Genomic DNA, 72,089 nt, shown 5'->3' with positions numbered 1-72,089 from the left:
AACTCAGGTCAGACAAACGGGGGTCATACAAGGAGAGGGCGGCACAGTACAAGAGTGGCGATCAGAGAATAGTCAGAACGTAGGCAATGAGTCATACACGGAGATAGCAGCGCAGTACAAGAGGGACAGGGAGAACTCGTAACAGGGACAGAACCAGATCAAAACCAAACAAGCATAAAGTAGCACAGACATACCAGAGTCACACACACTCGGCCAAGGGTCAAAGTATAAGCGACAAGGAATGACCCCATAATGAGACTATACGAAGCCTCCCAGAATCCCAGAGTGAGGCCGTCATATTAACCTCTGAACTACCTAATCCCACAAGCTGAGCAAACCATGACAAGAACATCTCGTATAAAGTAGTTCTATTAGTGGCCTTTACATCTTCCAGAAGGGTTAGTGATATCCAGGCTCTTTCTGTAGACCCTCCCTTCCTATTAATATTCCAGGACAGGATAATACTCAAGCCAGATCCATCATATCTCCCTAAAGTGGCATCTACTTATCATAGATCGCAAGAGATTTTCCTCCCTTCCTTTTATGACAATCCATCAGGTCCAGAGGAAGAGAGGTTTCACACATTAGATGTGAGGAGGGCAGTCTTGAGTTACATAGAGAGAACCCGGTCCTGGAGGCAGAGTAGGGCTCTGTTTGTCTCCTTTCAGGGTCACAGAAAGGGTCACGGGGTCACAAAGGCAACCTTGTCCCAATGGATCAGAGATGCCATTTGTTTGGCCTACTCGACAAAAGGCGAGAGTCCTCCAGAAGGAGTGAAGGCGCATTCTGCTCGGGCTATGACATCATCCTGGGTGGAGAAAACAGACATCCCTATCGACCTTATATGTAAGGCCGCAACGTGGTCGACACCTTCGACCTTCTGCAATCATTATAGACTTGATCTGTCTTCTTCACCTGACTTGGCTTTTGGTAGAGCCGTCCTTAACATGGTGACCCCACCCAAGTGACGGTTTTCTGCAAATCTCTCATGTGGGTGCTGTCGTGGCGAAGGGTAAAAAGCTGGATTACTTACAAGTAATGCTCTTTTACTGAGTCCACGACAGCACCCACTCACTACCCTCCCTTAGACACATGTATCACGGATCTTGTACATAGTAAATGATATATAAAGAAACTGTGAATAAATATTTGGACTAATACCTAGAGGTTCCTCTCGTACTCTGAAACACAACTGAGGGTGAGAGAGGGACCGTCCTTTTTATCTCTCTGTAGGTTTCCTATTCCTATGGGCAGATCCCTCTCTCTTGTGGGTGCTGTCGTGGACTCATTAAAAGAGTATTACCGGTAAGTAATCCGGCTTATCTAGATGTGCGGTAAACACCTTGAACTCCCAGGTGCTTCACAGAAATTTATAACGTTAAGCCGAAAATAAAAAAAAATGTCCTCAAAATTTTTTTTGAACCCCAAAGTTTTTATTTTCTGAAATGTAACTGGAGAAAATGGACCCCAGAAATTGTTGTGCAATTTCTCCTGAGTGCACCGATATCCAATATGTGGGGGAAATCTACTGTTTGGGTGCACGGCAGAGCTTGAAAGGGAATGAGCACCGTTTGACGTTTTCAACACAAAATGTCGCGTTTGGAGAGCCTGTGATGTCCCTAAACAGTGAAATCCCCCACAAGTAACCCCATTTTGGAAATTAGACCCCTCACAAAACTTATCTAGATGTATGGTGAACACCTTGAACCCCCAGATGCTTCACAGAAATGTATAACATTGAGCCATGAACATAAAAAAGCACATTTTTTTTCTTCAAAAATGTTATTTTGGCCCAACATTTTTTATTTTAACAAAGGTAACAGGAGAAAATGGACCCCAAAAGTTGTTGTACAATGTCTCCTGAGTACGCTGATACCCCATATGTGGGGGAAATCTACTGTTTGGGTGCAGGGCTCAGAAGGAAGGAGCACCCTTTGAGTTTTTGAATGCAAAATTGTATGGAATTGAGATCGGATGCCATGTCGCATTTGGAGAGCCCCTGATGTGCCTAAACAGTAGAATCCCCCACAATGGACCCCATTTTGGAAACTAGACCCCTCAAGGAACTTAACTAAATGTGAGCTGAGCACCTTAAACTCCTAAATTCCCACAGAAATTTATTACATACGTGAAAATATAAAATCACATTTTTTCCACAAAAATGTTCTTTTAGCCCAATTTTTTTTTATTTTAGCAAGGGTAACAGGAGAAATTGGACTCCCAAAATTGTTGTGCAATTTCTCCTGAGTACGCCGATATCCCATATATGTAGAGGAAATCTACTGTTTGGTTGCATTGCAGGGCTCGGAAGGAAAGGAGTTATGTTTTGGAATGCAGACTTTGATGGAATGGTCTGCGGGTGTCATGTTATATTTAGAGAGCCACTGATATGCCTAAACAATGGAAACCCCAACAAGTGACCCTATATTGGAATTGATCCAGTGTTTCCTGGAATTCTATATTGTAGTGGCATATGTGAGTGGTCTATCAGGTGAAAATACGTGAGTTGCATAAAGTACATTAGATTGGCATACATAAGTAGTGTAGAGTGCATCAGATTGGCATACGTAAGTTTTGTAATGTACATCATGTAGGCATACGTGAGCTGTGTACAGTGCATCAGGTTGGCATATGTGAGTTGTGTAGTGTACGTCAGGAATTAATTTAGTAGTTCATGGAAGTGTGGTACAGTTTGGAGCATTCTTTTATACACGTACCGGGTTTATCTGGGCAGGTGTCGCATTGATAAGTGGTGTCCTTTTTTTTGTGGTGTGAAGGACCTCACTGGGAAAATGTTGGCCTGGTATGATATGAGCACCTTCACTTCCGGAAGTACTGGCACTTGCTCCTTCCTGTTTCCAAAGATTAGGGCCTTGATTATTACCTCCTGGAACTGAAGGATTGTACCAGTCTGGCCTGCATATCGTTATAGTATGAAAGCCTTGTACATTGATATCTGTACGATGTGCACGGCCATCTTCTTATACCACACCTTGGCTTTACTCATGGCACTCTATGGCTGGAGGATTTGATCAGAAAGATCAACTCCCCCCACGTTCTTGTTGTACCCCAGTACACAGTCTGGTTTGTTGACCTGTGTAGAGGTACCTCATACAGCAGTGGTGGTGTTGTCAACACCATGTACTGTGGTCAAGAAAAGGACATCCCTCTTTTCCATGCACTTGATTATTAGCATGTTGTCGCTACATTAGGCTCTGCTTTCAGCCTTTTTGAAGAGCTGCCCAATTAGCGTCTTAGGGAGGCATCTCTGAATTTTGTGTACAGTATCGCATGCAGTGGGAGCTCGCATAGAGAGAGACTTCAAGAGGGGGATGCTGTTATAAAAGCTATCTACATAAAGTTCATAACCTTGGTTCAGCAGTGGGTGCCCCAAATCCCACACAATTTTCTCACTCCAAGGACAGGGAGGACTTTCAGGGAGTTCAATTTGGCTGAACTTCCTTTCATAAACTCTACCCTGAGGTACTCTCACACAGTTTGTAGAGCTTAATTCCTTACCTGGCCTTCTTGCTGGGTATGTATTGCCGGAATTTGAGCCTCCCCTTAAAATATATTAGAGATTCATAAACGCAGACGTCCCTTAGGGGAACATACACCTCAGCATACTTGTTGGTGAAGTACTCAATGACAGGGCAAACTTTGAAAAGTCGGTGAAAGTTGGAGTAATCTTGCAAAGGACATTGTGTATTATCACTGTAATGCAAACATTTTTTGATTGCCTCAAATCGTTAATGGTGATAGCCATGCGGAACAGTGGAGTGTTGTATAAAACATCAACACTCAATATTGCTGAAGTTCTGGCTTTTTCACTAACCCCATGTAAAGGACAATGCCCCAAAAGGTCATAATTTCTACTGTGTCTATAGGTGTCCAGGCCAAAAATGATGAAGGGCGGTTTTGCAGAAAAAATTCCTGGCCATACAAATTTGTCTGGGCCACCAGTGGTAAAATTTCTTCGATATGACTTGCGTTTATTTACGGAAAAAAACGTAAATATGGGAAAATTTTTAAAATTTAGAAAATTTCAAAATTTAATTTTTATGCCCTTAAATCAGAGAGCTTTGTCACACAAAATAGTTAATAAATAACATTTCACACATGCCTACTTTACATCAGCACAATTTTGGAAATAATTTTTTTTGTTAGGCAGTTATAAGGGTTAAAAGTTGACCAGCAATTTCTCATTTTTATAATAAAATTTACAAAACCATTTTTTTAGGGACCACATCACATTTGAAGTCACTTTGAGGGGTCAATATGACAGAAAATACCCAAAAGTGACACCATTCTAAAAACTACACCCCTCAAAGTGTTCAAAATCACATTCAAGAAGTTTATTAACCCTTTACGTGCTTCATAGGAACTGAAGCAATGTGGAAGGAAAAAATTAACATTTAACTTTTTTTGTACAAACATTTTACTTCAGAACCATTTTTTTTATTTTCACAAGTGTAAAAAGAGAAAATGAACCACAAAATTTGTTGTGCAAAAAGAGAAAATGAACCACAAAATTTGTTGTACAATTTCTCCTGAATACGCTGATACCCCATATGTGGAGGTAAGGCTAGTTTCACATTTGCGCTTTATAGCGCAGCGACGGCCTGCGCACGGCAGCCGCTAAGCCCCGCCCCCTCCCGGCTCCCTGCCCACCCCATCCGGTCATCGCCGCCTACTAGCGCACATGGGCGCTTGCGATCTGCGTACCCTATCTTTAGCATAGGGTGCGCAGATCGTGCGCTGGACGTGTGCTAGCAGGATTTTGCCGTGCGCTGCGCACTTTTGAAGGCGCGCCGTGCGCGCCGAAATGCAACATGCAAGAAACTGATTCATGCTGCAGATTTTTCTTTCACAACCAGATTCGGTCCATGAAAAAAAACGCTCATGTGAACAGTCCCCATGAATAGTTCTGTCTGTGTGATGTCCATTTTTTTCACGGACAGCACTAAGACTGAAAATACAGTCGTGTGATCTTGGGCTAAGTCTCGCTCATTTTCCAGACTGAAATTATAATAGCACATAAAACTTTGCAAATGAGCACACAGATCAGCACATAGACATAGTCACCTTCGTAATTTGTGAACATGACAGGACAAGTAATCATGTGTTCAGCGTGGCAAAAGTCTTATATAGTGTTCTGGTTTTCCCAAGATCATCTCTATTTATCATATCCTATTTATAACTACCTCCCATACCTACTCCTCTGATTGCATTTTTTACATGGCTTGGTAGAATGGGTTAAGGGAAAGATCCGATATACACTGATCTTCTGTACACAGCACTGATAGAAGAATTCGGTTGTGCTGACATTAAAGGGAACCTGCCACCCCCACAAATGCTGTTTACTTGCAGATATAGAGGTAGTTTGCAGAAAAATAGTGACTAATTCATGTCTGACAGACCTACTGGAGGCAGAGCTACAGAGAGATAATGGTTTCCAGTGTGGCACAGGGAGCTTTAATAGTTCCCACTCACAACACAGTAAGTGCAGAGGCATATTGCTAATATGGCCACTATGAAGCCTATGAGTGGGGGGGCATGGTGCACCCCCACCCCACCCACTTGGCATCACAATTTCAACAGTATTTGTATCCTCAGGTTTCAGATATTATTGAATACAATGGTGAAACAGGGAACATGCGTCTGAGTGTCAGCGCAGCAGGCACAGTGATATCACTAGATCACACCTGTTGGGAGCAGCCTCGATCCACATGCAGTTGGTAGGGATGTCCTTCTGTAACTATGCCTATGTGCCATGACTCCGCCTACACTCACAATATTTTTTATTTTTTTAGGGGGGAAATGGGGCACAATTAAGACTTTTGCTGTGTGGTGCCATGATTTACAGTGGGGAAAAAAAGTATTTAGTCAGTCAGCAATAGTGCAAGTTCCACCACTTAAAAAGATGAGAGGCGTCTGTAATTTACATCATAGGTAGACCTCAACTATGGGAGACAAACTGAGAAAAAAAAAATCCAGAAAATCACATTGTCTGTTTTTTTTTCATTTTATTTGCATATTATGGTGGAAAATAAGTATTTGGTCAGAAACAAGCAATCAAGATTTCTGGCTCTCACAGACCTGTAACTTCTTCTTTAAGAGTCTCCTCTTTCCTCCACTCATTACCTGTAGTAATGGCACCTGTTTAAACTTGTTATCAGTATAAAAAGACACCTGTGCACACCCTCAAACAGTCTGACTCCAAACTCCACTATGGTGAAGACCAAAGAGCTGTCAAAGGACACCAGAAACAAAATTGTAGCCCTGCACCAGGCTGGGAAGACTGAATCTGCAATAGCCAACCAGCTTGGAGTGAAGAAATCAACTGTGGGAGCAATAATTAGAAAATGGAAGACATACAAGACCACTGATAATCTCCCTTGATCTGGTGCTCCACGCAAAATCCCACCCCGTGGGGTCAGAATGATCACAAGAACGGTGAGCAAAAATCCCAGAGCCACGCGGGGGGACCTAGTGAATGAACTGCAGAGAGCTGGAACCAATGTAACAAGGCCTACCATAAGTAACACACTACGCCACCATGGACTCAGATCCTGCAGTGCCAGACGTGTCCCACTGCTTAAGCCTGTACATGTCCGGGCCCGTCTGAAGTTTGCTAGAGAGCATTTGGATGATCCAGAGGAGTTTTGGGAGAATGTCCTATGGTCTGATGAAACCAAACTGGAACTGTTTGGTAGAAACACAACTTGTCGTGTTTGGAGGAAAAAGAATACTGAGTTGCATCCATCAAACACCATACCTACTGTAAAGCATGGTGGTGGAAACATCATGCTTTGGGGCTGTTTCTCTGCAAAGGGGCCAGGACGACTGATCCGGGTACATGAAAGAATGAATGGGGCCATGTATCGTGAGATTTTGAGTGCAAACCTCCTTCCATCAGCAAGGGCATTGAAGATGAAACGTGGCTGGGTCTTTCAACATGACAATGATCCAAAGCACACCGCCAGGGCAACGAAGGAGTGGCTTCGTAAGAAGCATTTCAAGGTCCTGGAGTGGCCTAGCCAGTCTCCAGATCTCAACCCTATAGAAAACCTTAGGAGGGAGTTGAAAGTCCGTGTTGCCAAGCGAAAAGCCAAAAACATCACTGCTCTAGAGGAGATCTGCATGGAGGAATGGGCCAACATACCAACAACAGTGTGTGGCAACCTTGTGAAGACTTACAGAAAACGTTTGATCTCTGTCATTGCCAACAAAGGATATATCACAAAGTATTGAGATGAAATTTTGTTTCTGACCAAATACTTATTTTCCACCATAATATGCAAATAAAATGAAAAAAAAAACAGACCATGTGATTTTCTGGATTTTTTTTTCTCAGTTTGTCTCCCATAGTTGAGGTCTACCTATGATGTAAATTACAGACGCCTCTCATCTTTTTAAGTGGTGGAACTTGCACTATTGCTGACTGACTAAATACTTTTTTTCCCACTGTATATGATCACATTGTAATCACTCCCTGGCACATTGACTGGCAGCCCGCTCTGCAGCATGTGTGTGCAGCCTCTGTGTGCGGAGCAGGCTGTCAGTCAGTGATTTATGCTCGCTCGCTGTGTAATGAGTGGAGACTGTAACAGCCCCCAACACTGTCCTGATGATTGAAAGTGAGTGGCTAAAGGGAGAATATAACTTAATGTTTTCCTTCTAGCCACGTTCCAAGTAAGCCAGCCAGACCTGATTTAAAAGATACTTGACTGCGGATTATATCTGCCCGTAAATAGAGTATTTGGAGGTCACAGGCTCCCTTTAAGTATAAAGAATGTAAATTTCTGTGAATTGAAAAAGATAGTACTTGCTATAAAGCAACTTAAAAATCATACAGTACATACGTGGAAAGTACAAATAAATTGTTGTGCAAGCAAATGTTTCATTGTCTTTGGGAAAGATTGTAATTATATGAAATAAAAGAAAAAAGTCTTCGATTCCATGACGTGACTTCTGTGATTGACTTCCTGCTGTGTGGAAGTGAGCAGCATAGGTGATTGTGAAACCCTGGACTTAGAAATGATCCAGTATTACAGGACTTTGTAACACAGATCTATAAATGACATAGACCTGTGATACAGATGGAATCCAGCCACCTGAGGTTGGTTGTGAGCTTTATGCAATGGATTATCCCTTCTTTTAATCTATAAGTGAACCAGACCTCTGCACCACATGAAGTTATAAGAATGCCACAACACTCTGTAGACAGTATTTACACTTATTGTGTATCCCAGGTGATTGCGTAATGAACAATTTAAAAATGTCGCTACTCTGTATCACCTTGTCCTAACTAAAATGTTCTCATTTACTTACCTCACACAAAAATCTTGAAGTTGATGCAGATGCGGGTCTCCTTCATGACCTTACACATATCCATACGTCTAGGTTGGGAAGGACTTCCTGACCTTAGACGTATGAGTACGTCATGGAGATTTTGCGTGCACAGGAGCTGTGTGCACTTGATCACCGTCGGGTGTTCAGTGTACATCACAGCTGACCCCTCGCTCTCACGATATGGATTGCAGCATATAGAAGGAAGGGTGCCCCCGTGACATTATTGTGAGGGGCAGATTATAACCGTGGCGACTCCACATCGTCATGATGACATCCGAGTCACCAGGGCTAGCAAGCTTGCTGGATCATGCACAGTGCATGATATAACAAGCCTGTGTCAATGCACCACTGAGAATTATTATGCATGGCTATGCTCCTGCATTGCTATGTTTTATAACAGATCATACAGCCAAAAGTGAAAGTACTAAAGTGGGACTAACGCTGCTTTTACAATTACCGCTGTTTTGCGGGCCGCAAAAAAGCTTGTGGATCGTCGTTTTTTAATTTTCCAATACTATTGAAATAGTATTGGAAAAACAAAATGCTGTTACACAAAACTGGATGTCACGGTGCGTCGCAAAAACAAACTTCCGTTTGTTCTTTCGGCCCCATTGAATTACAATGGGGGCCATGTCTGTATGCCATATAAAAGATTGAGCAAGCTTGATCTTTAATCACGGCCGCAAATACGGCCCTCACGGCCGTACCGCACACGGCGCACCGTGAAATTTTTGTGGGCCGATGTTGCGATCCCATAGAAATCTATTGGGGCCGCAAAATCAACCCGCAAAAACACAGTAAGTGTAAAAGCAGCTTAAGTAAAAAAAGTAAAGAAAAAATGTAAAAATGTATTTAAAAAACCATATATATATATATATATATATATATATATATACACACAGTATACACGCACAGTATATAACCTATTAATAAATATTTTTATGATAAAAAAACAAGAAAGTACAAATAAAATAAAAGTCCCAGAAAAAAATGCAAGCTGCCATACAGCTCCATCAATGGGAAAATAAAAAAGTTGTAGCTCTCAGAATAAAGCAAAATTTTTTTTTTCTATGAATTAGTTTTTATGTTAAAGTGCCAAAACATAGCAAAATGATACAAAATGTAGTATCATTGTAATCTTACTTATGTGTTAAGCATAGAGCACAGGATAAATGTAATAAATTTTATGTAAAATGTTCCCAATAAAATCTTCAACTCAATCCACATAAAAAAGCAAGTCCCCAACCAGGTCCGTCATCTGTTAATGGAAATATAGGGGGTTTCCACATTACTGATAGTACAAAGGCTCTGGAAAAGCGCCTAGGATCTTCACCCCCCCAAAAGAAATCCAGCGAATTTGAGCTTCAAAATCCAAATGCCCCCTCCCTTCTGAGTCCCACAGTGTGACTAAACCACATTTAGGCTGTGTGCCCACGTTGCGTTTTTTAAGCGTTTCCACAGCGCTGTTAGACAAGTGTTTCTGCTGCGGAAACGCTTAAGAAAAGCATCTAATGTAATAGAATGGAAAACGCACATGTTGTGCTAATGGTGCGTTTTTTTCCGCTGCGGAAACGCTTAGCGGAAAAAAATGCAGCAGGTTCATTAATTGTGCGGAATCGCATGCGATTCCGCATACATACACTGTAATTGCAAAAACGCATAGGAAAATGCATGTCAAAACGCTTGACAATCGCATCAAAAACGCGTGTCAAAAAGCGCATGCGTTTTCCCTGGCAAGGGCATGCGTTTCTGCTCAGGAAAAAAACGCTTGAATAACGCTACGTGGGCACATAGCCTTAGAGTCCACATTCCACATATTTGGCATTTCTGTAGTGATGAGAGATTGTCTAATTTGTGCATATGCATGTCTCCAGAAGCACGACCTGGGCATAAAATACTGAGCACTACAACGTACTGGGCACTACAATAGCAGATTTGCAATTTTCTCTCTAAGTTGTTTTGGTGGTCCTCGTTGGCCTCGGATGTGGTTAAATTTGTGTCGTTCTGTGATGTATGTGCTTGTGCCAAGAGCTCCCATAACCAGCCAGCCGGGGAATTGGTGCCATTGCCAATTAGGGATAAACCATGGACTCACCTGTCCATGGCTTTTATCAACGATTTTCCTCCTTCTAGTGGTAAAATGGTCATTTGGGTGGTGGTGGACAGATTTAGTAAGCAGGTACATTTTGTATCTTTGACAGGTCTGCCTAATGCTGAGACGTTAGCTAAATTGTTGAACATGTGGTTCGACTGCATGGTGTGCCTGTGAGTGTGGTTTCGAACAGGGGAGTGCAATTTGTATCCAAGTTTTGGAGGGCTTTTTGTAAGAGGTTGGGTATCTGTTTGACCTTTTCTTCAGCATATCATCCTGAGACTAATGGTCAGACAGAGAGGACCAATCAGTCCTTGGAACAAATTTTGCAATGTCTGACCACAGCTCGACAGGACAATTGGTGTTCCTCTTTGCCTGTTGCTGAATTGGCTTTTAATAATTGCATTAATCAGTCTACGGGCACCTCCCCTTTCTTCTGTAATTACGGGTTTCACCCTCATTTTGGGGAATTTTCCCGGTTGGATTCAGGCAGTGGCGTAGCGGGGGGGCGGGGGGGGGGCAGTCCGCCCCAGGCGGCACATGTGTGGGGGCGGCGCGGCAGCAGCAGCAATTCCTCTCCTCTGTGGGAGAAGCGCAGAGGCACAGTGCAGCAGCAGATTTTGGCGGCGAGGGCAGGTGGGTCACGGGGTGCCATGCTGGATCCACCCCTGGCTGCTGAGATCACTGGAGACATTCAGAGCAGCGGATCAAGTGCACTGTCCTGTAATCGATTGCCGAGCGCCTGGAGCTGCCAGCCTGTATTTATTGGCCGTGTGTCTGGGGAGGCTGCTGCTGCCTTCTTCATCCGTTTCTCTGGGTTTGACCAGCTGTCCCGGGCTAACCCCTGCCTGGCTCTGTGCAGATCATGGAGGAAGTGGGAGCTGGATTACCCTCAGCTGCAGCACAACTGCCCTAGTGCCCAAAGCAGCTGCAGAGCACCAAAGGCAGTGGCAGCCACGTCCCCAGGGATGGCAGTGTGGCCCCTCATACCCTGCTAAAGTAATGGCAGCCATGCACTCCGTGCTGCTACAGGTGATGGAGGAGGGATGGGAGGTGGGGCACAAACTTGTTATTGTCTGGCACTGTGTCACTGCGCTGTCGACTTGTTGATTGCAGGAGGAGGGGAGGGAGCTGTCACCCTGCCTGTCACAGTGCTGTCACCCTGCCCCTACCTGTCACACTGCTGTCACCCTGCCTGTCACAGTGCAGTCACCCTGCCCCTACTTGTCACCCTGCCCGTCACTGTGCTGTCACCCTGCCCCTACCTGTCACCCTGCCCATCACAACGCTGTTACCCTGCCCCTGCCTGTCACAGTGCTGTCACCCTGCCCCTGGCTGTCACCCTTCCCCTGCCTGTCACACTGCTGTCACCCTGCCTGCCCCTGCCTGTCACCCTGCCCCTACCTGTCACTGCGCTGTCACCCTGCCCCTACCTGTCACCCTGCCTGTCACAGCGCTGTCACCCTGCCTGTCACAGCGCTGTCACCCTGCCTGTCACAGCGCTGTCACCCTGCCTGTCACAGCACTGTCACCAAGCTGTCACGCTGCCTGCACCGCACTGTCACCCTGCCTGTCATAGCATTGTCACCCTGCCCCTGTCTGTCACCCTGCCTGTCACAGCGCCGTCACCCTGCCCCTGTCTGTCACCCTGCCTGTCACAGCGCTGTCACCCTGCCCTGGCTGTCACTGCACTGTCACTCTACCCCTGCCTGTCATCCTGGCTGTCACCCTGCCTGCACCGCACTGTCACCCTACCTGTCATAGCATTTTCACCCTGCCCCTGGCTGTCATAGTGCTGTCACCCTGCCTGGATTCATGGTTGTTATACCTGTCTGCCGCTTCTCTCCCTCCCTTCCTGTCCTCCTTGTCTTGCCTATCTGCATGTCACCCCGCTATCCAAATGCTTATTCTGCCTTATCTGCCTGTCACTCTTCTGTCAACCTGCTGAATTTTTTTCTGCTACCTGCTTCTCTACTTTTCACTGTAGCTGTTACCTGTCCTGTCTATCTGTCATCCTGCTGTGCACCTGTTTATCCTGATTCTGCTGCTGGCCCTACTACATTTCTTCCAACCAATTACCAGTGCCTACCCTGTCTATCCTCCTGCCTGCTTGTTCTGACTGCCTGTCACTCTGCTGTTCACTTGCTTATCTTTGTTCTGTTATTTCTACTTTTACAATGTCAGTGCACAACATATCTGCCTGTTTGTCTGTCACTGGTGTCTGTCTGCCTGTTACTTGTACCTGGTTGTTTTTTTAAATTCTGCTACCTGCTTTTCTACATTTCACTGGTGTCTGAGCCTTTTCTGCCTGCCTGTCCTGCTGCTGTCCATCTGATAATCCTGCTTATTTTGCTGCTCGTCCTTCTACTTTTCATCCTGCCTGTCACCAGTGCCTGCTCCCCCATTTGCCTGCCTGTCACCAGTGCCTGCTCCCCCATTTTCCTGCCTGTCACCAGTGCCTGCCCCTATGTTAAGCTACACATGTGTACATCTGGTGTTACATGGAGCCATTGTCAGTCAGTGACTGTAATAATGCTTCAGCACACATGAAGGTAGAGAGGGGGGAGTCTGTGTGTTTGAAATGTTGGGGTGCATAAACTTACTGGTGATGTATCTAGATCACAATCAGTCTTGACCACCATTTTTTTTTTTGCTCACACAGTAAGGGCTTGTTCAGACAGGCATATAATCAGGCAGTGTGCTGTCTGTGTGCGCCATGGACCATACATGGGCTCTTCGGATGCTTCCGGATTATCTATGACCAAAGGGGCAGCAAATTTTTCGACCGCCCCGGGCGCCACAAACAGTTGCTACGCCAGTGGATTCAGGATGTCCTGGGGCTGATCTGGCTGTTCAACTTTTGGGGGAGATGTGGCAGGAGGTTCCGAGGAATATTGGGGAGGCTAAGTGAAGGTATAAATTATTTGCTGACAAGAGATGATCTGTGGGGCCGATATTCCGGGTGGGGGATAAGGTATAGTTGCCTACCAGGAATATTAAGCTTAAGGTTCCTTCTGCGAAGTTGGGGCCCATGTTCATGGGCCCTTATCAGATTGCGGAGGCAGTCAATCCTGTGGCCTTCCATTTGTGCCTTCCCCCATCTCTATGGCTTCCCAACCTGTTCCATAAAGCTCTTTTGAAGACGTTGGGGTCCTCCTCTGGGGAGTCTCCATCTCCTCCGTCACCTATCTCGGTTGATGGCCAGAATGAGTATAAGGTAGAACGGATTGTGGAATTTCACATGGTCCGTAGCTCACTCCAATATCTGGTCCATTGGAAGGGTTACGGTCCTGAGGACCGGTCGTGGGTGCCGGCGCGTTCGGTCCATGCGGAACGGTTGGTCTGGGCCTTTCACGCTCATTATCAAGGGAAACCTGGGGGTCTGGTGCCCCCCCCATTGAGAGGGGGGTACTGTCATGATCCAGTCCGAGGTTTTGTTTCTGCTATCCTCTCCCTGTCCACTGGACCGGTATGGTATATTGTTGGGGTTTTTTACATTTTTTTTTACAGAAGAACGTGGGCTTCATTTGGATTAGCAGAAGAATAAAGATTGCAAAACTGTATGGTCTTTTATTTCATTAAAAAACTTTATTCTGCTTGTGTGTGTGTTTATCCCTTTACAAAATTCAGAATTAGTAATGGATAGGAGTCTTATTGACACCTCTCCATTACTAAGCCAGGCTTAATGTCACCTTACAATACAAAGGTGTCATTAACCCCTTATTACCCCATATGCCACCACTACAGGGCAATAGGAAGAGAGAGGCTAAGTGCCGGAATAGGCGCTTCTCACAGATGCGCCTTTTCTGAGGTGGCTGTGGTAGATGTTTTTAGCCAGGGAAGGGGGGGGGGCAATAACCATGGTCCCTTCCTAGGCTATTAATATCTGCCCTCTGTTATTGGCTTTCCCTCTCTGGCGCAGAAAATTGCGTGGGAGCCCATGCCAGTTTTTCCCATGAATACATTCTTTTATTAAATACATACAGCTCCAAAATTTTACACACATATAATACTAACTATTAGTCACTGACATATATAAATCTAACTGTTCACCAATGGTTTACTGTATGTAAACCATGTCTTCTATACTGTCGGCTCCTGCTTTCATTTTACAGAAGCTGACAAATGAATTACTAGCTTTTCTTATATTTATCTTTCTGTGCAATATTAATCCATATTATATAATATATACATATAATATATTTAAATTACATATATATATATATATATATATATATATATATACATACACATACACGTCAGTGACAAATGCAATTAGTATAGTGTTGCTGGCAATAAATTATAGGGGGACCCCACGCCATTTTTCTCCTTGCAATAATCATTTATTAATTAAATACATGCCCATAATTTTGCACCAACACTATATCAATTGTATTTGTCACTGACATATGTATTCTATGTGTATATATCTATTGTTTTGTGAGCTATCAGTGTGATTTTACAGTAGCCGGACATGAATTGCCAGCTTTTCAAAGGACACTGGTGCGTAACAATCGGACAGCACTTCCATCATGCGAGTGCTGTGCGATTTTTTTTTTTCTTGCACCCATTGACTTGCATTGGCGAGTCTCGTCCGAGATACACTGTAAAGCGCAGCATGCTGCGATTTTTTTTCTCAGTCCGATTTCGGCTGAGAAAAAAAAAAAAAATCGCAGATGAGATGTCACCCATTGAATAACATTGGTCCGAGTGCAACCCGTTTTTTTTAACAGATTGCACTCGTCCGTATTTCTTACGAGTATGTGCTGTTGTGAGTTCATTTTCCCCTTCACCTTTGATGTCTGATGAACTCCCTCTGCTGGTGAAGAGAGGTAGTGAAATTGATTAGGATGGGAAGAACCTGTTATCTGAACAGGCGGAGTGTGATTGGACATCTGGAGCTTCTGAGTGGATATAAGGCAGCCGACGCCCTGCAGGGTTTGCTGGTGATCCTTTCTGCTCTGAGCTCTGGCATCCAGTTTTAGTTCCTGTCTACTAAAAGCTAAGTTTTGCCCTGCTATTATTCCATGAGATTTTGTCTGGTTTCCTTAGTGTTTGTATTCAGCCAGTCCTGGTTGGGACTGGCTGAATTCCATTTTTGTCTCTGATCAGTTGATCTCTTTGCTCTGTTTTCAGAATATACCTGAGTGCTGATATAGTGATTTTGAAGTCTAGCGACTTCAGGGCCTTTTTTCCTATCAGACGGTTGGGACATTTTTGTAGGGTTTTTTGCGGATTGCAGCCAGCATCTTTTCTGTCCTGTCCTATCTAGTTAGTTGGGCCCCATCGTTTGCTCAGCCTGTCTTTCTGTCTGTGTTTGTGTTTTCATCTGTTTTTCACCGACAATACATGTTGGGGACTGTCTATTGCTTTGGGGTCTGCTCTGGGGCAGTTTAGATTTCCCCTTTCCTTCTTTAGGCTTATGTAGTTCTCCGGCTGTGATGAGGGGTCTAGGGCACCATAGGAACCCCCCACGGCTACTGTTAGTTGTGGTGAATAGGATCAGGGGTCTGCAATCCGATAGCTACCAACCTCTCCGGTTTTCTGGACTTAGCTTGTATTTTTGTTTTCTCCTCCTCCGGTGACTCATTCATAACAGAATCCCCAGCCATACCGCAGATTCTAGGGTACTCAATAGCAGGAAAGAATTGTAAAAAAAAAAAAAGTGTCAGAATTTTTTTTTTGTGTATATTTTTTCCTCTATTTCTCTGAGGCCGTAGGAGGAATTTTTTCTCAATGGAGATTGAGCAATTGTCTGATCGTGTGGAGCAGCTTACTGCTGAAGTGCATGGAATTTCCGCCTACCTTGCTCATTCACATGCTGCTGAACCAAAGATCCCTACTCCTGATGTGTTTTTTGGGGATCGGTCTAAATTTCTGAATTTTAAGAATAATTGTAAATTATTTTTTGCCTTGAATCCTAACTCATCGGGGAGCTTCGCGGAGCAGGTTAAAATTGTAATCTCTTTGCTGTGCGGCGATCCCCAGGATTGGGCGTTTTCTTTGAAACCTGATGATCCTATTCTGACTGATGTGAATGCATTTTTTCAGGCCTTGGGGTTGTTGTATGATGAACCTAATGCTATTGATCAGGCTGAAAAGGCCCTGTTGGCATTGAGCCAGGGTCAGGATTCTGCAGAGTTGTACTGTCAAAAATTCCGAAAGTGGGCGGTCCTTACTACCTGGAATGATGGTGCCTTGGCAGCTCTCTTTCGGAAGGGTTTGTCAGAAACCGTAAAAGATACTATGGTGGGATTTCCTGTTCCCTCTGGTCTTTGCGATTCTATGTCATTAGCCATTCAGGTTGATCGGCGTTGGCGTGAACGAAAAACTGTACGAGAGGTGTTGCCACCTGTTGAACAAATGTCTGAACCTATGCAATGTGATAGAGTTTTGTCTAGGGCGCAACGTCTGGAGTTCAGAAGGCGTAATAAGCTGTGTTTTTTCTGTGGAGATGCCTCTCATATGATTTCTGTCTGCCCTAAACGAGAGAAACATTTTGCACACACATTTGCTGTGGGTGGTGTTCAACCTAAGTTTCTTCTGGCAATTACTCTGATCTGCTCCCTGTCCACATTTTCCGCTAAGGCTTTTGTGGATTCGGGAGCAGCTCTGAACCTGATGGACTTGGATTTTGCTAAACGTTGTGGGTTTCCTATGACACCTCTGCAGACGCCTATCCCTTTGAGGGGTATTGATGCTACTCCTTTGGCGAAGAATAAACCTCAGTTTTGGACCCAGGTGGTAATGCGGGTCGCCCTAGACCATCAAGAAAATTGCAGATTTTTGGTGTTGCATAATTTGCATGATACCATCGTTCTGGGGTTTCCCTGGTTGCAAATCCATAATCCAGTTTTGGATTGCAAATCTGTGTCTGTGGTGAGTTGGGGTTGTCGTTGTGCCCTTAGTGACGCTCCTGTTTTCTCTACCTCTCCCCAGTCGCATGATGTTCCTGACTATTTGGCTGATTTTTATGATGTATTTAGTGAGAATGAGCCTGCGTCTTTGCCTCCTCATAGGAGTTATGACTGTGCAATTGAGCTGAGCCCTGGGTGTAAATTTCCCAAGGGTCGACTTTTCAATTTATCTGTACCCGAGCACGAGGCTATGCGATCCTATATTAAGGAGTCGTTGGAGAAGGGTCATATTAGACCATCCTCTTCACCCTTAGGTGCTGGGGTTTTTTTTGTGGCCAAGGAAGATGGTTCATTAAGGCCTTGTATTGACTATCGTTCCCTCAACAAAATTTCTGTTAAATATCAGTATCCGTTACCCCTGATTTCTGATCTATTCTCCAGAGTTAAAGGTGCTTGCTGGTTTACCAAGCTTGACCTCAGGGGGGCGTATAATCTTATTCGCATTAAGCAGGGGGATGAATGGAAGACGGCATTTAATACTCCGGAGGGACATTTTGAGTACCTGGTGATGCCTTTTGGGCTCACTAATGCCCCTTCTGTCTTCCAGTGCTTCATGAATTATGTTTTCCGAGATTTTGTGGATACATTTTTGATCATCTATCTGGATGATATTTTGATCTTTTCTAAGGATTGGGACTCTCATGTGGAACATGTTCGGACTGTGTTCCGGATTTTGAGGGAGAATTCCCTGTATGTCAAGGTATCGAAATGCCTTTTTGGTGTACAGAGGATTTCATTTTTGGGATTTATTTTGTCTCCGTCAACTATTGAAATGGACCCGGCCAAGGTACAGGCCATTTATGATTGGGTTCAGCACACTTCTTTGAAGGCCCTCCAGAAGTTTTTGGGTTTTGCTAATTTTTATTGGAAATTTATAGCTAATTTTTCTGGTATTGCCAAACCATTGACTGATTTGACTTAGAAGGGTGCTGATGTGCTGAATTGGTCTCCAGAGGCTGTTTCTTCCTTTCAGGAGCTGAAGCGAAGGTTCACTTCTGCCCCGGTTTTGCGGCAACCTGATGTCTCACTCCCGTTTCAGGTAGAGGTGGACGCTTCTGAGATTGGTGCAGGAGCTGTTTTGTCCCAAAAAGATCCTGTAACATCTAAAATGAATCCCTGTGCTTTCTTTTCCCGAAAGTTCTCCCCATCCGAACGTAACTATGATGTGGGGAATCGGGAACTGTTAGCCATGAAATGGGCATTTGAGGAGTGGAGACATTGGTTGGAGGGAGCTAAACATCAAGTCGTGGTCCTTACTGACCACAAGAATTTGATTTACCTGGAGTCGGCCAAACGCTTGAATCCTAGACAGGCTAGGTGAGCCTTGTTTTTCACACGTTTTGATTTTGTGGTCTCTTTTCTTCCGGGCACTAAGAATGTCAAGGCAAACGCCCTCTCTAGGAGTTTCTTTGCTGATTCTCCTATTGTGACCAAGCCTGCTACCATCTTAGGTGAGGGGGTAGTTCTTTCTGCCATCTCGCCCGATTTGAGACGTGCTCTGGAAGAGTTTCAGGAGGACAAACCTGAGCGTTGTCCCATTGGAAAATTGTATGTTCCTGACCAGTGGAGGAAGAGAGTGATGTCTGAGGTTCATTGCTCTGCATTGGCTGGTCATCCAGGTATTTTTGGTACTAGAGATTTGGTGAGTCGGTCTTTTTGGTGGCCCGCCTTGTCTTGTGATGTCAGGAATTTTGTGCAGTCCTGTGGGACTTGCTCCCGGTCTAAACCTTGTTCTCGCTCTAGTGGGTTGTTGATGCCTTTGCCGGTGCCCAGGAGGCCATGGACCCATATTTCAATAGATTTTATCTCTGATATGCCTGTCTCTCAGAGAATGACTGTTATTTGGGTGATTTGTGATAGATTCTCTAAGATGGTCCATCTTGTACCACTCCCTAAGTTGCCATCTTCCTCAGAGTTGGTGCCCTTGTTTTTGCAACAGGTGGTTCGCTTGCATGGGATTCCTGAGAACATTGTATCTGACAGAGGAGTTCAGTTTGTTTCTAGATTTTGGAGGACTTTCTGTTCCAAGCTGGGAATTCAGTTGTCCTTCTCCTCTGCGTTTCACCCTCAGACCAATGGGCAGACGGAGAGAACAAACCAGACTTTGGAGTCGTATTTGAGATGTTTTATTTCTGCTGATCAGGATGATTGGGTTTCATTTTTGCCCTTGGCCGAATTTGCTTTAAATAATAGAGCTAGTTCTGCCACTTTGATGTCACCTTTTTTTTGTAACTTTGGGTTGCATCCTCGATTCTCTTCAGGGCAGGTGGAGTCTTCTGCCTGCCCAGGTGTTGACACTGTGGTGGAGAGAATGCACCAGATCTGGGACCAAGTGGTGGATAAGTTGTCTCTCTCCCAGGAAAAGGCCCAGCGGTTTTCCAACCGGCATATGACCATTGGTCCCCGGTTTAAGGTGGGTGATATGGTTTGGTTGTCATCAAAGAATATCTCTATGAAGGTGGCTTCTCCAAAGTTTAAACCTAGATTTATTGGACCTTACAAGATTTTGGAGATTCTTAATCCGGTCTCTTTTCGATTGGCTCTTCCTGTTACATTCAAGATCCATAACGTGTTTCATAAGTCTCTGTTGAGGAGGTTTGTTGAGCCAGTAGTTCCTGTGGTGGCACCTCCTGACCCTATATTGGTTGAAGGTAATGTGGAATATGAGGTTGAGAAGATACTGGATTCTCGTCTGGTTAGACGGAGACTCCAGTATTTGGTTAAATGGAAGGGTTATGGCCAGGAGGATAATTCTTGGGTCCCTGCATCCGATATTCATGCCGAAAGATTGGTTCGTGCTTTTCATCGGGCCCATCCTGATCGCTCTGGTGGCGTGGATGAGGGTTCGGTGACCCCTCCTCAAGGGGGAGGTACTGTTGTGAGTTCATTTTCCCCTTCACCTTTGATGTCTGATGAACTCCCTCTGCTGGTGAAGAGAGGTAGTGAAATTGATTGGGATGGGAAGAACCTGTTATCTGAACAGGCGGAGTGTGATTGGACATCTGGAATTTCTGAGTGGATATAAGGCAGACGACGCCCTGCAGGGTTTGCTGGTGATCCTTTCTGCTCTGAGCTCTGGCATCCAGTTTTAGTTCCTGTCTACTAAAAGCTAACTTTTGCCCTGCTATTATTCCATGAGATTTTGTCTGGTTTCCTTAGTGTTTGTATTCAGCCAGTCCTGGTTGGAACTGGCTGAATTCCATTTTTGTCTCTGATCAGTTGATCTCTTTGCTCTGTTTTCAGAATATACCTGAGTGCTGATATAGTGATTTTGAAGTCTAGCGACTTCAGGGCCTTTTTTTCCTATCAGACAGTTGGGACATTTTTGTAGGGTTTTTTGCGGATTGCAGCCAGCATCTTTTCTGTCCTGTCCTATCTAGTTAGTTGGGCCCCATCATTTGCTCAGCCTGTCTTTCTGTCTGTGTTTGTGTTTTCATCTGTTTTTCACCGACAATACATGTTGGGGGCTGTTTATTGCTTTGGGGTCTACTCTGGGGCAGTTTAGATTTCCCCTTTCCTTCTTTATGCTTATGTAGTTCTCCGGCTGTGACGAGGGGTCTAGGGCACCGTAGGAACCCCCCACGGCTACTGTTAGTTGTGGTGAATAGGATCAGGGGTCTGCAATCCGATAGCTACCAACCTCTCTGGTTTTCTGGACTTAGCTTGTATTTTTGTTTTCTCCTCCTCCAGTGACTCATTCATAACAATTTGCCCTTACTATGATTCTTTACATTACAAAAACCTGGCATTTTAACAGGGACTTGTAGACTGTTTATATCTGTTTATACTGAAGCTCTTGAAAGAGGGTGATGGAGAAAAGAAATGTGCAAAAATTTAAAATTGCCATGTCTTTAAACGGTTACTGTCTACACAGTGTCTGCTTTAGTTACTTCCACTCTGGCATCTGATGTAGGAAATCTGGCACAGAAATCTTATAACAGCATTTCTGACTTTTATAATAATAAAATTACAACCAAGCAGAATTGTGAATTTATGTTAATTATTTAATGCAATTTACATAAGTCCTTGAAGTTAGATGCATCCTTTAAACTTTAGTGTTAGCTGTAATATTCCAAACTGTCCAGTTTACAGGGAAATTTTAATAATTTAAATTAAACAATAAGTTACACATCAATATATTAGAATATAAATACAACATGTTTGTGAAAACATCATCTTCCAGAAGGCCCTATTTGTTACGGTTTGCTAGATACAGATTTTATACACTAACCCAAACTCATAGACCTTAAAAAGATATAATTATATTAAATACTGTAAACATGCATTACCTGTACTTAAATGGAACCTGTCAGCAGGACTGTGCACAGTAAACTACAGACTGTGTCAGGTTGGCGCCGTTATGCTGATTAATATGATACCTGTGGTTGTTGTTTAATCTTTATTTTCATTCTCGTGTTCCAGGACAGGCTGTGGGCAGGGCTTTATGTGGTACTCTGATTAGGTATTCATACTGATGGCTTATGACAGGTCATTGATCTCTCGGTGACCTGCCCCCTCTTTTACATAATGCATAGGATTATGGTTTGAAAAGAAAAAAAATTATATTCATTAGACAGGCGTCGGCAGTGGTGCCTGCGCTGTAGCATGATAAGGTGGATAAAATGGATGTTTCCATGTTATTTAGAAGTATAGTTTTGTTGTAAAAAAAAAAAAATCTTAATCAAAATGGCGCCGGCGGCCACTCCTGCGCAGTAGCATAAAAAAACTAGGTCCTATCAAGACGGCGCCGGCGGCGCTTGCGTAGTTGCATTTATCAGAACACTGCATAGCTGCCGCCATTTTGGTAGAGAAAAAAAAATAGGCTCCCTCAATATGGTGGCGCCTGCATAGTAGCCTCTATTGGAATGATGGATGCTACTGCGCAGGCACCACCAGCACCATCTTGATGGAACTTAATCTTATGTTCTGTAGCAAAATGGTGCCAAAGGCAGTGCTTGCGCAGCAGTATCTATCGGAACACGATAGATGCTACTACGCAAGCGCTGCTGGTGCCATGTTGTTTAAGATTTTATTTTTTTACAACAAAACTGTATTTCTAAATAACATGAAAACAGCCATATTATCCATCTTATCATGCTACAGCACAGGCTCTGCCACTTGCGTTATGAATATCGATTTTTGTTTTCAAACCATAATTCTATGCAGTATGTAAAATAGGGGCAGGTCAGTGAAGGATCAGCAACTTGCCATAAGCCATGCAGATTATTATGTAAGCAGAGCACCACATGAAGACCCCCCTACAGGCCGACCCAAAGCACAAGCAAATCACTAACTCAAAACTGAAAATAAAGATTAGACAACAGCCACAAGACGGATTTCACCACCAGGTATCATATTAATCAGTATAACGGCGCCGACCTGACAGTGTCTGTAGGTTACTTAGCACAATCCTACTGACGAGTTCCCTTTAATAGGTTTAGGATTGTCATATATTTTTCCTAACTACCTCATACCACAATCTTTCCTAGTTTTTGACAATTGGGTCAAAACTAAGACCTGTTGAGCAGCTTAATTTCTAAGAATGCTGTCCCACAGCTGTAAGCATACCTGCCATTTTCATTCATAGTTGCTATGTATGTGTGTCCAAGAATAGGTCACTAATTTTCCTGCTTTTTTCCCGTTTGCTGGCTTTTTCTCTAATTTTTAGTTCTTTCTGAGCTAGTGTGTGCAAACTAACTGTCATGATGTTTCGAGTACACAAAAGCAGAAGGGTTCATGCTTTTTTCACTGTTTGACAGTTCTTCAGCAACAACATGGAACACACTATGCAGCAATACCGTGTGCTATAGCTATAAATCAAGCTCAGGGATAAGATAAATCACTCACTAAGTGCAGTACAATTTTCCTGTGTCTCTCCCTGCTTGTTTCTCACTCTGCTCCTTATTCCTCCTCCCATTTACATAGCGTATAGGAGTTGTTCGCTAACGTCTCAGAGTGGAGGCTGTGTTCAGAAGTAAGGGTGTGAAGTGGCTCATAACTGGAGAAAAGCAGATATTTGTTCTGCATATAGCAATACTATCAGACGTTTAAAGGTTCAAGGTTCAAGTTCTCTGAAGGAACTACAAAGTACAGTGAAAATGAAAAAAAACTAAGTTTTAAACAAAAAAATTCAAACCAATCCCTTTTTCCCCATTTAAAATAAGGATCTTAAAAAAAAAAGTGGTATCGCTGCATGTATAAAAGTCTGGTCTACCAAAATATAAATAAATGTAACCTGATAAAAACTGTAAACAGAAAAAAAAAACCCAGAACACCAGAGTTCCATTGACTGCAAAATGAAAACGTGATTGGTCATGGAAACTGGTGGCTCAAGCTAATTTTTTTTTTTTTCACCACTTATGTATATAAAAAAAATATGCAAGTTTGGTATTGCTGATCATATTTCCAGGTCGTATACACTGCACAATGAGCGCAATAAAAACAAAATCTAGAAAAGACATGCATAACTGCGTTTTTTTTTGCAATTTCACCTCATTTGTAATTTCTCTGTTTTCCAGCACATTACATGGTAAAGTGAATGATGTCATTCAAAAGTGAAACTCATCCCACAAAAAAACAAGCCCTCATGTGGCTAAGTTGACTGAAAAAAAAAAAAAAAGTTATGGCTCTTGGAAGAAGATGAGGAAAAACTGTCTGGTTTATAAAGGGTTAAAAAGTATCTTAGCTTTGCGTCTACTGTTGATTTATGCTTAGATTTTGAAAGAACAGTGACCATATAATGAGTGCTTTCCTACGCAGATCTTCTGTATACCCTTTCATGCACCTGCATGCTTTCAGGACCTGATTCTTAGCTGAAATACAACAAATATTAAATAACTGATAAAGCATAACTTCTAAGTTTAAAAAAAAACATCCAGGACAGATACATATTGTCAGGGCCGAGACGCAGGTTCAGTTAAACTATTGCCATGCGGGCCTGCATGGCAATAATAATAATAATAATAATCTTTATATAGCGCCAACATATTCCGCAGCCCTTTACAGTTTAACAGTTTCAAAACACAAGTCATAAGTAACAACGTTAACAATACAATAATTAAAGCAAAATAAGACGACCCTGCTCGTGAGAGCTTACAATCTACAATGAGGTGAGGGAGATACAAAGTACAGGTGTGTATTTACAATGGTGTATTTACTATGATGGTCCAGTCATCTTGAGGGAGTGAGGGATGGATGGAGATAGTGAATGGGCTACACATGCACACTTGCACATAGAATAACTTTCATTAGTGAACGTGATAGGCCGCTCTAAACAAATGTGTTTTGAGGGAGCGCCTGAAACTATGCAAATTGTGGATAGTCCTAATTTCTTGGGGTAGAGCATTCCAGAGGATTGGCGCAGCACGGGAGAAGTCTTGGAGTCGGGAGTGGGAGGTACGGATTAGTGCAGAGGTTAGTCGAAAGTCATTTGCAGAGCGCAGCGGTCGGTTAGGCCAATAGACAGAAAAGAGGGAGGAGATGTAGGAGAGTGCTGCACTATGGAGAGCTTTGTGGGTGAGAACAAGAACTTTGAATTGGATCCTATCATGAATGGGCAGCCAATGTAAGGACTGGCGAAGAACGGACAGTGTCCGAGTAGTTAAAAGCCACCAGCTAATAGGAGGCTGGCAGCTGACTTCAGCGCGCATGTCCCCGGCTTATGACATCATTGTCATTCGTCGGCGAGTACGTGCTTGAAATGCCTGGGGTGGACGTCGGTGCTGGACCACGGCCAGTTAAGGAGAAAGTGTTGTTTTTTTTCAATTGAAAACAGCAAGCCTCAAAATGTTTGTGCGGCAGGATGGAGACACATGGACTTTTTGTCTCCATCCTGCCTCATGATCCTGCACCATGTGACAAGGTGCAGGATGGAGACACCTGGTTCAGGATCATGGGGCAGGATGGAGACAGATGGGGCAGGATGGAGACAGATGGGGCACAATGGAGACAGATGGGGCAGGAACATGGAGAATGATGGAGACAGATGGGGCAGAATGGAGACACATGGTTCAGGATCATGGGGCAGGATGGAAACATGGGGCAGGATGAAGACAGATGGTGCAGGATCATGAGGCAGGATGGAGACAGATGGTGCAGGATCAAGACAGATGGTGCAGGATGGAGCAGGATGCAGACACGTGGTGCAGGATCATTGGCAGGATGGAGACAGATATGGAGGTATGGATACAGATACGGAGGTATGGAGACACATGGGACAGGTTGGAGATAGATGGAGCAGGATGGAAACACATGGTGCAGCATCATGGGGCAGGATGGAAACACATGGTGCAAGATCATGGGCCAGGATGGAGACACATGATGTAGGGTCATAGGGCAGGATAGGGACAGATGGTGCAGGATCATGGGGCAGAATGGAGACACCTGGTGCAGGATCATGTACAGAGCTCTTGTGTACAATGTCACCAGTGATTATTGTATTACCTTTACACTGACACTATATACAGAGCTCCTGTGTACAATGTCACCAGTGACCACTGTATTACCTGTACACTGACACTATATAAAGAGCTCCTGTGTATAATGTCACTGATCACTGTATTACCTATACACAGACACTGAATACTAAGCACAGACCTCCTGTATATAATGGCACTTATGGTGATATTAGTATTATGGTTTTTTTTGCTAATGATCAGTATTGTAGTATTCGGTCACTATGTGGTGGTAATATGTGGTAGAGGCCATGGAGTGGCGGTATTTGTTCTCTGTATGTGGTATTATAGGTCACTATGTGGTGGTAATATGTTGTCTGGTCATGGTGTGGTGCTATTTATTCCTAGTATGTGGTATTATTTGGTCACTGTGGTGGTAATATGTGATCTGGTCATGGTGTGGCGGTATTTATTCCTTGTATGTAGAATTATTGTGGTATTATTGGTCATTTTAAACAATGAAAATAAAAATATACCTAAACTGTATTGGAAAAAAAAGCAAAAGTAAAAAAGCAGTACAAAAAACAGTCATCGGGTGCAAAAGCCTTCTAGGTATATACCAAACCTTCCAGATATATCTTCAAAAAATGAAAGCAGCACACCATAATGGAGTAAATGTATGTGCAGTTTAATTGCCCTTCCTGCAATTGTCCATCATCTTTAGGACCGAAATGTTACAATTAAACTGCACATAAATTTACTCCATTATGGTGTGCTGCCTAAATTGTATGGGATATTTTAACAAATTATTAATAGGTTAGAGTAGAGTAGGGCTTAGTCAAGAGTCCTTGTGGTGGCGGATTAAAAAATCTTTTGGCCAAAACAAAAGTTGCTGGCTATATGTGTGATCTGGTGTTGGGAACTGTTAATGTGTGATTGGTGAGGACGTGGTGCAGAAATGGAATTTTTCCTAATGGGACTGTGGACAGTTCGAGGGGTGGAGGCGGGGCTGAATTGCAGCCTGGGCGAAGTCTCAAGGGGGCAACAAAAATTTTGCCAGTATTGGGCCCTGAAATTCCTAGTGGCAGCCCTGCCTATTGTCACCAGGTCCCATGCACTGAGATAGCAGAAGTGATATTGTATGCTTGTCTGGTGTTATTGTAGCAGTAGGTTATCTGTCACCAGGTTTTTGCCACCTAATCTGAGAGCAGCCTAAATAGTAGGGCCAGAGATTCTGATTCCAGTAATGTGTCACTTACTGAGCTGCTTAGTGTAGTTTTGATAAAATTATCAGCAGGAGATTATCACTAGAGGACTAGTAAACCTGCTTCCAGGTAGTTCCGCATATTCATTAGCTCTATAACCTCGCCCTCACCACCACTGATTGGCAGCTTTCTGTGTACACAGGCAGATAGATACCAATCAGTGGTGTGGGGGCGGGGTTATACAGAGCTCAACATTCAGAGAACTGGTAGATCTGCAGCAGATAAAACTGTGATTTTATCAAAACTTCAGCAAGCAGCCCCATAATTGATACATTCTGTAATCAGGGTGTCTGTCTCTATATTATGCTGCTCTCAGTTGGGGTAGCAAAAACCCTTTAATTTCAACTAATACAAAAGCTAATGAATTGACTACATACAAGCCATTAATGATGTGCAGATGATAGAAAGACATTAAAGGACAGCATGGAGAGAAGACAGATAGTGGTGTGAGATTGATATCCCTTTGTGATCTCATTATATTTGTCATATAAATGTGCTAGAGTTAATGGCAGTCAAGCATTTATCTTCTATTTTATGTGAGGTGAACAAAGTACTAACCTTTATTTTTTATCATTTATTCTGCATTGCCAAACCCATTTGTCAGACATTCGTCACAGTATGATGTGCCCTCTTGTCCTGATGAGCAGCTACACTCCACCGGCCTGCTTGTATAAGATAGGTCACTCATCCGCAGCTTCTGATCACTTTCTGATGTATTTCTGTTCTTTACTGGTGTAGCAATAACGTTTTCTGTACTTTTACATTTCCTGGAGCCTCCTAAATATGTTACTTCAGACTGGCTGCATTCACATGGAGTTATGGTGTCTTGTTTTCTTTCATGTACACTGAGATAACTGTCCACATTTTCATCACTTTCAATGGGAACATTGGCATTACTCAAAGGCAGTGGGCAAAGACACGGTGGAACAGACATAAGTGACTTAGGATGATCTTCAGTGTACTTGGCAGTAGTCGTACAGCTATTATTCATTTCCAGAATCTGTGGAAAGATTTACAGTAAGTCTAAGTGGAGGGAAAGATATTTTCAAAGTGTCATATTGAACATAATATTGTATTTACCTGATTTTCCACATTATTTAATTTGAACATATTTATAGCCCGAATTTTCCACCACAGATTTTTGAAGTTATATAATGCTATATAACATTTTTTACACTTAATAAAATGGTTGTCTCATCTACAGAACTATATCGAGATCTGATTTGGCTGGTGTAAGGAGGCTAATGGCCATGTAGTCAATGGGAGGTATGTGTCACAGAGATGGCTGCTCCCTGCGATGCAACCCGGAGTATTTTGCTTTAGTGCACGTAAGCACTAGGATGTCGTTTAGTGCACCTAGGTCCGGGTTGCGGGTAGCTATGAGAGATAGGCAGGTGTTATGAATGAGTCACCGAGGAGGAAAAAACAAAAAGCAAGCTAAGCCCAGAAAACCGGAGAGGTTGGTAACTAGCGGATTGCAGACCCCTGATCCTATCCACACAACTAGCAGTAGCCGTGAAGCGTGCCTACGGTGGTCCTAGACGCCTCGTCACGGCCGGAGAACTAAATATGCCTAAAGAAAGAAAGGGAAAATCTAAACTGCCCCAGAGCAGACCCCAAAGCAATAGACAGCCCCCAACATGTATTGTCGGTGAAACAAGATGAAAACACAAACACAGATAGAAAGATAGGCTGAGCAAACGATGGGGCCCTCACTAACTAGAAAGGACAGGAAAGAAAAGCTGCTGTCTGCAATCATGCAAAAAACCCTGCCAAAAAATGTCCAACACGTCTGATAGAAAATGGCCCTGAAGTCGCTAGACTTCAATTCCCTATATCAGCACTCAGGTATATTCTGAAGACAGAGCAAAAGAGATCAACTGATCAGAGACAAAATGGGGATTCAGCCCAGTCCCAGCCAGGGCTGGCTGAACACAAAAACTAAGTAAACCAGACAAAAACTCATATGAACAATAGCAGAGAAAAATTAGCTTTAAGAAGGCAGGAACCAAACTGGAAACCAGAAGCCACAGTCAGGAGAAATCACCAGCAAGAAACTAGGGAGTCGGCTGCCTTAAATCCAATCAGAAATTCCTGATATCCCATCACAGTCCTCTTCCTCAGGTGGCCAGTCTCTGCCATTTAGATCAGCTTTATTACCTCCCTTCACCAACAGAGGGAGTCCAGATAGAGAACTCACTACTCCTCTGTCAGCACAGCCAGCTCCATAACCCTCACCAGAAGCCAGAGGCAAACCCGAAAATGAGCTCACAACAGGCAGGTCTGGCTACCCACATACTTCACCTCTGGGTGTGGTTACAGCCTACATAATGGAGGCTGTTTGGCACATGGTCTGTGTCTTGGGAGGTAGAAGGCCTTCTGTGTGTGTGATTCCAGACCTAGCCTGCGTGCTGAACATTGCCCAGTCTGTGTGCCCACAGGCCTGAGGAAGCAGAGAGCCCGGTAAGGACAATTTTGTATTGTTTTGCCTGCTCTGAAGGCCGTTTACCATTTGCTGTTACTACTGGGTTTATGGAGTAAATAAACCTGCATGGACTTTTTTTTTTTTTTTTTTTACAAGAAGAACACTTCCTGTTTTCTTCTAACACAGAGGCCTCTCACAGATGTATAAAGGTGATGCATATAGTCTATTCAAAGATGAAGACAACTTGAACTTTAGTACCACCCATTTGATGTAGAAAGCCCGAAAGTCAATATCAACTGTTTTTTTTAGCCTTGCCACATTATTTAGGATAAGAAGAAAAGCCAAACCAGACAATCCATTTGCAGACATGGGTTTCAGGGTTTTTGCTCCTCCTCAGTGCACAGAAGGAGATCTGATTTGGCTGGGTGAGAGGCCTTTTGACAGGGGTGTGTAACAGTGATACAAAGTGCCCCCTATTGGAGGTATTTGCAGACATGTGTTTTAGTTATTTTTCCATTCCTCATTGCAAGGCAAGAGATCTTATTTGGCTGGGTGAGAGACCTCTGATGGGGGGTGTAAGAGAGATGCAAATAGCCTCTTTAGAGAGGAAAATGACTTGAGTTCTTGGATCAAGGAAAAGGACTGGAACATTAATTGGATGTAACAATCCAAAAGGTCATTATTGAGCCTTTAATGAGCCTTGGTGGTAAATATAATAAATTAATCCAAACCATTTCAAATGTGGGTCTTCGCTTGGCACGCAGTGACGTGGCTTTAAGAGATATGTTTAGAAGTTTGTGTGCAACATCAACTGGCCAGTTCTTAGCTTTCATGTCCACGATCTGGAGAAGAGGTTCAATGCCATTTTTATCCATTTCATTCCAAAACAAATCTCTCTATACATTGAAAATAAAAGAATTTAGATTACACTATGAGTAAATAAACAAATTAATAGAAACATAGATAAATAGTCGCTTGCTTAGAACATAGAAAATGTAAAACAATTCACCAAAGATATACAGGTCCCATTGTGGAACCAACATTATTCCCATAGGCCAAACGATATGAGGCAATAGCTGCAGAAACATTAGCATGTTTGCATCCATTCCTATTCAGAAATCTTCAGTTCTTACTAAACAAGCCTGACATGCACCATGGGATTATTTTTGTTGTATTATGGATTATCGGGATCTCTGGATTTCTGCTGCTGATTGCAATTTTACCAAATAAACCAAATAAGACATAAAACGCAAGCCAATTACAGTTTTGGATAATGGTCAGTGGGCAATTACGTACATGACAAAACAATTTATTGTACAGTGCTAGTGAAAATTATCTACAATGGTAACAGTAGACGATTCAAAGAAAAATCAAGAAAAGGAACTGAAAATTCCACATTTTTTTTTACCTTAGGTGGTCCTGTGTGCAGTTTTCATATGACAAAAGAAAGAAGAAGGTAATAAAGGTAATATAATAAAACTCACCAAATATGTACTTTTGGGTCCATTAAGAACAGCTTGCCTTCCACTTAAGACTTCCATTATTAGCTTCATAAAAAAGGAAGTACAGCTGAATTAGTGCAATGGTTACAAAACATAAGAAAATATTTAACTAGTTTCTGGTTGTGTTATTAGTTTTCTGTGAGTAATTGAATTTATGGACTATAGAAACAATAAATGATACAAATTTCCTATTGAATTTAGGTCTACAAATGTACTGCCAATTTTTCTTACGTTTGTCTGCATTCTCTTTTTGTTGGGTTTAAAATCCTAAACAGCGCCAAATCTTATATTTTTGTGTAATCTGGCATTAATAAACAAAAATTAAAAAATCTATATAAAATATGCCAAAGTGCACGCGATTTCAATGATTTAACCATTAAAAAGAATAAACAAAAAAAATAAACTAAATATAACTACAAAACAATTTAGTGCACTGTGTTTAACGGACTGGGCTTGAGTACTCTCAGCTTGTACCTTACACCTAATCAATGTGCTTTATAATGAGGCCTGGACTGGCAATCTGCTAGGTGGGCTGGTGGCTCTGAACTGCAAAGTGGGCCACAAGCCCTTAAAAACTTTTGAATAAAGTCCCTATGTGCACGCATTGACAAGTTTGCCCTGCACGGTGCTGCAGCCCTTGTCAGCCCGTGCGCACCACAGCGGCCCTTGTAGGCAAGTGCAAGTGAGACAGAGCGCGCGCAATACATGGGGACTTTATTCAAAAGTTTTAAAGAGCCACTACGGCACACACAGGGCTCTTTCTGTCTGACATTGGCCTGTATTTTTTGGTGGAGTTCTAATTACAGAGTAAAATTGCAGCATGCTACGATTTTTATTTTTTTTTTCTCACACCGGATCGGTATGAGCTAAAAAAAAGTTTCTCTGCATGGAGCCCACATCAAAGGGAGGGAAGCGACCTCCGCCGTACTAGTATCATAAAATCATAGGATGGAAGGGAATCATAGTTGGAAGGGACCTCATGGGTCATCTGGTCCAACCCCCTGCTCAAAGCAGGATTCACTAAATCATCCCAGACAGTTGTCTGTCCAGCCTCTATTTGAAGACTTAAATTGTAGGAAAAATCACCACCTTTCATGGCAGCCCCTTCCACTCATTGATCACCCTAACTGTCAAAAAGTTTTTCTAATATCTAATCTGTATCTCCTCCCATTCAGTTTCATCCAATTGCTTATAGTCTTTTCTTGTGCAAATGACAGCCCTTGAGATATTTGTAGACAGCTATTAAGTCTCCTCTCAGTCTTCTCTTCTGCAAGCTAAACACTCCCAATTCCTGTAACCGTTCCTCATAGGACATGCTTTGCAGACCTATCACCATTCTGGTCGCTCTTCTCTGAACTTGCTCCAGTTTGTTGATGTATTTTTTAAAATGTGGTGCCCAAAACTGGACACAGTATTCCAGATGAGGTCTGACCAAAGAAGATTAGAAGGGGATAGTGACTTCACGATCTAGACTGTATGTTTCTGTTAATACATCCCAGAATTGTATTTGCCTTTTTTGCTGATGCATCACACTGTTAACTCATGTTCAGTCTATGATCTATTAGTATACCCAAGTCTTTTTCACATGTGCTGTTGCTTAGCCCTATTCCTCCCATTCTGTATATGCTTTTTTCATTTTTATTGCCCAGATATAGTACTTTGCATTTTTCCCTGTTAAAAACCATTCTGTTAGTTGCTGCCCACTGCTCCAGTTTATTTATATATTTTTGAATCCTCTCTCTCTCTCACTCTCTCTTATTAGCTATCCCTCCTAACTTTGTGTCATCAGCAAGTTTAATCAGTTTACCCTCAATTCCTTCATCTAAATCATTGATAAATATGTTGCACAATACAGGTCCCAGGACAGAGCCCTGTGGTACCCCACTTGATATATTCTTCTAACTGGATGTGCAGCCATTTACGACCACTCTTTGGGTCCGATCACTATGCCAGTTATGAATCCACCTAACAGTTACCTTGTCCATTCCATACTTAGTCATTGTTTCAATAAGGCTATTGAAGGCAGTAAAAAGTGTAAAATTTTAAAAAATATATAAAAAATATAAAAAAAACATAAAAGTTCAAATTACCTCCCCTTTTTCTCCCATTGAAAATAGAACAGTAAAAAATACACCTATTTGGTATCACTGCATTTAAGAAATATCTGATCTATGAAAATATAAAATAAATTACAGTAATCTGATCGGTAAATGGCATAATGAGAAAAACAACCAAAACACAAGAATTACATTTTTTTTTGTCTGCCGCAACACTGCAGTAAAATGCAATAAGAGGCAATCAAAATATTGTATCTACTCCAAAATGGTATCAATAAAAATGTTAGCTCAAGTCACAAAAATTAAGCCTTCACCAGCCTCAGATCCCAAAAAATGAAACCGCTATGGGTCTTGGAAAGTGGAAACATAAGTAATTTTTTTTTATTACAAATTTTAGATTTTTTTTCACTGCTCAAATGAAAGAAATAATTTATATACATGTTTAGTATCTGTGTACTCATACTGCCCTGATGAATCGTATTGTCAGATCAGATCTACCATGTAGTGAACATGGTAAATAAAAAAAACAAACAATTGTGTAATTGCACTTTTTTTTTACAATTTCACTGCACTTGGAATTTTGTCCTGCTTTCCATTAATCTATATGTAAGTTCAATGGTGTCATTCAAAAGTACAACTTGTCCTGCTAAAATCAAGCCCTCATATGGCTATATGTATGGAAAAATAAAAAAAAGTTACGGCTCTTGAAAGAAGGGAAGGAAAAAACAAAAACGCAGAAACGGAAAATCGCAAGTTCATGAAGGGTTCAATCAAGTTTTTGTGTTACATGTATTTTTAAAAATATTTTGGCAATGGATTTTTTTTTCATGACACAATCTTTATTTTAGGGAACCTGACAGGTTCTTAAATGTTTCTCAAAAATTTCACCAAAATAACTGGCATACATCAAATCATATCTGAGGGAATTCAGTGTACACTTGCAAGAAATGTTGTGACTTTTCTAAAAGTTGCAAATGATGAATCAGCTGTAAACATCTGAAAAACCTAAACTCTGGCCACATTAATGAACTAAAAGGAAAAAACACAGGAAAAAAAATAAATTAAACTAAACAAAAAGTGCAAATTAAAAGTAGAATTACAGTAGGTGTAAATAAGAAAAACAGACAAAAAAAACACACCAAAAGCTAGTAAAAAAAGGTGCAAATGCATTAATGAATTGAGGCCAGAGTGATATTTTATATACGGTAACTTGATTTGTATAGTAAACCTTGGTGATGAAGTTTATCATTAAATGAAAGGTGTTTTTTTACACACTCACAACTCCATAACTGTACACATCAGTTTTCGATGACAGTTCTCCCCTCCTAATGTACTCCTCTGGCAAGTATCCCAGGAACTGTAGTGTGGCATTATCCATCTTTATGGTGTAAAGCGGATTTATCAAGTAAGATCTCAAATGGACCATGGCAAAGTCTGAGAGCTTTGGTTGAAATTGCTTATCAAGCAATATAGTTTTGCTGAAAAACAGGAAAAATTAACTATTAACTGATATATAGAATCTGTTCATTTTAGTTATGTTTGAGACCACACTAATGTAAAGCCTCAACATACAAGATACCATTAAGCTTCAAAACCTCAAAGAAAAAGTTCTTCTAGATGCACCTGCACACAGTTTGAGGGCACTAGGCATGGCATTTGTTTCAAACATCTTGGAGAACTAACCACCAATGTTCTGCAGATGAAGGCTTGTGCAAATCCTTCTGTCTCTTCACGTAACCCCACACAGGCTCGATGTTGAGATCATGTCTTTGTGGGGCCATTTTATCACGTCCAAGATTCTGTGTTCTTCTTTATGCTGACATTGGATGCATGCTTGGAGCCAGTGGCGTAACTACAAAGTTATGCCAAATGCCAAAATACACGCACATCTCCGCTCCGTACACCTCGTACACGAGCGGCTCCATACACCTCGTACATGCTCCTCTCTGTACACACATGGCTCCTCTCCGTCCACCTCATACGCATGTGGCTCCGCTCCGTACACTTCGTATGCACGTGGCTCCGCTCCGTACACTTCGTACGCATGTGGCTCCGCTCCATACACTTCATAAGCACGCGGCTTCTCTCTGTACACCTCGTACGTACACGGCTCCGCTCACCTCGCACACGCGTGGCTCCGCACACGAGCTGCTCCATACACCTCGTACCTGCTCCACTCTGTACACACACGGCTCTTATCCGTCCACATCGTAGGCATGTGGCTCCGCTCTGTACACTTCGTACGCACGTGGCTTCTCTCCGTACACCTCGTATGCACATGGCTCCGCTCACCTCGCACACGCGCGGCTCCTCTCCGTACGCCTCACACACGTGCGGCTCCGCCCCATACACGTCGTATGCACGCGGCTCCGCTCCGTAAACTTCGTACGCATGCGACTCCGCTCCTTTCACTTCGTACGCACACGACTCCGCTCCATACACTTCATACGCACACGGCTCCGCACACCTTGCACACGCGTGACTCCGCTCCGTACACCTCGTACACACCCGACTCCGCCTCGCACACACGCGACTCCGCCCCTTACACTTTGTGCACACGCGGCTCCACCCCTTACACCTCGTGCACGCGCGGCTCCGCTCCGTACACACGCGTGTTGTGAATTCACTTTCTGGCCTACCTCTGGTTACTAGTGAAGATAGTGGAGCTGGTTATATTGACAGAGGGGTCGTGAGTTCTCTTTCCGGGCTCCCTCTGGTGGTTACAGGAGGTAATGGAGCTGATCTAATTAACAGATGCCTGTCACCTGATAATGAGGAGGACGATTGGACATCTGGAGTTTTTGACTGGATTTAACACAGCCGACTCCCTCTATTACTGCTGGTGATTTTTTCCTGCCTCCTGAGGTCTTAGTTTCCAGCTCAGTCCCTGCATGCTCAAGCCAAGTGTTCTTTTGTTATTGTTCACATTTGATTTGGTTTTGTATATTCAGTTTTGCGTGGTCAGCCAGCCCCAGCTGGGGCTGTGCTGAATTTCCATCCTTATGTTACTGCTTGTGCCAGTTTGTTTTTGTCCCTTATTAGATTGGCCTCTTTTTGCTCTGCTTTCAGAATATGCCAGAGTGCTGATATAGTGGGCGAAGTCGAGTGACTTCAGTATTTTTCTATCAGACGTGTTGGACATTTTTTGCAGGGTTTTTTGCGTGATTGCAGACAGTGTCTTTCCTTTCCTGTCCTGTCTAATTAGTGTGGGCCCCATCGTTTGCTCAGCCTATTTTCCTACCTGCGTTTGTGTTTTCATCTTGTCTCACCGACAGTATATGCTTGGGGGCTATCTATTCCTTTGGGGTCTGCTCTGGGGCACTTTAGATTTCCCCTTTCTTGCTTTCTGCTTATTTAGTTCTCTGGCTGTGTCGAGGCGTCTAGAATCATCGTAGGTACGCTCCACGGCTACTGCTAGTTGTGTGGATAGGATCAGGGGTCTGCAATCCGCTTAGTTACCAACCTCTCTGGTTTTCTGTGGCTTAGCTTGGTCTTGCTTTCCTCCTCAGTGACCCAATCATAACACACGCAACTCCACCTCGCACACACGTGGCTCCGCCCCGTACACCTCGTGCACGTGCGGCTCCACCCCCTACACCTTGTGCACGCCGGCTCCGACCCTTACACCTCGTGCACGTGGGCTACACCCCTTACACCTCGTGCACGCGCGGCTCCGCCCCATACACCTTGTGCACGCGGGCTCCGCCCCTTACACCTCATGCACGCGGGCTCCACCCCTTACGCCTCGTGCACGCGCGGCTCTGCCCCTTACACGTCGTACACACGTGGCTCCGCTCCGTACACTTCGTACGCACACGACTCCACTCCGTACACTTCGTAGTACGCACACGGCTCCGCTCACCTCGCACACGCGTGACTCCGCTCCGTACACCTCGTATATGCGCGGCTCCGCTCCGCACACCTCGCACACACGTGACTCCGCTCTGTACACCTCGTACACGCGTGGCTCCACCCCGTAAACCTCGTGCACGTGTGGCTCACCTCGTGCACGCGTGGCTCCGCTCCATACACCTTGTACACGCGCGGCTCCACTCCGTACACCTTGTACACGCGTGGCTCCGCTCCGTACACCTCGTACACGCACGACTCCGCTCTGTACACCTCGTACACACTTCGTACACAAGCGGCTCCGCTCAGTACACCTCGTACACACACGGCTCCACTCCGTACACCTCGTACACACACAGCTCTGCTACATCCACCCTGTAAACCCCTCCTGACCCCACACAGAAACTTACCCTCACCAGCACCATGATGACCAGCACAGCAGAGAACTGCAGACACGGAGACTCCTGACCATGTGACCCCTGACTCCTCCCATCCTGTGACCTCATCACAGGTCCTGTGCGCACAGAGCAGCCAATTGCAGCCTGGCAGGGGCAGCCAAAGACTGGAGCTGCACAGATAATGAGCTGCTGCAGCTCTGCGATCAGGCACATAAAGACTCCGGGCCAAGTCGCAGCTGCGACCACTGCGACCGCGGTAGTCCCGTCCCTGCTTGGAGCCAATTAGACTGTTCCCTGATATTGCATGATGGATAAGTATCTGCTTTAATTTCTCAGCATTGAGGACACCTGACCTGACTTTAATCCTCATCAAACTCCCTGCTCCCTTTGCTGAAAGGCAGTCCCAAACGTGCAAGGAACCTCTACCATACTTCACTGTTGCCTGTAGACACTCATTATGGTACCACTTTCCAGCCCTTTGGCAACAAACTGCCTTCTGTTACAGTCATATCCTAGGTTCACAAGCACAGGGGCTACTATTTGAAACTTAAACAGCCGGGGTCTAAATTCCATGCATTAATAAAATTATATGCTTATAGTGTATATCTGATGAATGTTGACTAGACCGAAATGTCATAGATTTTTAAACACTATTTCTTGATTTCAATAAAAATTCAGCTTTTACAGTACCACATTATATATTTTTTGCATCCTAAGGGTTCGGACCCTATGCCTGCACGTGTTTCACCAAAAGGAGTGCCGTTCTTCTCCAATTTCTAGTGTAATCCTATACACTTCAGCCACACACCTCCCTGGGTGGGGGAGGGAACAGATAAGGTTTAAGATAGGAGCATAGTGTCTCCACCTTCCTGAGTGATCTGGGGAACAGGGGTAGACTAGGGCACACCCAAATATGAGGGATCAGATAGGCGTCCACCATTCCTAGCCACTACGTGACACATGATGTGGCTTTCATTTCCTGCACTAAGTTTCCTTAGCCAACTGGGTTTACGTTCCTCAGTATTGGTCATTTCTCGGTGTCCTCAATGCTTAGAAATATAGGTAGATACTTATCTGTTAGGCCGGTTTCACATTAGCGCATTTTCAGCGCGCGCACGGCCGGGGGTAGCTCCGCCCCCGATCCGGCTCTCTGCCCGGCGTGCCCGCCCCTTCCTTGTAGCGCCGCCTCCTAGCGGACAGCGGCGCCTGCGATCGGCGCACCCTATCTTTAGCATAGGGTGCGCCGATCGTGCGCAGGCCGTGCGCTAGTTGCGCTTTGACCTGCGCTGCGCACTTTTGATGGTGCGCCGTGCGCGCCAAAATCCGAAAAGTTTGATTTTGGCGCGCACGGCGCACCGTCAAAAGTGCGCAGCGCAGGTCAAAGCGCAACTAGCGCACGGCCTGCGCACGATCAGAGCACCCTATGCTAAAGATAGGGTGCGCCGATCGCAGGCGCCGCTGTCCGCTAGGAGGCGGCGCTACAAGGAAGGGGCGGGCACGCCGGGCAGAGAGCCGGCTCGGGGGCGGAGCTACCCCCGGCCGTGCGCGCGCTGAAAATGCGCTAATGTGAAACCGGCCTAATGCAATACTATCAGGGAAGCATCTGATTTTCTACAAATTTATTCTGCAACCGGACAACGACAACAAATATAAAGCAAATGTCATTAAGAACTATCTTTAGCATAAAAAAAGATAAGAAGTCCTAGAAGTGATAATATGGCCCTCACATAGCCCAGATCTCAACATCATCACGTTTGTCTGGGATCACATTGAGAAAGATGTGCACAGCCTTCACCCACATAAGATCTGTGTGTAGTTCTCTAAGATATTTGGAAGAACATCCCTGCCGAGTTCCTTCAAAAACTGTGTACAAGTGCATCAAGGTATCAAGAAGAAAGGATGCTTGGATGTTTTGAAGACAAAGGATGGTCACACTAATTATTGATTTGAAATAGCTATCTCTTTGGTTTATTCACTTTGCATTTTGTTAACTGATAATGGTTTATTTTTAACAATTCTATTATTGAATGCAGTATCACTTTGCAGCATTTTTTCCACAATTGCTAAAAACTTTTATACAGTATTGTATATGTTGTACGCATGTATGCATCAGTTAAAGTTGTCCACTACTTGGACAACTCATTGTTATGCTCTACACTTGGCTCCAATAAAATAACAAAGTTTATACTCACCTCCAGATTTGGCACCATTCCCGCAGTGTCGGCACGCCCTCTCCTCTCTATCTGTGTAATTTAGTGCTAAATAATGCCTCTATGTATGGAGTAAGGTTTTATATGAAAAGTTTTACTCCATAATTCCTTAATTATCTATGTAATGATGTGCAGGTGTGTTAAAATACATAATGATTGCAGTCTTCCCGGTTGTTGTGACACGTGGGCCGGCACCCAATCAAGGCTGGCGACACTGTCCCTGGATTCTGTCGAATTGAACATGAAGAGTAAATCAGGCATCAGCTGCAGCCCTGACTTCCTTTTCATGTTCAATTCGACAAAAGGCAAAGACAGTGATGCCAGCACTGACGTGTCACAACAACTGCACAAGAATCCCGGGACCATGAGTGCAGACACCACCGGAACAGCTCCGGCATGGGAGGTAAGTATAAGCTTTTTTTATTCTATCGGGGTTAAATATTTAGATCAAGAAAGGGTTGTCTTAGTAGTGGATAACCCATTCAAGAGTTCATAGGCAGATGGATGTGATGGAATGTGATAAAGGGATGTGATATTTCATAAAATCATCATTTTGGCTTACCTGGTTATACTCCCACATATGACTGGACAAGGATTCATTTTATGAAGATAGTAGATGGCATTTGCTACACCAACCAGAATATTGTATCGTATATGCCAAGGTAGTGGAGGAGTCATTTTCTTAAAAAAAAAAAAAAAAATAATGGTCTGAATTATCCATTTACATCAACAGATGTGCTAACCTATCTGTTATAATGGTCCTAAAAGACAACTTTTCTACTTTCTATAATGGCGCAATCTTTCAGATATCTGTTTATACACTACAATCATTGTATTTGGCACATGCTTTATAAAGTGGGGAGACTTTGGCCAAGAGGGGTTATGACTAGGCGAGCCTCTCAAGTTCATCAGAATTTCTTAGTCGAGGACTGACTTACATTTCTCATGGTGACACATGAGGCAACATGAGCACAATTCATCATGACAGAAGCTTAATGAATGGGAACCAATATCTTTTTTTCATGGCTCATTTATAGGTACAGTGTTTCAGACACCTGCCATATTCCTCTCTCTGCCATGGTTTTTCTCATATTGATTGAAACCTGTACTTTAGAACTACTCTATAAAAAAATGATATAACTCACAGCATGATGTAGTTTGCGAAAGAGTGATCCATTGATCATATTTGGGTAGACCAAACATGTTATTCCTCCCATTGTTACACATCCAATCAATTTTATAATATTCTCGTGTTGTAATCTAAATAAAAAAAAAACTTAATTAAAATAACATTTTAATGGCATAAGGCTAGTTTCACACTTGCTTTTTTTTGCAGCGCGTTTTTCCCGCAAAAAAAACGCATTGAAAAAACGCATAAAAAAGCATACAACTGCTGCGTTTTTTTCAAGCATTTTTATGAGCATGCATGAAAAAAACGCAGCGTTTTTATGCGTTTGTATGCGTTTTTAGTGCGTTTTTACCGCGTTTGCGTTTTTTCCAACATTAGGTGGCCCCTCACACTAACCCAAACCATGACTTTACTAACCCTAACCCTGACCCTAACCCTAACCCTAACCCTGACCCTAACCCTTAACCAAACCATACTTAACCCTAACCCAAACCCTAAACCCTAACTAACCCTAACCCTAACCCTGACCCTAACCCTGACCCTAACCCTTAACCAAACCATACTTAACCCTAACCCAAACCCTAAACCCTAACTAACCCTAACCCTAACCCTAACCCTGACCCTAACCCTGACCCTAACCCTAACCCTAACCCTGACCCTAACCCTTAACCAAACCATACTTAACCCTAACCCTAACCCTAACCCTAACCCTAACCCTGACACTAACCCTTAACCAAACCATACTTAACCCTAACCCAAACCCTAAACCCTAACTAACCCTAACCCTAACCCTAACCCTGACCCTAACCCTAACCCTAACCCTGACCCTAACCCTAACCCTAACCCTGACCCTAACCCTAACCCTAACCCTGACCCTAACCCTAACCCTAACCCTGACCCTAACCCTTAACCAAACCATACTTAACCCTAACCCTGACCCTAACCCTAACCCTAACCCTGACCCTAACCCTTAACCAAACCATACTTAACCCTAACCCAAACCCTAAACCCTAACTAACCCTAACCCTAACCCTGACCCTAACCCCAACCCTAACCCTGACCCTGACCCTTAACCAAACCATACTTAACCCTAACCCTGACCCTAACCCCAACCCTAACCCTGACCCTGACCCTAACCCTAACCCTAAACCCCCTTAACTAACCCTAACTCTAACCCAAACCCCTAAATTCCATGGTTAAAAAAAAAACGCATGTGCAAAAAAACGCATACATGAGCATGCCAGTGCGCATGTATGCGCATCCATAGGCTATAATGGCCATTTTTAGCGCAAAACGTGCACATATGTGCGCATGCGCTTTTTTGCAGGGCCAAAAAATGCAACATGCTGCGTCTGGAAAATCCAAACGCACACCCCAAAAAAACGCAGCGCATGAAAATCGCATACTTGCGCTTACCAGCGCGCAGGTATGCGCACCCATGTTAAATATAGGGGAAAAAACGCATGCGCACATATGCGTTTTTTTCCAGCGCTAAAAAACGCAAATGTGAAACCAGCCTTAACCACATATAACGTCTACATGTTTGGCAGTTCTGTAGCGATGAGAGCACATTTAATTTACAGGTGCATGTCTCCTGAAGCATGAGCTAGACATAATTTTTTGGGCACTACAACGTACTGGGTACTGCAATGTACGGGCACTTCAATGGCAGATTTACAATTTTCACTTAGCATCATCCACTGTTGCTTGTTTCTGGAAAACCCAATGGAGTCAAAATCATCACTGCATCTGGAGATAAATTCCCAGAGGGAAATGTGAAACCAGCCTTACTGAGGTTTAGATATGACTTGCAATTATGGAGTTATAACAATGTGGGGATGAATGGTAATTAATGATTAAAGATCTGCATATCAATTTTTTTACTGTTAATTAAAACAATTATTTAGTACAGCTAAAACTGGGATATTTTAATGTCAGAAGGCAAGATCTTTTTTTTAAAAAAAGATTAAATAGTTAGTTACTGGATCTAGTGAAGGTAAAAAGTTCTATCAAGATTCTATAACTCAGTTGTGAATTTGGCACCATTTCTCTTTGAATGAGGCTGAATTAATTATTTCTGTTACTTATAAAAAAACATTGATTAACATTTGTTGACAGAGCCTATCAATTTGTATGCAACATGTAACACCATTGCATCAGAACGCATCGCTTTATATTCATTTTGTCTAGATCATTTATTTTTAGGACATTTATTGGATATTTTTTGCTTTGAGATTAATAGGGGACCTACTTAATTCTAGGAACAGTGGGAGTATACAGCTGTTGCAGTTTCGCTGATCCAAAGTTTATGGTATAGCTAATGTAATTGACATGTGATCAATGTTCAGTTGTCAAAAAAAGCCCTAAAAAATGTTACTCTGGGTAAAAGTTGAAAACACTCATTCAACTTCTCTACAACTAAGCTACACATATGGCTTGGATCTCCCAGTTGCCAAGGGCCTGAATTTTCAACAAAATAAATGGCTTTGAGTTTTGGCAGGCTGACTGCTAAAGATTGGTCAATAACATTTTTTCTCACGCTCAAGCATGGAGTTAAAAAAAAATGAAGTACTCAAATTGAATTTGCATTTTTCTATTATATCAAGTATCAAGTGTAGACGACCTAAGTTTGGGATTGCAGAATAAACTTGTAGAGAGAAGCACACAATGGAATAATTCTGCAAGTAAAATTGGTTATGCCTTTTAAGTAGCCCTCCTCATTATACTTGTAGCCAGCAAGAAGTGTGTATTCACCATGAAATACATGAAACAGAATATACTTATCTCCACAATGATTCAATTAGCAATTGTCTATTTTTTTGGAGGGGTGGGGGTTAAATCAATTGTAAAAAGTTTGCATTTAATCTAACGGTAAACTTGATTTCAGAATAACAAAGAAATGTAAATTATGTGTCATAATATTATTCTCTGTGAAAGCATTTAGGCTGCAAAAACATGCCATACTGTGCTTGTTTGCAGCAAAAAAAAAAACAACCACAATGAGATTGCGAAGTGTGAACATAGGCTTAACTCCTTCATGACCGGAGGTTTTTTTGCTTTTGCGTTTTCGCTCCCCTTGTTCCCAGAGCCATAACTTTTTTAATTTTTCAGTCAAAATGACCATGTGAGGGTTTGTTTTTGCGAGACAAGTTGTACTTTTAAATGATACTATTGGTTTTAACATATCGTGCACTGGAAGCCGGGTAAAAAATTCCAAGTGCGGTGAAATTGCAAAAAAAGTGCAATTCCACAGTTGTTTTTTTTTCTTTTAGCATGTTCACAAAATGCTAAAACTGATCTGTCATGATTCTCCAGGTCATTACGAGTTCATAGACAGCAAACATGTCTAGGTTCTTTTCACTTAAGTGGTGAAAAAAATTCAAAACTGTCAGGACTCTAAAGTCAGGACCCTGTCAGCATCGGCAAACTGCCATGCCGAGCAGGGTGACTTACCCACACTATGGGAGAGCGCGGGGTCCAATACTGTAGTGATTGCTCAAGCAGACAGGAACTGCGGCACTGAAAATAGTAAGGAGTCCCAGGACCTACGATCATGTGACTGCAGGGGGCGGGGCTTAGCATCCTACTGCTGCAGATGATGTAATGTACCTACTGCAGGGCAACTCTTGTAGAGGAGAGGAAAACGCAGGTCAGACATGCGAGGGTTCGTACACGGAGAGGGCTGTGCGGTACCAGAGGGACGAGCAGAGAATAGTCAGGTCACAGGCAGAGGGTCATACACAGAGAGGTGAGAGGTAGCGCAGTACAAGAGGGACAGGCAGAACTCGTAACAGGGACAGAACCGGATCAAAACCAAACAAGCAACAAGTTATCAGGCACAAGGCACATGTACGCACGAGGTCAACTAACTCAGCCGAGGGCAGGAGTATAACTGATACCGCACCTAGGTCAAGTGAGCATTAAATAGTCGCCCTCAGCCAGAGAGAGGCAGAAACAATTAACCCTTGTCTGACCAGGACGGGCCAAGACAAACCCCATCCTGGATCATGACAAAAACTTTGGCGACATTTTCCGAAATCAGAAGCGTCTCCATTTTTCGTGATTTTGGATTGGGTGAGGGCTTATTTTTTGCGTGCCAAGCTGATGTTTTCATTGATACCATTTTTGTGTAGATACGATCTTTTCATCGCCCGTTATTGCATTTTATTGCAATGTAGCAGCGACCAAAAAAAACAGAATTCTGACATTTTGAATTTTTTTCTCGTTACTCCATTTATATTTGATTTTTAATTGTTTTATGTTGAATGGGGCGAAAGGGCGGTGAGTTTAACTTTTTTATTTTTTAAATATTTTTAAAAACATTTTTAAAATTTTTGCATACTTCAATAGTCTCCATGAAAGACTAGTAGCTGCAGTACTTTGATCTGCTCTGATACATACAGGCGATGATCAGATCGCCTGTATGTAGCAGAAATGCTCACTTGCTATGAGCGCAGACCACCAGTCGGCGCTCATAGCAATCTGGCTATGACAACCATAGAGGTCTGATGGAGACCTCTGGTTGTCATGTCAACTCATCGGTAACCTGCGATCACGTGACGGGGTCACCGATGGGCGGCGTTTCTGGCACGCTTCCAGAAAGCGTGAGTTAAATGCCGGTGTCAGATTGACAGCGGCATTTAATGGGTTAACAGCCGCTGGTGGATCGCAATTCCACCTGCGGCTGTTAGAGACACATGTCAGCTGTTCAAAATTCAGTGCTGGAGCCCACAACAAAGGGAGGGATTCTGACGTGGGCATACTATTATGCCCAGCGTCGGAAAGGGGTTAAAGAGGACTTGTCATGAATAAACACTATTACCTACAGATATGGAGTTAATCCAAGAGGTTAATACTATTCTGAAGCCATGCAGCCACCACACCGGAGGCCTGGCAGGAAATTAACTTTATTCCTTCTGGCAGCCTTGGACTTTCAGTCCTAGAGGTGTGGCTTCAGTCACCGCTCAGTGCATAGTGAGAAGCGACTAAAACCACCCCCAGGCACTGACTGACAGCCAACTCAGCAATGTAGCAGTACAGAGCAAGCTGTCAGTCAGTGTGGGGGTGTGGTTACAGCCGATATTCACTATCTACTAAGCGGTGACAGCACACCTTTATGACTGAAAACCAGAGGCTGCCGGGAAGAATAAAGTTAATTTAACTCTGGGTAGTAGGGCTTTCAGTGCGATTGCCACTTGGTTCCAGAACGTTATTAAACTGAAGATTAACCTGCAGGTTAATAACGATTTTTCAAATGACAGGTTCCCTTTAAGGTGTTTTTTTTTTAACACAACTTAGTATTTGGGGGAATTAATAAATAATAATTTCTTAATACAGTTTTATTGGAATGACAAGCATGGATTAAAAAAAATAAACAAAAAATTATACTAAGGATTATGCTATAAAATACTTACCTAGGCAAACTTTTCCATTTTGTCATAAAATGGGCCAATGGTTTCTGATCTACTTTTTGATTCTTCTGCAAAAACAGAACATAAATAACATAATTGAGATGTTTTTAAATAAAAGATATGACATAGTTATTAATACGACAAGTACCATCATATTGGGATTGAGATTGAGGATTGGTCATTGAACAATCATGCTGTTCTTGACAAAGTCCGACTTTACTTATGTGCTGATACATTGCATTATAATTCTACTGACAGACCATTATTGAGAGGGTGAGGCTCTCTCAAAGATTTGTTCTGTATTACTGTATAGATAAGTGTCAGAATATAAAATCCATTGAGCCATTAGCTTAGATCTCCACCAAGTCCTGAATCTATGAAGGCCAAGCTCTTCCAGCACTGGCCTCACATTCTGAACACAGACGATTTCTGACACTACAATGTAGGTTCACTACATACATATCAATGAAAATAATGCTGTGCCTAAAATTTCCAGTAACTGAAATATGAGCCAGGCCACTATTTCAAGCTGCAGCCCACCAATTCTAGAAATCAAAAATTCTGATTTGTCAGCAATACATGAATCAGACCAGCTCCATTACTGCAGCAGCATTTCAGAAAAAATATACTTTGAAATGACAGCTGTTATGAATGAGTCACCGTAGGAGGCAAAAACAGAAATACCAGCTAAGTCCAGAAAACCAGAGAAGTTGGCAGCTATTGGATTGCAGACCTCTGAACCTAACAACAACAACTAGCAGTAGCCGTGGGGGGTTCCTACGGTGCCCTAGACCCCTCGATCACAGCCAGAGAACTACATAGCCTAAAGACAGAAAGGGAAATCTAAACTGCCCCAGAGCAGACCCCAAAGCAATAGGCAGCCCCCAACATATAATGACGGTGAAGCAAGATGAAAAAACACTCACACAGATAGAAAGATAGGCTGAGCAAATGATGGGGCCCAAGCTAACTAAATAGGACAGAATAGAAAAGCTGCTGTCTGCAATCCACCAAAACCCTCTCAAAAACAAGAGCCAACAGACTGATAGGGAAAAAAGCCCTGAAGACGCTAGGCTTCAAAAAGACTATATCAGTACTCAGGTATTTTCTGAAGACAGAGCAAAAAGGAATTCAGCTCACCCAGCAGGGAAAGGCAGAAATCCAGAAAAACAAGGCAAAACAAAACCAAAGCACAAATACAAAAAGTAGAGCAGAAAACTTAGCTTTTGAGGAGCAGGAATCAGACTGGTCTCCAAGAATCCCTCAGAATAATCACCCGCAAGGCAGAAGGGCGTCGGCTGCCTTATATCCAGTCAGCAATTCCAGTCACTCAGTTATCATCATTCTGCTCAGGTGCTTTGTAATCAGCCTCACTACCTTCCTTCACCAGAAGAGGGAGTTCATCAGACCTCAATGGTGAAGGGGAAAATTAACTCACAACAGACAGCTATGGACAATGCGACTAGGATGACGTATCCCATAGCTAGGTCCCCAGTGTCTTCCTCCCGTCCTGCCCCAAAAGACTAACTGGTCTGTTTGCTCGAACCCCCACAATCCCAAAATGGGGGCTCTGTAGTGAAGTGTTGAATGGAATGATAGCTGCACTAGCACAGGACCGGTTCACTCATTGTCTATGGAAGTGCCAAACACTATTCTAGGATAATTTGAGTAATATCTATAGACAAAAAATGGAACAGTGGTGTGTATGTGTGACCACCGCTTCAGTCTAAAGAAGCATTGCAGAGTCCCATTGTCGGGATCAGTGGTATCCTCAACAATCAACAAGTTATCACCTATCTTTTTTTTAATTCGTTTATTAAACAGCAACAAACAAACAAACATATTTGGTACATAACCAATGTAATGTATACATGTTCATTATGGTAAAACAACAAGCTTGCATAATGAGCTATTTGTACAGACTTCAATCCCACAGATCCTCACTCCCTTGCGAGGCCTATGGACAATTAAAGCGTAATTAAAAAGAAAAGAAAAATAAAAGGGTTCATTGTTCGTTACTCTATATGTTTGGCTATGCATTGCTCAAAGTGATACATTACATTCAACATATCGATCATAAAACTAAAACTACTACTATCCTGCCACCATAAACAACCTCCACAATGCTAATGACATTATGAAACTATAAAGTGTGAATCAATGTATTCTTCACTACAGCTATTATGATGGTATCAAACTACAGTATTGTCTACATGGTGATATAGTAAGGTGAGAGGTATCACCTATCTTGCGAATAGATGATAACATGCTGTCACTGGAAAACCCTTTAAGGCTATGTGCCCACGTTGCGGTTTAATCCGGACACTCAAAACCAGACTCCTTCCCAGAAATCGTGCGTTTTTTTTCCGCGCGATTTTACCACGATTATGTTCGCGATTTTGCCGCGATTTTCGTGTGCGATATTCAAGCACTTTCCAGGCGATTTGAAGCATCGCTTGGAAAGTGATTGACAGGTTGGTCACACTTGTCAAACATAGTGTTTGACAAGTGTGACCAGGTTTTTACTATTGAGGCCACCTATGCGGCAACAATCGTAAAAGAAAGAATGTTAAAAATGATAAAAAAAACAAAAAATCGGGGTATATTTATCTTCTGACGTCCCGCGCAGTCTCAGCGATTCTCCCGTTCCCAGTAATGCCTTGTGAGACCTGTGATGACGTTGGTCTCGCGTTGCTATAGCGATCTCACGAGACCGCTAGAGTAACGCGAGACTACGTCATCACAGGACCTTGCCGCAAGGCATTACTGGGAACACTGAGGCCCGGGAAGGCTGCGCGTGACGCCGGAAGGTAAATATACCCCGATTTTTTATTTTTTATTTTTTTTTACAGGGGTATGGTACCCAGGGCCTGGAGGACAGTCTCCTCTCCTCCACACCGTGGGTACCAACTGCACATGAGACGCTTAACTTCCCGCATGGTGGGCATAGCCACATGCGGGAAGTAAGCGGTTCTTATGCATTCCTATGGGTGCGGAATCGCGGCAATTCTTTCCAATTCCGCAAAAAAGAATGAGCATGCTGCGTTTTTTTCCGCAATGCGATTCCGCCACGGAAAAAAGTACAGCATTAGCACAGCATGTGCGGAATGCCATAGGAATGCATGGGGTGCGTTCTGTACGAGTTTTTTAAACGTTTTCGCAGCGTTTTCGCGCTGAAAATCGCTGCAAAAACGCTTAAAAATCACATCGTGGGCACACAGCCTCAAGGCTATATTCCTTCAATGAGTATTTGGTGTATTTGGTGAGTTTTTAATGTTGGTAATTTCCTGCACCTATTGTGTAAATTTAGTTACCTGCTTTATTTTATTGCATTTTTTTTTAACGTGTGTTTTTATTGCGCTTTTGGTACACCTTAATTTTTTTTTATGAAGAAAACCGTATAACAATTTAAAAGAAACCTAATACAAAATATGCGAATATTGCATAAGAGTTCACCCCCAGCTACGTGCAGAGTAAGTTAATCAATGAACACACGCTGCAGTATTGCTCTCCCCTAGCGGACACACAAAATGTGACTATTTACTATAAGGGTATGTGCACACATTGCAGATTAGCCTGCAGAGAATTCGCATGTCTTGGCAAAAAACGCAGGAAAAACGCTTGCGGTTCTCATGCAGATTTAAATGCGTTTTTGATGTGCGGATTGGATTCAGGTTAACTTTGAGAGAGAGAGAGAAAGAAACTGCTGCGAATTTGCAAAAAGAATTGACATGCTGCGGAAAAAAAAAACCTCTGCAAATCTACACGGATTTTTCCACAGCATGTGCACATTGAATCTTAATTTACCATTCACTAGCATTGGTTGTGCACTACACTGCGGATTTGATGCAATGCCGCGCGTGCAAAAACGCTGCGCATCCGCAGCAAAATCCGCAACGTGTGCACATACCCTAAAGGATATTTAGTATAATCTAAGCACAGCTGTAAACCAACAGAACTAACATCATGATAAGCCTCACAGAAAACTTCCCTGCCATATACATGCATATTATATAGTTCACTGCTGAAAATTAGTTTCCAGGCCACACAGTTCAGCTTGATAAATGTTGGATTTTACCTCTTTAAGCCGCTTTACAACATATAATTCTTTCCTAATTTGTGCCTTGAAAATGTCAAAAAATTGACCTTCTCCAATCATGAAATCCTTATGGAAGTTATGAGTTGCTTCTGTAATCTCTTTAACACTCACACATGAAACGGCATTTATCTCTAAGGAAAGATGAAGGCATAAAATATTGTTTCCCATCATGAGTTAATTATATTATTGTCGAATTGGTATAATGATTGGTCAGAAAATAACATCAGATGGTTGAATCAAATGATATATCAGAAAGTAGATAGTCTGTGGAGATAAGAAATCCTATAAATGATCACATATATACATACCTTTGATCCTTTATAGCTAGTGACAGAGCTTTTTCATATCTCATTCTTTCCATTAATGAACCGCTGTGTTTTCATCATGTATTTTATTAAAATAAAGTATTCTAAAGGGTATTACTAATTGGAACAACAATCTCTTTGCGTTGGCCAAAAGAGGATGGGACAGCCAAGAGGGTAACACCGACTGTTTCTGTAATTCCTATTTAATTGGATGGGTGTTTCGAAAACATCACAGCTACCCGTGCTGTTTCCATGAAGCCCTATGAAAGTTTGGAAACAGTTTTGCATGCTTCCAGAGTGTCATCCTCATGTGGCCAGAGGTAGTTTAGTAGACGTGGGCCCCCAAACACCTGATGTATTATGTGACAAGTTGAGACATGTGAAAGACGTGCAAGGAATTAGTATGTTCTCCCCGTGTTTGGGTGGGTTTCCTCCAAGTTCTCCGTTTTCCTCCCACACTCCAAAGACATACTGATAGAGAATTTAGATTGTGAATCCCAATGGGGACAATGCCAATAATATCTGTAAAGTGTTGTGGAATTAATGTTGCTATATACGGTAAGTGAGTGAAAAAGAAAGGTCACATGATGAACACACAGGTGCTCTGCTGGAGGGAGTGGTGACATTTTTTTACTTATGTACAGTACATGTACAGCGCTAAACAAAACAATCTACTATATAATCGGCTAATTCTGTCTGTCTGTAACGGAAATCCCGCGTCGCTGATTGGTCGGGGGTGACCAATCAGCGAAAGGCGCAGTCCGGCCGCGAATTGTCGCGGAATTCGAACGACGCACGCCACCCATACCGTCAGAAGATCTGCTACGCTAGCCACTGATCTCCCAACGATCGCCGCGGGTCGTCTCCTGCAGTTGTATTAAGTTCTATGAGCAATAACATTTAATGATAATGTATATATTTTACCTGGAAAATCCTGTGTATTCATTGCATTATTCTTAAATCTTCATAAATGAACTACATACATATTCTAGAATACCCGATGCGTTAGAATCGGGCCACCATCTAGTAGAGAATAATTGTGATGCATGGAATTACATCCTGCCTCAGGACGTACTTTGTGGACAGAGTCAGCGTCAGCGTGCTCTGTGCTCTTGTCCCACCCACAACAGTAGAGGCAGCCCCGGCCCCTCCTGTGATTTATATGCTCCAGCTTCTACTGTGATGTATGTGCCCCAGTGTCTCATGTGATATGTGCCCCCAGCGTCTTCTGTGATGTATATGCCCCCAGCATCTCTTTCGAGTGGCATTTTACACCACAGCCGCATCAAACAGAAGCAGTTCCAGGCATCACATTAAGGGTGAGTTAATAAAATGTTTGATTAAATATATCAGGATAAATTTCAAACTGATAATTTTGCATACCCCCAAGTGATGGTCTAAATATCCAAATGGCCCCTGGTATTAAAAAGGTTACCCACCCCTGGTCTACATAATGAATGCTCTGATGTGAAACAAAGAACTTGGGACTTTTTCACACATTCGATATTTATGGTCTGAGTTTGAATTGTGATTATTGGACCAGCTGCGAGTTACTGATTAAAACTCATCAGTCTCATATGTATATATGAGGATGATGAGTTTGAGTCAGGAGATCCACGGCTGGTCCAAAATTCACAGTTCATGGTTGCGCATATATGTGAAACTAACTTTAAAGTGGTATTCTTAAGTTGTCTCTTGAACAACTCAGAACTATTAAATCTCTTTACTTTTTGGTTGCTTGGGGGAGGGCAGGTCCTGCTCCTTGAGTGCAGGACAGTTTTGATTAGGAGCGCCATCCTGCTTAAACACATTAACATCTGTCAGTGTTCTGAGTCTACACTGCGATCATTATATTTGTGAGTGCAGGACTGATAAGAGCTCTGTTAGAAACTGAGAGGGAGGGGGGAAGGAGGTGAGTAGATAACTGCTATATAGAAATCAATAGACTGGAGAGAGCTGACTGGTATGTTAGGAGTTAGCTCCTTGCCTGAAAAGTAATTACTGCTCACACTCAAAGCTCTGGTGGCCAAATTGCACGGAAACAAGCTGTACTCTATGTAAGATACGTATAAGTTCTCTTTTCAGGAAAATTACAGCAGTTGAAAAAGCAAGTAAAGTGCAAACTTGCCTATTTTCATGTTGTCTGATAAATAAAGCTATTTAACAACATGAAACTACACCTTTAACATGTTTTAAGTATTTTAGAACTAGATACCATGCTTAAAGTTTATATACCGTTGAATATAGTAATTGCTCTCTGATGTCCCATTTCCTGAAGAACTTTCAATAAGTCACCAACACTCTTGTTTTTGTGTGCCCAGCTCCAAAGCAGTTCCTTCGTTCTGCTTTTACCTTGTTCAGCACACTTCTCAATTTTACGGAAGTCCATCCAATCTGAAGAGAGGCGCTCAGCTAGAAGAATGATTGTAAAATTAGAGTCAGGCTATACCAATAATACAATATAAGCATAAATAGTTGCAATCTTAGCAGTCTGTATGTGAAACGACAAGACATGATCTACCATCACATTTCTGTCAATTGAAATAAACCACTGGAATGATAAATGTATGCGTAACATTAACTAAAGGATTATCTACAATATAATTTAAATTAATGGAGCGGTCTCATGAATAATATAGCAACACAATGCAACAGCACTCTGCAATTAATGAATACATGAATTCCACTTAAGCTACACAGGAAAATTACGGTAGTTAACCTTCTCTGATTAGAAAATTTATAAGCCAGGTGATCTCATGGATGGACCCTAATTCTATTGATTCACCTCTACGTGCCTAACCAGATCAGAAATGAACCAGGGAAGAGATAGAATACAGTTTAGCCCTAGCTAAAACCTGTCTGAAGAAGATGGGTGGGTAAGAGTGCATGGCCCAAGGGGGTAGTCACAATCCTTAATGCACAAAAATAGAAAAATATAGGATAAGGCCAGGACTTCTATATTAAATTAATGTGCAGGTGCATGTAGGCCACGGCCAATATACTGTACATACTGTATACAATATAACAGCATTAGTGAATCCATGAATTTTACTATTGATCATCCACCAGAGACATGGTTGGTCCCGAACTAGTTACTCACTTCTCTGTTAGACCACCCATCCCCCTAGTTTATTTAATCATGTGCTGTTGCATAGTGAATGCATACTGCACAATAACATTTAAACGTTTTGGCACCCCGATCAAAATGACTGTTATTGTGATCAGTTAAGCAAGTTGAAGATAAAATGATCTATAAAAGACAAAGTTAAAGATGACACATTTTCTTTGTATTTTAGGCTATATATTTTCATCTTTTACATTTTAAGAATTACAAAAAGGAAGATGAGCCAATGTAAAAGTTTGGGCACCCTTCATGGTTATAACATAGCAGTACCCACTTTTAAAAATATCATATTGCCTTGAGACGAAGCCGAGTGCGGTGAAACATGCGTCGGGGCTTCCTATGCGTCTCCCCAACACCCCTGCATATGGCAATCATGTCTCAAGGTAATATGCAGATCGCTAACTTCATACTTTTGTTATACTCATTAATTGTACATGTACTTTAAAGTCATTGTGCTCTGAAACTGCTGACCTATTAATCTGTATAGACTCCAGCCGTTTTACTATTCACGCAGTTTTGCATACGGCAAGTATGTCTTTAGGTAATGTGCAGACCGTTAACTTTATATTTTTGTTTCACTGATGAATAGCACATGCACTTTAAAGTTACTGATTCTTGGGACTGCTGACCTATTAATCGGTATAGATTTGAGCGGTCTATTATTTATGCAGCTCTGCTGGGGAATGCTTGTTTCTTAAGTACTATATTTTCCATCGTATATAGTACCTATTCGTTTTTGCTGACACCTCTATTTGTCTTTAGAATACCCTGTCTATTTTTATAATATTTTCTGCAATAAAAATTATTACTCTTCTAAAAAAGCCTAATTTTTGCTATTCTATTACTTTCATTATTATTTTGATTAGAGTTAAATGTATTGATTCTACTAGGATCTTTCACTAAGGTCCTAATTTCTTTTTTGGCTGTTCAGTGGAATGAGCCCTGGTCCATGCAGTCTTTCTAAAGACAGCTGGACTAGCTGACGAGAGCACCCATTAACCCTGTATCTCTACACATACCTTTGATCATTGTGGCCAAAGAGTTCTATTTTAATCTCAGCGGTCCACAGGACTTGTTTCCAAAATGCATCAGGTTTGTTTAGATGTTCTTTTGCTTATTTCTGATGCTGAATTTGATGGTGAGGATGGAGGAGAGGTTTTCTTCTGATGACTCTTCCATGAAGGTCATATTTGTACAGGTGTCTCTGACCAGTAGAACAATGTACCACAACTCCAGAGTCTGTTAAATATTTCTGAATGTCTTTTGCGATCAAGGGTGGGCTCTGATTTGCCCCTGTAGTAATCCTACAATCAGCTCTCACATAAATTTTACTTGGTCTTGCAGACCTTATCTTGACCTCCACTGTTCTTGTTAACTGTAATTTCTTAATTACATTTCAAGCAGAGGAAAGGGCAACTTGAAAATGCTTTGCTATCTTCTTTTAGCCTTCTCCCATTTTCAGAGTGCTAGACAGCTGCTTAGAAGAACCCATGGCTGCTGTTTTTTTGGCACAAGGTTAGAGGATGCTGTTTTTTTCCTAATGATAATGAACAAACCATAACCCTAACAGGCTAATTAAGTTCTGAAACCTTGGGCAAAGTTGTCTGAGCACACAAATCTCCAAGGGTGCCTAAGCTTTTGCATCAGCCCATTTTCTTTTTTGAAATTTTTAAAATTTAATTTTTTTGCCTGAAATACAAATTGTGTCATTTTTAATTTTAGGCCTTTAAGAGATAATTTAATCTTCAACTTGTTTAACTGATCACAATAGCAGTAATTTTAACCAAGGGTGCCCAAACTTTTACATGCCAGTACTGTATATGCTTGTATATGGGACACTTCATATGTGTACCTGCACAATAAATTTTATACTATAGGAGAATAATTTCTAACAGTGGCATTTAATGTGTGCAAACCAGGGAGGGTGCATTCTATTCTACATGCCCATTGGTGCTGCAATTGCAAGGATTTAATGGTTTGCTAATGCAGCTATCGGTCTGCTGAAAACCCTCATGTCTGCCATTATGATACTACTTTGAACATAAGCCTGTGGCCATTGATCACAGGAGACTGTGATCTTCCTAGATACTACATAGAATGAGCTATCAGAAGGTTGCAGGTTCAAGGAGACTACAAAAATAAGGTTTTAGATATATAGAAAATATTTAGAAATTATATACGGTAAATTTGAGACACTTCCACTCCCCCCCCATTAAAAATAAACATATTTGATATCACTGTGTCCACAAAAGTTCACTCTATCAAGATATAAAATTAGTTAACCCAATCAGTAATTGCCATAATGATAAAATAAATTGAAACTCACAAATTGTGGGGGGTTTTTGGTCGCCAAAAAAAAAAAAATTCAATAAGGAGCAATCACAACGTAATATCTACCCCAAAATGATAGAAATAAAAACATCCGCTCGCCCAGCTAAAAAAAAAAGTTAAAAAAATGAAAATGGTAGCAGCAATTTTTTTTCTGTTCCGCATTTTCTTTCACAACTTACCGTAAATAAAAAAAGAAACTATACATATTTGGTATCTACGTAATTGTAGTGACCTGTAGAATCATGCTGCAATGTCATTTTTACTGTAGAATCATGCTGCAATGTCATTTTTACTGTAGAATGAATGCTGTAACCCAGAATAGAATTTCAGAATTGCAATTTCATCACAATACTAGTGTGGAATACTTTGTATCTCTCCAGCCATATATACACAATAAGAAATGCAGCACACACTACTGAAAACCAGGCCGCACTTAGTGAAGTTCATAGCTTGAATACCACACCTGCTCTTTGTCCGACACAAGCATTGAAGATTTTTTTTTTCTATATTTTCTTAAAAAATTACTCAGCAGAACAGGTATAACGGCATTGTTTATAACATTTAACAATCTCGTGAATGAGGAAGAAGAGACGGACAGATAATTATTTAGTATTTTAGACTTACCTAACCCTTTCCATCCTAAATCTCCATCACTGCAGTCCATGAGTTCACAGAAATGTTCCATAATTATAGGAGGAACTTCAAAAAGAGAGGTATTTAGCCCGAATGACAGCTCCGCCATTAAGTATAAGTATACTGATCATCAAATCATGAACTGTGCTAACTTCTTATGTCTTGAGCTGAAATACAAAGATATACTACTGGAATTTCCCAGTCTCCACCCCACAGCACAATGGTTAGCTAAGCAAGGAAATCCTGCAGTTGCACAAGTTCTGTGTGTTCAGAGCTCATAAAACAGCTACGATCCTCTGGTGGGATTTCTTATACCTTGAGGGTATTCTCACTATTCCAGATATTGTGAATAACTGCTGGGATCAGCACTGGGAAAGGGCAGAGATACAAAAGAAAAACACATCAGCGGCAGCCTTTAAACGCTCGTGCACCCGGGGATACTTATTTTCTTGTACTGAGGCTATTCTAGCATTTACATGAATTGTGCTGTTCAGGTCTAAATAAGTCAATCTACTGTGAATACAGAATCTATCTTTAGATGCAAGATACATCTGCACCCCTGTGCCCACCTACCCTTATGTGCAAAGTATCAGTCTGCAAAAAAAAAAAGAACATCCAATAGTATCACAAAACATTATTAATGTCCAACAATACTATTGTTCTATTGAATAGCAATGTGATGCTGGTCACTTCTCATGGCCAAGCCATGAGTCGGAGTGGTCAAGGAGTCCAAGGTACGTCATAAACAGAAGGAAGAGACAAAAGCGTAGTCAGAAGACGTTCCGAGGTCAGAGTACCGGGAGGGTAATGGATCAGAATTGAAGGGGTTAAACAGGCATATGGTCAGAAGGAAGTCCAAAGTCAGGCAACAGATCAAGCTAACAGATCAACAGATCAGATCAAACAGAACACAAGGCACAGAAGAGCACAAACCTCACAAGATGAATGTACGTCTGGCAGTGGTCTGGGAGAAGCTGCTCAGTTAAGTAGACATTGCAATTACCCGGGATAGTGAACACCTGAGACAGCCGACATCTCCCAGTCACAGATTGGCTAGTTGAGCTGTTTATCAACACACTGACAGCTCAGCATGCCCCTGTACCAGACTGGATGGCCATGCTGTCCATCAAAGTACTGACAGCTTCAGCTCGTCCCTGTACCAGATTGGACGGCCGAGCTGTCAGTAACTGCTTTGCAGACACCCTGAGGAGTTGAACCGTGACAGTACCACCTCTTCTAGGGGGGCCACCGGACCCCCAGGCTTCCTAGGAAATTTTAGATGGAAGGCCTTGACTAACCAATCGGCCTTCACATCTCGAGCAGGGACTCAGTATCTCTCCTCTGGTCCGTATCCCCTCCAGTGGATGAGGTACTGGAGGGAATTATGGACACTCTGAGAATCTACAACCCTCTGGACCTCATACTCCAGGCCACGTCTACTGAAAGCGGAGGAGGCGGGGATGAAGGAGACAATGCAGGAGGGACATACTCCTTTAATAGGGATTTATGGAATACAATAGGGATGCAAATTGATGGAGGAAGCTTTAATCTAAATGCCACAGGATTGACCACCTCTAGGATCTCATATGGACCAATAAACTTTGGACCCAATTTCACTGACGGAACTTTGAGTTTAATGTTCCTAGACGACAACCAAACCTTATCCCCAATCTTAAAAACAGGGTCCACCGAATGTCTTCTATCGGCCTTTCATTTTTGGCGAATCTGAGCAGTCCCAATATTCTTCCGAACCTACCTCCAGACATCCCCAAGTCTCTGTACAGTGACCTCCTCCCCAGGGCATTCAGAACTGATCCTAAAAAATTCACCAAAATGTGGACGAAAACCATAATTACTGAAGATTGGTGAGGTTCCGGTAGAATGATTAACTCGACTGTTAAAAGCAAACTCAGCTAGAGGTAAAGACGAAGACCAGTCTTCCTGTCACGCTGCTACAAAGCACATATAAAATTTGTTACAAAGATTGATTTGTCCTTTCAGTCTGACCATTGGTTTCAGGGTGATAAGCAGATGAAAATGACAAGTCAATCCCTAGTTTATTGCAAAAAGCTCTCCAAAATTTTGAGACAAATTGTACTCCCCTATCAGACACAATGTTCAGAGGGATCCCATGTAGCCTTACAATATGAGATATACACAACCTGGAGAGTGTCTCTGCATTAAGTAATCCTGACAAAGAAACAAAATGAGCTTGTTTGCTGAATCAATCAACTACCACCCAAATAGCAGTTTTCCCATCAGACAAATCTGTAATGAAATCCATGGACACTTGAGTCCATGGTCTTTCAGGACTAGAAAAAACCACGAGAGCAAAAAGAATTTGACCCTAAAAATTAACTTTTATTCCAATATTAAAAACCTGGATAGTACCAATATAGGGAGCAGGGTACATAATATTTTGAACATACAAATTGTGCAATATATCAGGGCACTACACTCGCCCTAATAGGCCCTAGTGCGTCCCTTCCTTGCCGCGGAGGTTGGCACCCTAATATATGCGATATGGCGCCCCCGCTCAACGTCGGTGACCCTAATAGCACCCTGTACAACCCTAGTCGACGAAGAGGATACACAAAAAAACACAAACACACACAAATCCCGAAAAAATGACCCCTAGTGGAGAGACCATGTACTGTCTCTAGGAGTACACCTAATCTTAACACAGAGTGGAGGGTATATATCCACCCTAATATCTCGTAGTAAAAAATGCTTATGGTTGCAGCTCAATTAGAACCTTATCTCGTAGGAAAAAATGCCAAATGCTGCATAGATGACAGACTGTAGCTTTCTAAAAAAGCGTTTACACATAGCAATAATGCATAGATTAAATCCAACAGGAGTTCATCAGGAAAACATATTTGCTGATCTAGCGTGTCCAAGGGACATAATAGTCCTCAAAAATCACAATAGACACAATAATCTCTTTCATAAACAAGTATGGCAAAAAGCACCATTAAATTCATTCATGGGATGACCCAATTACCCAATAAACAAATTGCCATCCATCAGTCTGTCAGCATAAAAAAATCAAAAAATACTTATCAGCCATCAGATGATAACGAGCCCAGCCGGGGCTGATAAGAATTTAATGGTGCTTTTTGCCATACTTGTTTATGAAAGAGATTATTGTGTCTATTGTGATTTTTGAGGACTATTATGTCCCTTGGACACGCTAGATCAGCAAATATGTTTTCCTGATGAACTCCTGTTGGATTTAATCTATGCATTATTGCTATGTGTAAACGCTTTTTTAGAAAGCTACAGTCTGTCATCTATGCAGCATTTGGCATTTTTTCCTACGAGATAAGGTTCTAATTGAGCTGCAACCATAAGCATTTTTTACTACGAGATATTAGGGTGGATATATACCCTCCACTCTGTGTTAAGATTAGGTGTACTCCTAGAGACAGTACATGGTCTCTCCACTAGGGGTCATTTTTTCGGGATTTGTGTGTGTTTGTGTTTTTTTGTGTATCCTCTTCGTCGACTAGGGTTGTACAGGGTGCTATTAGGGTCACCGACGTTGAGCGGGGGCGCCATATCGCATATATTAGGGTGCCAACCTCCGCGGCAAGGAAGGGACGCACTAGGGCCTATTAGGGCGAGTGTAGTGCCCTGATATATTGCACAATTTGTATGTTCAAAATATTATGTACCCTGCTCCCTATATTGGTACTATCCAGGTTTTTAATATTGGAATAAAAGTTAATTTTTAGGGTCAAATTCTTTTTGCTCTCGTGGTTTTTTCAGAATATTTGATCCAATAATAGTTTGAGGTTTTTTCTTTCAGGACTAGGCAATGGAGCCAATTCCCCAGCTGGCCGGCTATGAGTGACTTTGGCGCATGGGCAGACTTCATGTCATGATCCCAGTGCAGGTTTTTTGAGCTGCACACCGGGGGTTAATGTCTGGAGCAGTGGCGGATTAAGTGGACTATGGGCCCGGGGCTGTTCATAAAACCTGGGCCCCTGTACCCCCCTTCCCACCTGAGCGCTGCGGTCCCCGTGCGGGAATTGACAGCCGTACGGACCGCAGCACTTGGTTTGCTGCGGGTCCATACGGAAAACCCGCCACCATTCCACCACGTGTGGACATGGCCTAAAAAGACGTTGCACATAAGCTGTAGGCCTACGGCCAATACGCACAAAATCGCCCAACGTGATCCTGGCCATAGGGGATCCACTTTAATGTCCCCACTTTAATTTGAAGTCCCCTTCATCCATTGCAGTCCCCTATCACCCACTCACTTCATCTGCAGTGCCGCTTCATCATTTGCAGCCCCTTATCCCCCTTCCATTTCATCATGTGCAGTCCCCTTCCCCCCCAACTTCATGTGCAGCCCCACTCCCCCATCATCATGTGCAGTTAATTTTACCCCCACTTCATCATGTGCAGTCCCCCTTACCTCCACTTCATGTGTAGTGCCCCTTACCCCCACTTCATCATGTGCAGTCCCCTTACCCCAATTCATCATGTGCAGTCCCTCTTACCCCCAATTCATCATGTTCAGTCCCACTTACCCCTTAATTCATCATGTGCAGTTCCCCTTACCCCCAATTCATCATGTGCAGTCCCTCTTACCCCCAATTCATCATGTTCAGTCCCACTTACCCCTTAATTCATCATGTGCAGTTCCCCTTACCCTCAATTCATCATGTGCAGTCCCACTTACCCCTTAATTCATCATGTGCAGTCCCACTTACCCCTTAATTCATCATGTGCAGTCCCCCTTATCCCCCACTTCATCATGTGCAGCCCCACTTATCCCCCACTTCATCATGTTCAGCCCCATTCACCCCCCCTTCATCATATGCAGCCCCACTCACCCCCCCTTCATCATGTGCAGCCCCACTCACCCCCCTTCATCATGTGAAGCCCCCACTCATCCCCCCTTCATCCTGTGAAGCCCCCACTCACCCCCTTCATCCTGTACAACCCCAGTCACCCCCCTTCATCCTGTACAGCCCCACTCACCCCTTCATCATGTGAAGCCCCCACTCACCCCCTTCATCATGTGAAGCCCCCACTCACCCCCTTCATCCTGTACAACCCCACTCACCCCCTTCATCATGTCTAGCCCCACTCAACCCCCTTCATCATGTGTAGCCCCGACTCACCCCCTTCATCCTGTGTAGCCCCACTCACCCCCCTTCATCATGTGAAGACCCCACTCACCCCCCTTCATCATATACAGCCCCCAGTCACCCCCTTCATCATATACAGCCCCCAGTCACCCCCCGTCATCATATACAGGCCCCAGTCACCCCCCCTTCATCATGTACAGCCCCAGTCACCCCCCCTTCATCATATACAGGCCCCAGTCACCCCCCCTTCATCATGTACAGCCCCAGTCACCCCCCTTCATCATATACAGGCCCTAGTCACCCCCCTTCATCATATACAGGCCCCAGTCACCCCCCTTCATTGTCTACAGCCCCCAGTCACCCCCCCTTCATCATATACAGGCCCCAGTCACCCCCCCTTCATCATGTACAGCCCCAGTCACCCCCCCTTCATTGTGTACAGCCCCCACTCACCCCCTCCCCCATTTAATTCATTTTATAAATAAAAAAAAATAAAAACAGTTCCCCATACTTACCTCACAGCCGGCTCGCTCCCCAGCAGCGCCTCTGCTTTCAGCATCCTCCGGGACATGTCGGCGTGTGCACGATGACGTCATCGCGCACGCCCGACATCTGACCCGGAAGTACAACCGGAGGGAGCCGGAGCTGAGCAGCCGTCAAGGTGACGGCCGTGCACAGCTCCCGGCCCCTCATAGAATGTGACGCGGGTGGCTGTCTGCTGCCGGCGGCGTTACAGTACAGGGCACGGCCGGCCCTGTACAGGTGCTGGGGGAGCGGTCCGGGGGGCATTTGCCTCTCTGCCACCCGGCCCAGCCCGCCCCTGCCCCTGGGCCCCCAAAAAACCTTGGGCCCGGGGCGACCGCCCCATCCGCCCCTATTAAGATCCGCCATTGGTCTGGAGCTCTGTGCAGGTTTTGACCTGCACACTTGGGGTTAATGATTGTGGCCTCTTTCTGGTTCTGGGAGAGCTTCTTAAACCCCTGGGAAGCTTCAATCCCTGCCAGTTATACTTTTGCCTTTGGCCTAGTGTGCTGACCCCCGTGTGCCTGTTTGTTGCTATAGCTTGTTTATATGGTTCTGATCCGGCTCTGTTCCCCGTTGTGAGTTTGCCTGTTGATTTTGTACTGCGTTATTATCTGTGTATGACTCATTGCCTATGACCTGACTACTCTCTGCTCGCCCCTTTGGTACCTTGCAGCTATATCTGTGTGTGACTCATTGGCTACGTCCTGACTATTCTCCCTGTCTATGCCCCTTGGTAACTTTGTCTCGCAGTTACTCTGCTAGGAGTTCTCTTGCAGCTCCTAGCTCTCTGGAGTTTAGGCCACTCCTCTAGCAGTCACATGCTTCAGGTCCTGCGGCTCCGAAGTACTCGGTTGCTGCCCGCTCCACAGGTATCTTTGAGCACTGTTTCGCTTTACTCAGGACACGCGCACTGGCTCAGTGAGCAAGTTCAGTGCGGTGTGCCTGACATTATAACTGGCCTACAATTTTTTTTTCTCTCCTCACTTCTGCAGCCTGGACCCAATGTGTGCTTTATCTGAGCAGGTGAAATGCTTGACTCAGTCACTGCAGAAGCTTAGTTTGGAACACCAAGCTCTGGCCCAGTCCCAACAGCGGGTGGAGGACTCAGTTCAGGGGGTACTTTCCACAGGCTTTCAGCAGGTGGGGAATAGAGATGTCATTTTAGTCCCACCTGAATCCCCGGTTAAATTGCCAGATATATTTTCTGGTAACAAGGATGATTTCAGGGCATTTAAGGAGGGCTGTAAGCATTTTTTTTTCTTTGAGACCCCGCTCCTCTGGGGATGAGAAACAGAGGGTGGGGGTGGTGATGTCCCTGCTTAGGGGTTCCCCACAAGCCTGGGGATTCTCGCTTTCCTCTTCTGCCTCTGAGAGAATGTCTGTGGATGCGTTTTTTGAAGCCTTAGGGCTTATTTATGATGAGCCTGATAGAGTGCGGTTGGCTGAGGACAAAGTGATGAGTGTCTGTCAGGGGGAGCACTTGGCCGAATGGATCTGTACTGAATTCAGACGTTGGGCAGCGGAGATTTCCTGGAGTGATGCCGCCCTTCGGGGGCTGTTCCACAGTAGCCTGTGTGAACGTCTGAAGGATGCTTTGGCACTTCATCCTCCGCCTGACTCCCTGGAGGATGCCATGGTCCAAGCGGTTCGCATGGATCGCATGCTGCGGGCTAAAGGCATTATGCAACGGGAAACGCCCTTATTCTTCAGTGGAGATGAGACCCGGACTCTTCCTATGGCTATGGAGATGAGCGCTGTCACCTGTGAGGGAAAGGAAAGAAGACACCGCCGTGAAAAGCAGTTGTGCTTCTATTGTGGGAAATCTGGACATTGGAAGAAGGACTGCCCCTCCTGTCCGTCATCCTCCAAGATGGCGGGAAACAACTAGGTCTGGGTAGTAGTTGAGGAGGCTACCCAGACCTTCAGGTACAATTTTCCTCATGTGCAAAAATGGTGCTGCAGGTGGAACTGGAACTTGGTTATGGTCCTGTTCAGACTACTGCTTTTATTGACTGCGGTTCTGCTGTGAACCTGACTGATACCAAGGTTATGACTCTTAATAAGATAGGGACAGTCAGGCTTAGAATCATAGAATCGTAGAGTTGGAAGGGACCTCCTGGGGCATCTGGTCCAACCCCCTGCTCAAAGCAGGATTTGCCAAATCATCTCAGTCAGATGTCTGTCCAGCCTCTGTTTGAAGACTTCCATTGAAGGAGAACTCACCACTTCTCGTGGCAGCTTTTTCCACTCATTGATCACTCTAACTGTCAAAAAGTTTTTTCTAATATCTAATCTGTGTCTTCACGATCCTGTTAAACTTGTGGCAATTGACTCATCTCCTCTTACCCAAGACGGTATCTGTTGCAGGTCTGAACTTTTTTCTCTAAAAGTGGGTTCCACTCATGTGGAGAAACTAAGTTGTCTGGTGCTAGATAACTTGCCTGCAGGACTGGTACTGGGGATGCCTTGGCTTCAACGCCATAATCCTACCATTGATTGGGTTACAGGGGAAATCACTCAATGGGGATGCAATAATAAATGTGGTAACCGGGGACATCTTGTTAACGCTGTTAAATCCGTGTCTGTGTCGTCTGTCGATCTGGAAGGTATTCCGGAGTACCTGAAGGATTTCGAAGATGTTTTTTCCGAAAGTGAGGCTGAGGCGCTGCCACCACATAGACCCTATGATTGTGCCATTGATTAAGTACCCGGAGCCAAGTTACCTAAGGCTCGATTGTTCAATTTGTCTGGGCCTGAGCGCCAAGTCATGAAGGAGTACATAGCTGAGAGCCTCCGCAAAGGGCATATCAGGCCTTCTGTGTCACCTGTGGCAGCAGGGTTCTTCTTTGTGAAGAAAAAAGATGGTGGTTTGCGGCCGTGCCTCGACTTTCGGGAACTGAACAAGATAACGGTTAGGAACTCTTACCCGCTTCCCCTCATCCCAGACTTATGTAACCAGTTAGCTGGGGCCCAATGGTTCTCCAAGTTAGATCTGCGGGGGGCCTACAATCTGATAAGGGTTCGGGAAGGGGACGAGTGGAAAACGGCATTCCTCACATCAGAAGGACTCTTTGAGAACCTGGTAATGCCATTTCGGTTAACTAATGCACCCGCTATTTTCCAAAATTTCATCAATGTTGTGTTTTCTGATCTGATAGGCCGTTTTGTTATTATTTATTTGGATCATATTTTGGTGTATTCCCCGGACAGTCAATCTCACTTGCAACATCTAAAGACAGTTATCCAGAGACTCAGGGAGAACCAATTGTTCGCTAAATAGGAAAAATGTTCATTTTTTGTACAGGAGCTGTCTTTTTTGGGGTTGATTGTGTCCTGTGAGGGGTTTCGTATGGATCCTAAGAAGGTGCTGGTGATCGCTGACTGGGTTCAGCCTCGAGATCTCAAGGGGCTCCAGCGCTTCTTAGGATTTGCGAACTATTACCGGAGATTCATTAAAGGTTTCTCACAAGTGGTTAAACCACTCACGGATCTTACCCAGAAGGGAGCTGATGTAAAAAATTGGTCTGTACTCGCTAAGGAATCCTTCTGTCAGAGACACCGCACTGAACTTGCTCACTGAGCCAGTGCGCGTGTCCTGAGTAAAGCGAACAGTGCTCAAAGCTACCTGTGGAGTGGGGAGCAACCAAGTAGATGTGTACTTCACACCCGCAGGACCTGAAGCACGTGACTGCTAGAGGCGTGGCCTAAACTCCACAGAGCTAGGAGCTGCAAGACAATTCCTAGCAGAGTAACTGCGAGACAAAGTTACCAAGGGGCATAGATAGTGAGAATAGTCAGGACGTAGCCAATGAGTCACACACAGAGATAGCTGCAAGGTACCAGAGGGGCGAGCAGAGAGTAGTCAGGTCACAGGCAATGAGTCATACACAGATAGTTGCAAGGTACAAGAGGGGCGAGCAGAGAGTAGTCAAGTCACAGGCAATGAGTCATACACAGATAATAACGCAGTACAAAATCAACAGGCAAACTCACAACGGGAAACAGAATCGGGTCAGAACCATATAAACAAGCTATAGCAACAAACAGGCACACGGGGGTCAGTACACTCGGCCAAAGGCAAAAGTATAACTGGCAGGGATTGAAGCTACCCAGGGGTTTATGAAGCTCTCCCAGAACCAGAAAGAGGCCACAATCATTAACCCCAAGTGTGCAGGTCAAAACCTGCACAGAGCTCCAGACAGTAACCCCCAGTGTGCAGCTCAAAAACCTGCACTGGGATCATGACAGTACCCCCCTCTCAACGGGGGGCCTCTGGACCCCCAGGCTTCCCCGGGTACTTGGCATGGAACGCCTGAACCAGGCGATCTGCATGTACCAAGCGAGCAGGGACCCATGAGCGCTCTTCTGGTCCATATCCCTTCCAGTGGACCAGGTACTGCAAAGAGCGGCGCACCCGCCGAGAGTCCACAATATGTCCGACCTAATACTCCAATTGACCCTCCACCAGCACTGGAGGAACAACAGTCTCAGAGTTCTCTTTGACAGATCCTGCTGGCTTCAACAGAGACTTATGGAACACATTAGATATTTTTAAGGAGGCGGGGAGACGCAACCTATATGCCACAGGCTTAACTATCTCCATAATCTCGTACGGACCAATGAACTTTGGTCCCAACTTAACTGATGGTACCTTTAAGTTGATGTTACGCGTGGAGAGCCAAACCTTCTCTCCCACCTGAAACATGTCTCCCGAGGCTCTCTTTTTGTCCGCAAAATATTTGTATCTCCCCTGGGCTCGAGAGATATTACGCCGGACTTCAGCCCAGAGGTTTTTTAACCGTTGAACGGACCCCTCTGCTCCTGGACAACCGGAATCCACCCGAGAAAACTCCCCAAAATGCGGATTAAAGCCATAGTTAATCAGGAATGGGGACATGTTGGTGGACTGACTCACCCGGTTGTTAAAAGCGAATTCAGCCAACGGTAACGCATCACACCAATCCTCCTGTCTGGCGGAGGTCAGACACCTGAGAATTTGTTCCAGGGATTGATTGGTGCGTTCTGTCTGACCATTACTCTCCGGGTGATATGCCGACGAGAAGGAGAGTGAGATGCCCAATTTCATACAGAACGCCCTCAAAAATTTGGCCACAAACTGCACACCTCTGTCAGACACAACATTCAGGGGTACCCCATGCAATCGGACCACATGCTGCACAAACAATCTTGACAACGTTTCTGCTGAAGGTAATGCTGCCAAGGGAATGAAATGGGCCTGTTTAGAAAACCTATCCACCACCACCCAGATCACGGTATTGCCCCTGGAAGGTGGAAGGCCGGTAATAAAATCCATGGAAAGATGAGTCCATGGCCTATCAGGAACCGGTAAAGGTATGAGTTCCCCAGCCGGTCGGTTATGCGAGCTTTTGGAACGGGCACATATGTCACAAGCAGAAACAAATTCCTTGACATCGGACCTTAATGAAGGCCACCAAAAACCCCTGGCTACTGCCTCTCTAGTGGCCGTGATACCTGGATGAGCACTCAGCCTAGAATCAAGAAACTCCTGCAGTAGTCTAGGCCGCAATGAACCTGGAACAAACAGTTTATCGCTTGGCCTGGTTGCCAGAGCTAGGGCTTGAGCCCTTAGGATTTCTTGTTCCAACTCAGTTGAGACCCCCGCCACTACCACCCCTGGGGGAAGAATGGAGGACGGCGGCTCAGGGGGAGACACTGGATCAAAACTTCTGGACAGGGCATCCGCTTTAACATTTTTGGACCTCGGTCGAAAAGTAATTGAGAACTGAAATCGTGAAAAAAAAAGTGACCAATGGGCCTGTCTAGGAGTAAGCCTCTTAGCAGATTCAAGGTATGCCAAATTTTTGTGATCCGTGACAACCGTGATAGGGTGAGCCGCCCCTTCCAAAAAGTGCCTCCATTCCTCAAACGCCAGCTTGACCGCAAGAAGTTCTCTATTGCCTACATCATAGTTTTTCTCAGCTGAAGAGAACTTCTTGGAGAAGAAGGCACAGGGTTTGAGATTGGTAAGGGTGGCCGGACCCTGGGACAGCACAGCCCCCACCTCCACTTCAGAAGCATCCACCTCCACAATGAATGGTTTGGACGGGTCAGGTTGCACCAACACCGGGGCAGACATAAAACATTTCTTAATCGCTGAGAAGGATTCCTTAGCGAGTACAGACCAATTTTTTACATCAGCTCCCTTCTGGGTAAGATCCGTGAGTGGTTTCACCACTTGTGAGAAACCTTTAATGAATCTCCGATAATAGTTTGCAAATCCTAAGAAGCGCTGGAGCCCCTTGAGATCTCGAGGCTGAACCCAGTCAGCGATCGCCAGCACCTTCTTAGGATCCATACGAAACCCCTCACAGGACACAATCAACCCCAAAAAAGACAGCTCCTGTACAAAAAACGAACATTTTTCCAATTTGGCGAACAATTGGTTCTCCCTGAGTCTCTGGAGAACTGTCTTTAGATGTTGCAAGTGAGATTGACTGTCCGGGGAATACACCAAAATATGATCCAAATAAATAATAACAAAACGGCCTATCAGATCAGAAAACACAACATTGATGAAATTTTGGAAAATAGCGGGTGCATTAGTTAACCCAAATGGCATTACCAGGTTCTCAAAGAGTCCTTCTGATGTGAGGAATGCCGTTTTCCACTCGTCCCCTTCCCGAACCCTTATCAGATTGTAGGCCCCCCGCAGATCTAACTTGGAGAACCATTGGGCCCCAGCTAACTGATTACATAAGTCTGGGATGAGGGGAAGCGGGTAAGAGTTCCTAACCGTTATCTTGTTCAGTTCCCGAAAGTCGAGGCACGGCCGCAAACCACCATCTTTTTTCTTCACAAAGAAGAACCCTGCTGCCACAGGTGACACAGAAGGCCTGATATGCCCTTTGCGGAGACTCTCAGCTATGTACTCCTTCATGGCTTGGCGCTCAGGCCCAGACAAATTGAACAATCGAGCCTTAGGTAACTTGGCTCCGGGTACTTAATCAATGGCACAATCATAGGGTCTATGTGGTGGCAGCGCCTCAGCCTCACTTTCGGAAAAAACGTCTTCGAAATCTTTCAGGTATTCCGGAATACCTTCCAGATCGACAGACGACACAGACACGGATTTAACAGCGTTAACAAGATGTCCCCGGTTACCACATTTATTATTGCATCCCCATTGAGTGATTTCCCCTGTAACCCAATCAATGGTAGGATTATGGCGTTGAAGCCAAGGCATCCCCAGTACCAGTCCTGCAGGCAAGTTATATAGCACCAGACAACTTAGTTACTCCACATGAGTGGAACCCACTTTTAGAGAAAAAAGTTCAGACCTGCAACAGATACCATCTTGGGTAAGAGGAGATGAGTCAATTGCCACAAGTTTAACAGGATCATGAAGCCTGACTGTCCCTATCTTATTAAGAGTCATAACCTTGGTATCAATCAGGTTCACAGCCGAACCGCAGTCAATAAAAGCAGTAGTCTGAACAGGACCATAACCAAGTTCCAGTTCCACCTGCAGCACCATCTTTGCACATGAGGAAAATTGTACCTGAAGGTCTGGGTAGCCTCCTCGATTACTACCCAGACCTAGTCGTTTCCCGCCATCTTGGAGGATGACGGACCGGAGGGGCAGTCCTTCTTCCAATGTCCAGATTTCCCACAATAGAAGCACAACTGCTTTTCCCGGCGGCGTCTTCTTTCCTTTCCCTCACAGGTGACAGCGCTCATCTCCATAGCCATAGGAAGAGTCTGGGTCTCATCTCCACTGAAGAATAAGGGCGATTCCCGTTGCATAATGCCTCTAGCCCGCAGCCTGCGATCCATGCGAACCGCTTGGACCATGGCATCCTCCAGGGAGTCAGGCGGAGGATGGAGTGCCAAAACATCCTTCAGACGTTCACACAGGCCTCTGTGGAACAGCCCCCGAAGGGCGGCATCACTCCAGGAAATCTCCGCTGCCCAACGTCTGAATTCAGTACAGAACCATTCGGCCGAGTGCTCCCCCTGACAGACACTCATTACTTTGTCCTCAGCCAACCGCACTCTATCAGGCTCATCATAAATAAGCGCTAAGGCTTCAAAAAATGCATCCACAGACATTCTCTCAGGGGCAGAAGAGGAAAGAGAGAATGCCCAGGCTTGTGGGGACCCCCTACGCAGGGACATCACCACCCCCACCCTCTGTTTCTCATCCCCAGAGGAGCGGGGTCTCAAAGAAAAAAAAAAGCTTACAGCCCTCCTTAAATGCCCTGAAATCATCCTTGTTACCAGAAAATATATCTGGCAATTTAACCGGGGATTCTGGTGGGACTAAAATGACATCTCTATTCCCCACCTGCTGGAAGCCTGCGGAAAGTACCCCCTGAACCGAGTCCTCAACCCGCCGTTGGGACTGGGCCAGAGCTTGGTGTTCCAAACTAAGCTTCTGCAGTGCCTGAGTCAAGCATTTCACCTGCTCAGATAAAGCACACATTGGGTCCATGCTGCAGAAGTGAGGAGAGAAAAAAAAAAAATTGTAGGCCAGTTATAATGTCAGAGACACCGCACTGAACTTGCTCACTGAGCCAGTGCGCGTGTCCTGAGTAAAGCGAACAGTGCTCAAAGCTACCTGTGGAGCGGGCAGCAACCAAGTAGATGTGTATTTCACACCTGCAGGACCTGAAGCACGTGACTGCTAGAGGCGTGGCCTAAACTCCACAGAGCTAGGAGCTGCAAGACAATTCCTAGCAGAGTAACTGCGAGACAAAGTTACCAAGGGGCATAGATAGTGAAAATAGTCAGGACGTAGCCAATGAGTCACACACAGAGATAGCTGCAAGGTACCAGAGGGGTGAGCAGAGAGTAGTCAGGTCACAGGCAATGAGTCATACACAGATAGTTGCAAGGTACAAGAGGGGCGAGCAGAGAGTAGTCAAGTCACAGGCAATGAGTCATACACAGATAATAACGCAGTACAAAATCAACAGGCAAACTCACAACGGGAAACAGAATCGGGTCAGAACCATATAAACAAGCTATAGCAACAAACAGGCACACGGGGTCAGTACACTCGGCCAAAGGCAAAAGTATAACTGGCAGGGATTGAAGCTACCCAGGGGTTTATGAAGCTCTCCCAGAACCAGAAAGAGGCCACAATCATTAACCCCAAGTGTGCAGGTCAAAACCTGCACAGAGCTCCAGACATTAACCCCCAGTGTGCAGCACAAAAACCTGCACTGGGATCATGACACCTTCTCAGCGATTAAGAAATGTTTCATGTCTGCCCCGGTGTTGGTACAACCTGACCCGTCCAAACCATTCATTGTGGAGGTGGATGCTTCTGAAGTGGGGGTGGGGGCTGTGCTGTCCCAGGGTCCGGCCACCCTTACCAATCTCAAACCCTGTGACTTCTTCTCCAAGAAGTTCTCTTCAGCTGAGAAAAACTATGATGTAGGCAATAGGGAACTTCTTGCGGTCAAGCTGGCGTTTGAGGAATGGAGGCACTTTTTGGAAGGGGCGGCTCACCCTATCACGGTTGTCACGGATCACAAAAATTTGTCATACCTTGAATCTGCTAAGAGGCTTACTCCTAGACAGGCCCGTTGGTCACTTTTTTTTTCACGATTTCAGTTCTCAATTACTTTTCGACCGGGGTCCAAAAATGTCAAAGCGGATGCCCTGTCCAGAAGTTTTGATCCAGTGTCTCCCCCTGAGCCGCCGTCCTCCATTCTTCCCCCAGGGGTGGTAGTGGCGGGGGTCTCATCTGAGTTGGAACAAGAAATTCTAAGGGCTCAGGCCCTAGCTCCAGCAACCAGGCCAGGTGATAAATTGTTTGTTCCAAATTTATTGCGGCCTAGACTTCTGCAGGAGTTTCATGAGTCTAGGCTGAGTGCTCATCCAGGTATCACGGCCACTAGAGAGGCAGTAGCCAGGGGTTTTTGGTGGCCTTCCCTAAGGTCCGATGTCAAGAAATTTCTTTCTGCTTGTGATGTGT

At 43.8% G+C, this 72,089-nt stretch overlaps 1 protein-coding gene across 2 annotated transcripts; it reads right to left on the bottom strand.

Annotated features, from left to right (window-relative positions):
• Positions 1-21,347: 21,347 nt before the first annotated feature.
• On the bottom strand, positions 21,348-56,625 carry IRAK3 (interleukin 1 receptor associated kinase 3). 2 transcript variants are annotated; one of them, XM_073555461.1, is made up of 11 exons: positions 56,487-56,625; positions 52,643-52,819; positions 50,082-50,233; positions 46,007-46,071; positions 40,609-40,723; positions 40,026-40,144; positions 34,286-34,484; positions 30,932-30,994; positions 30,179-30,343; positions 27,581-28,022; positions 21,348-24,176 (listed from the first exon to the last, which is right to left on the bottom strand). In XM_073555461.1, exons 1-10 carry the CDS (start codon positions 56,602-56,604, stop codon positions 27,597-27,599), a joined length of 1,599 nt encoding a protein of 532 aa, XP_073411562.1. In that variant the 5' UTR covers positions 56,605-56,625; the 3' UTR covers positions 21,348-24,176; positions 27,581-27,596. The 2 variants fall into 2 exon arrangements, with proteins under 2 accessions (XP_073411562.1, XP_073411561.1); XM_073555460.1 differs by having other exon boundaries at positions 21,348-28,022.
• Positions 56,626-72,089: the final 15,464 nt, after the last annotated feature.

The sequence above is a fragment of the Dendrobates tinctorius genome, unplaced genomic scaffold (genome assembly GCF_039654945.1).
Source record: "Dendrobates tinctorius isolate UK_male_01 unplaced genomic scaffold, ASM3965494v1 ptg000224l, whole genome shotgun sequence".
NCBI classification, from domain to species: domain Eukaryota; kingdom Metazoa; phylum Chordata; class Amphibia; order Anura; family Dendrobatidae; genus Dendrobates; species Dendrobates tinctorius.
Note: the sequence above shows the minus strand (reverse complement) of the source record. Positions and strands in the feature narration are given on the sequence as shown.

Coding starts and splice junctions, on each gene's coding strand:
- IRAK3 (XM_073555460.1), bottom strand. CDS start 56,604: ATGGCGGAGCTGTCATTCGGGCTAAATACCTCTCTTTTTGAAGTTCCT. Junction 50,234..52,642: donor AGCAATTACTATATTCAACG/GTATATAAACTT, acceptor ATCTTTCCTTAG/AGATAAATGCCGTTTCATGT. Junction 28,023..30,178: donor GAAGACCCACATTTGAAATG/GTTTGGATTAAT, acceptor ATCTTTCCACAG/ATTCTGGAAATGAATAATAG.